The sequence below is a fragment of the Eretmochelys imbricata genome, chromosome 14 (genome assembly GCF_965152235.1).
Source record: "Eretmochelys imbricata isolate rEreImb1 chromosome 14, rEreImb1.hap1, whole genome shotgun sequence".
In the NCBI taxonomy this organism is placed as follows: Eukaryota; Metazoa; Chordata; order Testudines; family Cheloniidae; genus Eretmochelys; species Eretmochelys imbricata.
In genome coordinates, this window is record NC_135585.1 from 36,178,373 (window position 1) to 36,236,075 (window position 57,703).

Genomic DNA, 57,703 nt, shown 5'->3' on the forward strand with positions numbered 1-57,703 from the left:
CTTCTGACAACAAAAATTACTACACGACCCCAGAAGGAGGGATCAAAACCTGAGCTTGTCTGAGCACTGCCACACCAGGTTGGGGCCAAAGCCCGAGCCCCACCGCCCCAGGCGGGAAGGAGGAGGGCAAAGCCAAAGCCCAAAGGTGTCAGCCCCAGCCAGTAACCTGAGCCCCACCACCCAGGGCTGAAACCCTCGGGCTTTGGCTTTGTCCCCAGGTGGTGGGCCTTGGGCTTTGGCCTCAGCCCAGGGCTCCAGCACGTCTAAGTCAGCCCTGGCGACCCCATTAAAATGGGGTTGCGACCCACTTTGGGGTCCCGACCCACAGTTTGAGAACTGCTGCACTAGACTGAAGACACCTTGGGGATCCATTAGTTTCTCTCCATGAAAATACTTATACAGTGTAAGCAAGTCAGCTTTCAGTCTTTCAACATATTTATTTGTTTAAACCACAGCTATATTTAAACTGACCAGATTAAATATTTAAGTCTCTCAGATTTAAGGTGCTGCAATTTATGTACTTTAACTTCACCTCTTTAGTGTCACACCCTATAGACAAGCCCTTAATAAGGGAACAGAATAACAGGAATTGAAGGTAAAAACCCTATGTTAATTCCTTCAATTCACTGGTCTCCAACCTTTTTATGCCCAAGATAACTTTTTGAATCTAAGGGCAACTCAGGATCTACCCCGCCTCTTCCCAGAGGCCCTGACTCTTCCCCAAAGCCCCGCCCCACTCACTCCACCCGCCCGTCGCTCACTCTACTACACCCTCACTCACTTACACTGGACTGGGGCAGGGGTTCAGGAGGGGGTGCAGGCTCTGGGCTGGGGCCAAGGGGTTCGCAGTGTGAGAGGGGGCTCTGGGCTGAGCCTGGGGCAGATGGTTGGGGTGTAGGAGGGGGCTACGGGCTGGGGCAGAGGCAGAGAGTTCGGGTGCAGGAGGGGGTGCAGGGTGTGGGCTCTGGGAGGGAGCAGGACAGGGCTCCAGGCTGGGGCAGAGTGTTGGGGTGCAGGAGTGGGTACAGGATGATGGCTCTGGGAGAGGAGTCAGGGCTGGGGCATGGGGTGCAGGAGGGGGTTCAGGAGCGGTATGGGGTGCTGGCTCCAGAAGGGAGCTCAGGGCTGTATGTTGGGGTGCAGGAGGGGGGTTGGGGTGCTGGCTCTGGGAGGGGGCTCAGGGATGGGGGTTAGGGTGCGGTCTCCCGCTGGGCAGCACTTACCTCCAGTGGCTCCTGGTCGGCAGCAGGTGCAGCAAGGCTAAGGCAGGCTTCCTGCCTACCCCAGCCCTACACCGCTCCCGGAAGGGGCCAACACATCCCAGTGGCCCCTGCGACGCGGGGGGCATGTGGCTCCGTGTGCTGCCCCTCTCTGCAAGCCCCGCCTCCGCACCTCTCCTGGCCAATGGGAGCTGTGGGGGTGGTGCTTGCAGGCGGGAGCAGAGCATGGAGGAAGACCCCTGCTTCCCTGCCCCTGGGGCCACGGGGATGCAGTGGCCACTTCTGGGAGCAGTGTGGGGCCAGAGTAGGCAGGGAGTCTGCCTCAACAGCAGCCACGCTGTGCTGCCACCTGAGATTGCGATTGACTGGGAAATCCTCTAGAATCGACCAGTCGATTGCGATCAACCGGTTGGTGGCCACTGGACTAGATCAAGGTGACTCTGCAAGTCAATAGCAGATCATAGAATATCAGGGTTGGAAGGGACCTCAGGAGGTCATCTAGTCCAACCCCCTGTTCAAGCAGGACCAATCCCCAACTAAATAATCTCAGCCAGGGCTTTGTCAAGCCTGACCTTTAAAACTTCTAAGGAAGGAGATTCCACCACCTCCCTAGGTAACGCATTCCAGTGCTTCACTACCCTCCTAGTGAAAAAGTTTTCCTAATATCCAACCTAAACCTCCCCCACTGCAACTTGAGACCATTACTCCTTGTTCTGTCATCTGCTACCACTGAGAACAGTCTAGATCCATCCTCTCTGGAACCCCCTTTCAGATAGTTGAAAGCAGCTATCAAATCCCCCCTCATTCTTCTCTTCCGTAGACTAAACAATCCAGTTCCCTCAGCCTCTCCTCATAAGTCATGTGTTCCAGTCCCCTAATTGTTTTTGTTGCCTTACGTTGGACTCTCTCCAATTTTTCCACATCCTTCTTGTAGTGTGGGGCCCAAAACTGGACACAGTACTCCAGATGAGGCCTCATCAATGTCGAATAGAGGGGAACAATCATGTCCCTCGATCTGCTGGCAATGCCCCTACTTATACATCCCAAAATGCCATTGGCCTTCTTGGCAACAACGGCACACTGTTGACTCATATCCAGCTTCTCTTCCAGTGTAACCCCTAGGTCCTTTTCTGCAGAACTGTGGCCTAGCCATTTGGTCCCTCGTCTGTAGCAGCGTATGGGATTCTTCTGTCCTAAGTGCAGGACTCTGCACTTATCCTTGTTGAACCTCATCAGATTTCTTTTGGCCCAATCCTCTAATTTGTCTAGGTCCCTCTGTATCCTATCCCTACCCTCCTGTGTATCTACCTCTCCTCCCAGTTTAGTGTCACTTGCAAACCTGCTGAGGGTGCAATCCACGCCATCCTCCAGATCATTAAAGAAGATATTGAACAAAACCGACCCCAGGTCCGACCCTTGGAGCACTCCACTTGATGCTGGCTGCCAACTAGACATGGAGCCATTGATCACTACCCATTGAGCCCGACAATCTAGCCAGCTTTCTATCCACCTTATAGTCCATTCATCCAGCCCATACTTCTTTAACTTGCTGGCAAGAATACTGTGGGAGACCGTGTCAAAAGCTTTGCTAAAGTCAGGGAACAACACCTCCACTGCTTTACCCTCCTCCACAGAGACAGTTATCTCATCATAGAAGGCAATTAGATTAGTCAGGCATGACTTGCCCTTGGTGAATCCATGCTGACTGTTCCTGATCACTTTCCTCTCCTTTAAGTGCTTCAGAATTGATTCCTTGAGGACCTGCTCCATGATTTTTCCAGGGACTGAGGTGAGGCTGACTAGCCTGTAGTTCCCTGGATCCTCCTTCTTCCCTTTTTTAAAGATGGGCACTATATTCTCCTTTTTCCAGTCATCCAGGACCTCCCCTGATCGCCATGAGTTTTCAAAGATAATGGCCAACGGCTCTGCAGTCACATCCGCCAACTCCTTTAGCACTCTCGGATGCAGCACATCCGGCCCCATGGACTTGTGCTCATCCAGCTTTTCAAATTGTCCCGAACCACTTCTTTCTCCACAGAGGGCTGGTCACCTCCTCCTCATGCTGTGCTGCCCAGTCAGTGGTCTGGGAGCTGACCTTGTTTGTGAAGACAGAGGCAAAAAAAGCATTGAGTACATTAGCTTTTTCCACATTCTCTGTCATTAGGTTGCCTCCCTCATTCCGTAAGGGGCCCACACTTTCCTTGACTTTCTTCTTGTTGCTAACATACCTGAAAAAAACCTTCTTGTTACTCTTAACATCTCTTGCTAGCTAGATGTGGAATGGGAATTTCAGGAACATAAGGAGAATAGCACAGACTTCCCTCAATGGCTTAGTATTTCTTTTCAGTGTTACATCAGGACTTCATGTTACATTTCATTCAGTTTAGAAAAAAATAAATCATAGTAAAATCTTTGTGCTATAAAATCACAACAATCAGATAGAGCTCTCTGCTTACTAACATGGTCTATGTCTTTTGTGGAAATGGAGGGTTTTGTTTGTTTGCTTTTAATAAAAACATCAACAACAAATGTGTCTTGTCTAACTTTTTATCCCATTTTACGTCTACATTCCAAATGTGTGTAGCTGTACATATCAATTACAATGAATTTATCTGGGATTGTTGATAATTCATGGAAGTAATTTGCAAGTGAAGTAAATGCAATAAATACATAATGTATATTTCTGAAGCGGTTTCATTTCTTAATACATTTTCAGTATGCTATAAAATGGAACAACATATTTATAAATAATATACTGAAATACATATCATAATTATGCTGACATAAGGACATAACACTGATAGAGAGGTATGCACAGCTGTTTGCTGCCCCCACCCCAGTTTTAATATATACTCGGGGTTAATTAATAAGTAAAAAGTGATTTTATTAAATACAGAAAGTAGGATTTAAGTGGTTCCAAGTAGTAACAGACAGAACAAAGTGAATTACCAAGCAAAATAAAATAAAACACGCAAGTCTAAGTCTAGTACAATAATAAAACTGAATACAGATAAAAACCTCACCAGTTCCAGTAAGCTTCCTTTTACAGACTAGTCTCCTTCTAGTCTGGGTCCAGCAATCACTCACACCCCCTGTACTTACTGTCCTTTGTTCCAGTTTCTTTCAGGTATCCTTGGGGTTGGAGAGGATCTCTCTTTAGCTAGCTGAAGACAAAATGGAGGGGCCTCCCAGGGGTTTAAATAGACTTCACTCTGTGGGTGGAGACCCCCTCCTCTCTCCTATGCAAAGTCCAGCTCCAAGATGGAGTTTTGGAGGCACATGGGCAAGTCACACGTCCATGCATGACTCAGAACTTAGAGGTGGCAGCCATGGTTCACAGGCTTCCTTGAACATCCTCAGGTAGACTTCTTGTATGGGATGGAGCATTCCAAGATTCATTGTCCTTTAAGTGTTTCTTGATTGGGTACCTAATCTGCACATTCCTTTCTCAAGGAACTGACCAAACTTTTTACAAAGGTTACTTAAAAAACAAGCCAGTACAAAGCCAATCTTCATAACTTCAAATACAAAAACGATATATGCATACAAATAGGATTAATAGATTCAGTAGATCATAAACTTTACATAGATATGTTACATGGCACATGTAGCATAAAACATATTCCAGTCATGTCATATATATATATATATATTCATTCATAAGCATACTTCCATAAAGGCTTATGGGGGGCACCGTCACACCAATATTCTGTGCTACTAATTTGGACTCAATCAGGATCGCATCCCATTGTTCATGAATCTGTTGAATGTCATTGATAAGACTTACAATGTTATCCCTCTCAACATCAAGTGTAGCATTGTGTGCTTTAATTACCAGATTAGTTTGATGGATCATTGTAAGTAGCTTTCTCCACAAAGATGACATCTGAATGCATTCAAATTTGGACATGTGCTTCTGAATAAACTGAAGGTCAGTTCAAGCCTGTGCAATGAGATTGAGAGATTCAAGCTCATTTAAAGCCTTTCTCACTGAATTCAAATGCTGCGCAACTGGTTGAATCCTTGCAGACCATCTAGTTTTGGACATCTCATGCAGTGAAACAGGAAGATATTGCTTCAGAATTTCCCACCTTTGGGGACTGCTACTGATGAGATTGTACATTTGCTGAACAGTTCCAAAGTAAATAATTGCCTCCTTGCATGATTCAGCACAGTCAACACCTACAAGGTTTAGTGTGTGGTTTCCACAGCTGGAGAAAATACAGTTTGAAGTATGCTCAAGCAGAACTGCCTGTACACCTTTGTACTTCCCAGCCATATTAGATCCATTGTTATAGGCTTGACCAATGCAGACTTGAAAGTCTAACTTAAAACCTTCTAGAATTGCTCAAGCAGCAATTTCTTTTTCAGTTTTTATCATGAAATTATCAAACAAAATAAACCTTTCTTCAATTGAAAATTTTGAGCTGTCTACAATCTTAACATATTGAATAACCATAGTAGTCTGTTCCTTGTGAGAACAATCTGGAGTTGCATCAACAATGATTGAAAAATACTTGGCATTTTGAATATCATCAAGAATTGTTGTTTGTACGAATGACCCACATAGCTCAATAAACTTGTTTTGTATGTGTGTGGAGAGATAATGGACTTGCATGCGCTTTTGACTCTCTTGCGATTCTTGAACACGTTTAACATGCTCTGATAGAAGTGGGTCATATTTGCTGAGGAGCTCAACTATGCCTAGAAAGTTTCCATTTACACAATCACCAATATGTTGGCTGGAACCAAAGAAACCCAATACCCACTCAGAAAGAAAAAGGATGATAAATTGTCACGGGATAAGAGGGAAGATCCTTTCATGGATTGAGAACTGGTTAAAAGACAGGGAACAAAGAGTAGAAGTAAATGGTAAATTTTCAGAATGGAATGGTGTTCCCCAAGGGTCAGTCCTAGGACCAATCCTATTCAATTTATTCATAAATGATCTGGAGAAAGGGATAAACAGTGAGGTGGTAAAGTTTGCAGATGATACTAAACTGCTCAAGATAGTTAAGACCAAAGCAGACCGTGCAGAACTTCAAAAAGATCTCACCAAACTAAGTGATTGGGCAACAAAATGGGAAATGGAATTTAATGTGGAATTTAATGTGGAATTTAAATGTAAAGTAATGCACATTGGAAAAAATAACCCCAACTATACATACAATACGATGGGGGCTAATTTAGCTACAACTAATTGGGAGAAAGATCTTGGAGTCATCGTGGATGGTTCTTTAAAGACGTCCTCGCAGTGTGCAGTGGCAGTCAAAAAAGCAAACGGGATGTTAGGAATCATTAAAAAAGGGATAGAGAATCAAACGGAGAATATCTTATTGCCCATATATAAATCCATGGTATGCCCACATCCTGAATACTGCGTACAGATGTGGTCTCCTCATCTCAAAAAAGAGATACTGGCATTAGAAAAGGTTCAGAAAAGAGCAACTAGAATGATTAGGAGTTTGGAACAGATCCCATACGAGGAGAGATTAAAGAGGCTAGTACTTTTCAGCTTGGAAAAGAGGAGACTAAGGGGGGATATGATAGAGTTGTACCGTATGACTGGAGAATTACTAACATAGTTCCTATTTTTAAGAAAGGAAAAAAAAAAGTGATCCTGGTAACTACGGGCCTGTTAGTTTTACATCTGTAGTATGCAAGGTCTTGGAAAAAAAATTGAAGGAGAAAGTAGTTAAGGACATTGAGGTCAATGGTAAATGGGAAAAACTACAACATGGTTTTACAAAAGGTAGATCATGTCAAACCAACCTGATCTCCTTTGAGAAAGTAACAGATTTTTTAGACAAAGGAAATGCAGTGGATCTAATTCACCTAGATTTCAGTAAGGCATTTGATAAGGTGCCACTTGGGGAATGATTAGTTAAATTGGAAAAGATGGGGATCAATATGAAAATTGAAAGTGGATAAGGAATTGGTTAAAGGAGAGACTACAGCGGGTCTTACCGAAAGGTGAACTGTCAGGCTGGAGGGAAGTTACCAGTGGAGTTCCTCAGGGATCAGTTTTGGGACCAATCTTATTTAATCTTTTTATTATTGACCTCAGCACAAAAAGTTGGAATGTGCTAATAAAGTCTGAAGATGACACGAAGCTAGGAGGTATTGCCAATACACAGAAGGACTGGGATATCATACAGGGAGACCTGGATGAACTTGTAAACTGGAGTAATAGTAATAGGATGAAATTTAATAGTGAAAAGTGTAAGGTCATGTATTTAGGGATTAAGAACAAGAACTTTTGTTTTAAACTGGGGATGCATCACTTGGAAGTAACAGAGGAGAAGGACCTAGGAGTATTGGTTGACCACAGGATGACTATGAGCCGCCAATGTGATATGGCCGTGAAAAAAGCTAATGCGGTCTTGGGATGCATCAGGAGAGGTATTTCCAGTAGAGATAAGGAGGTGTTAGTACTGTTATACAAGGCACTGCTGAGGCCTCATCTGGAATACTGTGTGCAATTCTGGTCTCCCATGTTTCAGAAGGATGAATTCAAACTGGAACAGGTACAGAGAAGGGCTACTAGGATGATCTGAGGAATGGAAAACCTGTCTTATGAAAGGAGACTCAAGGAGCTTGGCTTGTTTAGCCTAACCAAAAGAAGGCTGAGGGCAGATATGATTGCTCTCTATAAATATATCAGAGGGATAAATACTAGGGAGGGAGAGGAATTATTTAAGCTCAGTACCAATGTGGACACAAGAACAAATGGATATAAACTGGCCATCAGGAAGTTTAGACTTGAAATTAGACAAAAGTTTCCAACCATCAGAGGAGTGAAGTTCTGGAATAGCCTTCCAAGGGAAGCAGTGGGGGCAAAAGACAATTTTTTGGCTTCAAGATTAAACTCGATAAGTTTATGGAGGAGATGGTACGATGGGATAACATGATTTTGGCAATTAATTGATTGATAACTTTTCATGGTAAATAGGCCCAATGGCCTGTGATGGAATGTTAGATGGGGTGGGATCTGAGTTAGTACAGAGAATTCTTTCCTGGGTATCTGGCTGGTGAGTCTTGCCCATATGCTCAGAGTTCAGCTGATCGCCATATTTGAGGTCAGGAAGGAATTTTTGTCCAGGGCAGAATGGAAGAGGCCCTGGGGTTTTTTCGCCTTCCTCTGCAGCATGGAGCATGGGTCACTTGCTGGAGGATTCTCTGCACCTTGAAGTCTTTAAACCATGATTTGAGTACTTGAATAGCTCAGACATAGATGAGAGGTTTATTGCAGGAATGCGTGGGTGAGATTTGGTGGCCTGCATTGTGCAGAAGGTCAGACTAGATGATCATAATGGTCCCTTCTAACCTTAATATCTATGAAGGTATGAAAATCATGAGTGGTGTGGAAAAAGTGAATAAGGAAAAGTTATTTACTTGTTCCCATAATATAAGAACTAGGGGCCACCAAAAGAAATTAATGGGCAGCAGGTTTAAAACAAATAAAAGGAAGTTCTTCTTCACACAGCGCACAGTCAACCTCTGGAACTCCTTGCCTGAGGAGATTGTGAAGGCTAGGACTATAACAGGGTTTAAAAGAGAACTGGATAAATTCATGGAGGTTAAGTCCATTAATGGCTATTAGCCAGGATGGGTAAGGAATGGTGTCCCTAGCCTCTGTTTGTCAGCAGGTGGAGCTGGATGGTAGGAGAGAGATCACTAGATCATTAGCTGTTAGGTTCACTCCCTCTGGGGAACCTGGCATTGGTCACTGTCGGTAGACAGGATACTGGGCTGGATGGACCTTTGGTCTGACCCAGTATGGCTGTTCTTATGTTCAGGATGCACTCAAGAAGTTTTTTCCAGTTACTAGCTTCTGTAGAGAGTTCAGTCAAGAGTAAATTCTCAACTGAACTTTCAGCTGATGCTGCCCTACTGGCTGATTTCCATGCAACATAGCTTTCTTTGTGTGATGCTGAACTCTCATATAATAGTATTCAGCCTTTCAACTTCCTCCAACGTCTGCTGATGCTCCATCCTGATTGATCAGAGAGAACTGATGCATTTGCAGCATTTTTGTTCAAAATAAGCAGGGTGCACAGTCCAGAGATTGTTCTTCCATACTCCAGCATAACCAGTCTGTTGTTGCAGGTCTCACCATTTGGAAGAGTTTTTGAATGTCAGCAGACAAGTAGGGAAACCATGGAATGTTACTTGGAATTTCAAAACAACTACTCTGAAGAAAAGATTGGAATTATTGACAAGAGCAATGCTGCTCATATGTAATGTCAGTCACAGTCAAACCTGTAGTACTCATGAATAGCTCTTGCTGCATAAGATCTACATCTTCCTGTTGCTGTTGATTTTCTTGATCCTACACAGGGTCTTCTGCTGCAGCTGTTACTGTTGGCACATCTCCTTCTTGACTAGTGTCCTCATGTTCAGGTATTGGCATTGAAATATTTCCTGTTGCAGTTGAGGAGTTTTCATTATCTGTAGCATTGTTTGTTGGGTAAGGTGTGTTTTCCAGTGGTTTGAGAAATGAAGTTATTGGCTTTGAGCTCTTAGCTGCTGCTTCACTCAGTTGTTTTCACCATCTCTTGCTTGCACCACTTTCAAATTTCCTCTTCATAGTGATCTATCCAGTTACTATGTAGCCTATCCACACTTAAAATATTCTGCTGTAAATAAGTAGCTTATCTGCACTTGAAATCTTCTATTGTAAACATGTTACACAAATGCTGAAAAGACTTAAAATGAAGGAATACTAATTAAGAACACAAAATGAAGCACTCAGAGAGGTTATTATCCTTATCACTGAATCAAAACTCAAGCATGCAAGGTATAATATAACAGGCTGAGCTGAAGACAAAGGTATGACATATATACAGTAAACACAGACACGGATACAGACAAAGGGATAATGTCCAAAAATTTCAAACGTGTGTCCTCATGAAACTCACTGTACAAGACTGTCCTCACAAATTTTCACCTTGAGTCTGGGCCTATAGACTATGAAAGCCTATGATGATGGCCAAGCTACCAAGCTAAGGCTCAACCAACCAGTCACTTCTTTTAGCTACCATATGAAGATAATAATGAGGAATTCTCACACATAAATAATTCCTTAGGCAACTAGATGTAAAATTCTAAAGATACTAAAATGTAACAATTCTCTACCTTTCAACTTACACTTGATCCAGCACCAGCCACTAGTAGTGGTTTGTTTATATAATCAGCAGATCTGAGAGGACAGGTTCATCACCGTCTAATCTTGTGCCATCAGAACTGGTATATTTTTATTAATATTTATGAACATTTTAACTCTTTAATCTGACAAAATATATATCAGTTAACAAAAAAAAATGTCTTTTACCAAATCACATCTCTTATTTGCTTAAATTTGCTGCTCTAAGCTGATAGTATGTGTCATATTTTAGTCCAATACAGATGAGCATTAAAAAAAGTTGTGAAACTTATCAAAGACCAAAAAAATTTACAAGTGTCTAAATTTGAGGCCCCCTTTGAGCTTGAACCCCAGGCCAAATGGCCCTCCTACCCCTCGATTGGCCCTGGCTGGCAGTGCCTGTATCCTGTTCTTAAGCCTGGTGCCTACCCCCTGCCCTGGTGGGACTGAGCAGCCTCGGTTTGCAGGAGGCTGCTCAGGAGCAGCAAAGCAGCAGATGGTGCCATTGCCCCGGCCCCGGCCCTTCCCCCGGGTCTCTCCCCTCACCTGCAGGCTCCGGCTCAGGGGCCGGTGTCGGCGGAGCCCGGGGCTGCCCAGGGGCTGCTTCCAGCCGCCGGAGAAAGTCCCCCGGCTGGGCCCCGAGGGGCGCTGGGGAAGGGCTCTCCCCGCACACACCCCGCTGGGAGCAGCAGCGGCTCAGCCCGGGCTCCGGCTCACGATGGAGGCGGCGGAGGCGTCTGACCGGGGAAGCTCAGCCCCGGAGCTGCGGAGCAGCAAGAGCCAGAGCAACTTCCCCGCCCTCAGCAGCGAGCCACAGGGTTAACCCCTCCGCTGCCAGAGACCAGCCACAAGCCTCGCCCTGCTCCCCGTCCGGAGCCCAGTGACACCCCCGGCGTGACCGAAGCCGAGACAGTCCCTGAGAAACGGGCCCCTGGCGCTGCTGGGGCGGCTTGCTCCGAGTATAATGTAGGAAACTGGTCCCTGTAGCAATGTGCTCCCTGTCGCAGCAGTTACTGATACGCAATGGATTGTAAGAAACTGCTGCCTGATGTTCCTACAGGGAGCAGGTTCCTGTACTACCCTGGCAACGGGCCGCCCAGCTCTGCAGAGGTCGGGCAAGTGGCTGCTGTTACTCCAGAACCCCCCGTCTCTTTCCCGATGCTCCCCGCACAAGCCGCCCCAGCAGCGCCAGGGGCGCGTTTCTCGGGGACTCTCTCGGCTTCGGTCACGCCGGGGGTGTCACTGGGCTCCGGACGGGGAGCAGGGCGAGGCTTGTGGCTGGTCTCTGGCAGCGGAGGGGTTAACCCTGTGGCTCGCTGCTGAGGGCGGGGAAGTTGCTCTGGCTCTTGCTGCTCCGCAGCTCCGGGGCTGAGCTTCCCGGGTCAGACGCTGCCGCCGCCTCCATCGTGAGCCGGAGCCCGGGCTGAGCCGCTGCTGCTCCCCAGCGGGGTGTGTGCGGGGAGAGCCATTCCCCAGCGCCCCTCGGGGCCCAGCCGGGGGGACTTTCTCCGGGGGCTGGAAGCAGCCCCGGGCTCTGCCGACACCAGCCCCTGAGCCGGAGCCTGCAGGTGAGGGGAGAGACCCGGGGGAAAGGCCGGGGCCGGGGCCGGGGCCGGGGCAATGGCACCATCTGCTGCTTTGCTGCTCCTGAGCAGCCTCCTGCAGACCGAGGCTGCTCATCCCAGCTGCTGGTGCCCCGGCTGAGTTTTCCCCAGGAATTTAAATGTGGGGGGAGGAGTGGGGTGTCAGGGCTGATGAGGGGTGAGACCCTGAGGGTGAAGGTGGCTCTATGGCACCATAGTAAAAACTGAAAAATGTTTCATGACCATTTAATTAGATTTAACTCATGTTTTAAAATCATCACAAAAATTAGAGTGGGCTACTCAAGGCTTCTATGAAGCACTACATACTGGGGGTAACAAGAGATGAATTCCTACTTCTTTCATCCCAGGAAACACAGCGCAAAGACTGGGTCGAGCCACTAGTGATGATAAAAAAGAAGTAGAAGTCAAATCTTCATTCATTCATCGTATGATATTCCACTGTGTGTTCAAATTCTCTATTCTGTCCTGAGCACATGGCAGCCTCATAGCTGGTAGTGCCTCACTCCACTCAGCAGACAGTGTTTTATAGGACAGGGATCTGTAAAAGCTACGTAGAGGTTGAGTAGAATCTAGGAGTCGCTGTTGTAGATTTTTAAGAATCAAGCCTGTACTTTTTCAGTTGTCTTAACAAACACTTCTTGTCCTCTTCACTTAAGGATTCAATATAAATGCTTTCATTACTCAACTTCTGGACTGAAGTCTTTGCTTCTTCCAGTACTTTTTCAATGGATAGCTCTCTGATTGATCTAATTGTAGCTTCTATTGCTGGACAAAGATCTGTTCCTGTTGTAGCAGATGCCTGGATGGTATTATTTAATGACCCAAGTGGTTTCCAACAGTAGACTTAGAAGAGAGAGAATGGCTATAGTCTTCGCTGAATGTAGTAGCAAAAGTAATCCACCAGCTTCACTACTTAGATCCATCCCATCTTGGTAGATACTTTCCAAAGCTGGAGTAATTTTAAGACAACAGCCAAGGATCGTTCATGAGAAAGCCAGAGGGTTTCCGAGGCTGGACTAATTTGAACTTCAGTCTCAGTGTATCTTCTGTATTTTCCAAGATATTCAGTCTTTTTGGACTGTCAGGGTTCCCTCCCCACTCTGAACTCTAGGGTACGGATGTGGGAACCCACATGAAAGACCCCCTAAGCTTATTTAAATCATAGAATATCAGAGTTGGAATGGACCTCAGGAGGTCATCTAGTCCAACCCCCTGCTCAAAGCAGGACCAATCCCCAATTTTTGCCCCAGATCCCTAAATGGCCCCCCTCAAGTATTGAACTCACAAGCCTGGGTTTAGCAGGCCAATGCTCAAAACACTGAGCTATCCCTCCCACCCATTTCTACCAGCTTAGGTTAAAACTTCCCCAAGGCACAAATTCGTTGCCCTTGGATGGTATGCTGCCACCACCAAGTGATTTAACAAAGAATCAGGGAAAGGACCACCTGGAGTTCCTATTCCCCCAAAATATCCTCCCAAGCCCTTACACCCCCTTTCCTGGGGAGGCTTGAGAATACTATCCTAACCAATTGGCTACAAAGTGATCACAGACCCAAACCCCTGGGTCTTAGGACAATAGAGAAATCAGGTTCTTAAAAGAAGGATTTTATTTTAAAAAAAGGTAAAAATCCCCTCTGTAAAATCAGGATGGAAAATAACTTTACAGGGTAACAAAAGATTCAAAAACACAGCACAACTTCCTCTAGGCTTAGTTTCAAAGTTACAAAAAACAGGAATAAACCTCCCTCCAGCAAAGGAAAAATTCACAAGCAGAACAAAAGATAATCTAACACGCATTGCCTGGCTTTACTTACAATTTTTGAAAATGAGAGACTTTTAGGATGGTTTATAGGAGAAGGAGTTTTATGACCGGATGCTTCTCTGCTTCCCAAGAGAACACACACAACAAAGCCTTCCCCCCCACCACAAGATTTAAAAGTATCTTCTTTCCCCATTGGTCCTTTTGGTTGGGTGCCAACCAGATTATTTGAGCTTCTTAACCTCTTCAGGTAAGGAGGAATTCTAGGCTACCCTTAGTTGTATGGTTATGACATGGACTCTTGCTGAAAAAAGAATATAATGAAGACATTATAATTTATAGCTTTTTAAATGTCTTTTGAAGAGTCTTCAGTTCGTACTAGCGCTAGTTGGAGTAGATGGCCTCTGCAGCGTGTATAGGAGAGATTAGGGTTACGCTTTTCTCTGAGCAAATCTTGTACTCCACCATGTCTTCTAGAGAAGTTTGCAGCTCCATCAAATGCACAAGCAGCCATCTTTTTGGGGTCCAATTGACAAGCATTTAACTCTTCTAAGATGTGGGTTGTCACAGATGAAGCCAATCTGTCTTCTATAACTTGAACATCTAGAAATGCATCTCCTGGCCTACCACTGACATCAAGATAACATACACAATGACTTAATACTTGATGCCCATTTGCATCAATGCATTCATCAGCCATGTATGCAAATTTTTTTTGTGGTGAGAGAGTTCTTCACTTTTTCAACTGTTGAATCTTTCACTGTTGCACCACATGCTTCTAGCCAGTCAGTTGAGTTTCTTGCAGAAAGATAGTGAGCATTTGCTGGTCTTGTTCGGAACCAGTGTTCAACTTCAGGATGAACAAATGAAAATGCACTTAACATTGGTCTCCAGTTTGTAGTGTGTGGTATCTCTTGCTTAAATAGAAAGTATGATGCCACAGCCATGTTTGTATGAACTGTGTTGTGTCTCCAGCATTCTTAACAGCCTCATTAACACTCACTGGTGTTGTCCTTGGTAAGTGGAGATTTCCACATGAGTTCACCTCCCAGGTGGAGGGGCAAGAAGGCACCTTGCTCATTTCTCCAGCTGCTCACTGTTTACTCTGGCCACTGTTGTTCGTTTTACCACCGTTCACTCCATCGCTCTATTGCCAATGGCCCTGCGCAGTCACCTTCTGCTGCCACCTGCCACTGTGACCTCTGCGAGTTGGTCTCTTGAGGTTCCACCCAGCTCTCAGTGATTTCAGCTGAGCTCTTAGTGGGGGAACCTCGCTGCTAGTGCAGACTGGGCCATCTCTTCCACAGAAACACTGTCCCACAGCAGGTCTAAGCACTTAGACCTGATTATCAGTGATTTAAGCTGTAGTGGTCACTTAACAAAACAAAAGACTCTCTATGGAGCCTAATCAGCTCTGTCTTTAAACTGTGGAGAGGGGCAGGTCAAATCGTACTTGTGACACAGGCAGACCATCAAGCAAAACACCTGTCCCCACCCTCTCTCTTGATGCCCTCCATCAGCACAGGCTAAGTACAGTTGTACTGCTCTTTACTCATACAGTAAGAATAACAACATTTCATTACCCCCCCTTCCCCACATTCAAGGGATTTATAATCCAAACCCAGCCAAAATCTATCACTTGGGCAACACGGCTCTGTTTGCTGGACACCTAGGTAGATTAGGTGTGAATGTAAATACAGTCTGGTCCTGAAGCCTTTCCCCCCCAGCCCCAGCTCATCACCTGCTGTCAGGAAGAGCTCATTCAGACTTTGCTTGAAATTATTAGGTTGGTCAACATCACCGAAATGAATGCACTGACATTATCATAAAAAACAACAGCTGTATAAGGAAGCTAGTCTATGGGGCTACGCTTACAGATGTAGAGCGCTTTGAGTTAAACCAGCCTTTGGAGACTGCAGTAGGGAAAGCGCTGCAGTCTGTCCACACTGACAGCTTCAAGCGCACTGGCGTGGCCACATTTACGGCACTTGCAGCGGCATTGGGAGCAGTGCATTATGGGCAGCTATCCCAGCATGCAAGTGACTGCAACATGCTTTTCAAATGGAGGTGGTGGTGGAGTGTGACAGGGAGTGTGTTGTGCGTATGTGGGGAGAGAGAGAGTGGGTTTTTGGAGGACTGAGAGCATGTCAGCATGCTGTCTTGTAAGTTCAGACAGCAGCAGACACCCCCCACACCTCCCTCTCTCACACACAGCATTCCACACTAATGGTTGCTTTGTCTCAGAGCAGATAAGCAGCCGGCTATCAGAAATGGAGCTTTCAAAGAGCATATCTGCATTCCTGCAGCGATTCAAAAACAATGACAAGAGTGGCCACTTGACTTAAGGGGATTATGGGACGTTTCTGGATCAGAGCGCAGTAACGCAACACCTCGTCCACACTGACACCCAGGTGTTTCAGCGAAGACGCAGCAATCGTTAATCTTCTCGCTGAGGTGGAGCACCAGGAGCGCTCTAGCCGTGGAGTCAGAGCTCTCTACGTGCCTTGCCAGTGTGGACGGGTAGTGAGCTAGGGTGCCCGGCGCTGCTTTAATGCGCTGTAACTCGCAAGTGTAGCCAAGCCCTATGTTTATAATTTTCAAATCTATTATACTTTTTCAGATACACGTATTTTATCATACACTGTATATGCTTTTAAAGTGTGTATTAACGTTTCAATTTCAATTCAAATTTCCAATCACTAAACAGGCAATACTGCATGTAACTAGTTCACAAAACTGGGCGGGGGGTGGGAGCGTTTGGGGAAATTCAGGGGGGGTGTAGGGAAATCCGTGCCTGGCTCCCACCTGCACAACGCGCTCCTGGGGCTTGAGGGGGCAAATCGGAGGGGCCAAGTCCGTGCAGGGGCCAGACTGACTGGGCGGGGAGTGTCACACAGCTGGAGGCAGGGCCAGGAGAGGGGCCAAGGGGCAACATCAGGGCAGGGGGTAGGCAGCGGGGTTAAGAACAGATACAGGCACTGCCAGCCAGTGGCAGAGGGGAAACTCCGCGATAGGGAGCGGCAGAGGCGATAGAAGTGACCCCAGACGTGGGGGAGCCATCTGCAGTCTTTGCAAAAACAGAATGTTGGGGCACAGGGGCTTTTTTTCCACTTCCAGGATGGGGCAACCCAGTGTCAGCTTCCCAGGGCTGTAATCTGAATGGCACAGTGTCACCCAATGCCTGGACAAGGCACCTTGTCTCTATCTCAAATGATGGATTTTAGGAGACTAGATTCAGTGAATATTTTAAATACAGTCCCTTCCAAACATTATAACTGTCAGGCATATTTTTAGGGTTTACAAGAATCCCTTATCAGTTTCTGTGTCTGCTTAAAACCTCATAGGAGTTCACAAATGTGTCCTAGATGCTGTTCTATTGCCTTAATTCCTCTGTCTTTTTCTTGTAATGTTGTTTCATTCCTTTAAGTCATCCTTTTTAAACTGTTACTTTTATTACTCTGAGCAGTTCATCATATACCTTCATTTACATTGTGCAGAGGACTGTTCTTATGCGTCATTGTGTATATTTTTAATAGCAAGAGATCACTGAAAATATTCTGTTGCTGGTAGTTTCAGCAATTCCGTCTCCCAGTGTTTCTAGTATAGCACTTCCTGTTTGTATGGCAACATTGTTTTTTAATTCTAAATTTTTGTTGTTGTTGTTTTGTTTTCTGTGCAAGTTTATTCTTTCAGACCACATGATATCAAGGCTGACAGATTTCATAGGTTTGTATCAAAACTCCTTCAGTTTCCTTTAATCCTCCAATGGGGATTGCCTTTGTCAACTGTTGTTTTGCCTCTCTATCCTAATGCTCTCTACCCTAGTGCCTTTTCACATGTCACCATGTAGACCTCGGTTCCCAAATATTCGCTACAGACCTAGATGCTTTTGAAAATGCTTTTGTAATAGAAAACTTATTAAAAATCCTTTTTTTCTGTAAGTATTTCCCCATCTTGCAAACTCTGTAATGAACACTTTACTCTTTTGTTAGTTTATTTATTACATCTATAAATGTTGGCTTTTCTACTCATTTGTTTATACTTCTAATTGCATATTTTAATTTCCTAGCTTTGTATGTAAGCTACATCAATTGTTATGATACAATTCAGTGATGTTCTTCATTCTGACTATCTTATTGTTCTGTGCTGCCAAAATTCAGGATTTTTAAATTGAATTATCCTTTTTTTGCATTGGTTGGGTCTGGGGCATAGTGCTGACCGCCCCAGATTTGGCATTCCCCCCATGTTTTTACAGGGGAATAGCTAATGCATGTTAATTAGTCCAAGACTGTGAGACACACATTTTCTTAGCACTGGGGATACAGACTATAATGCTGACTCAGATGCGAAATTAAACATTATTATTATTATCTTGACAACTCTGATACTGAATGTGGGGCCAGTGCTGCTTTTTTGCCATGACAAGTATTTGCGTCTGAATGTCTGCAGCCCTCCATTTGTGTGGATATTATGGAAAAGCAGTTAAAACATTTTAAACTAGACTAATTAACATAGTTTTTTTATCCTCATTTCCCCTTATTCCCTTCCCTTATTAAGGGCTTGTCTACATGGTGTGACGCTAAAGGTGTGAAGTTAAAGCACACAAGTTACAGTACCTTAAATCTGAGAGATTTCAATGTTCAGTCTGTTCAGTTTAAATATAGAAGTGGTTTAAAAAGTAAATATATTGAAAGACTGAAAGCTGACTTGCTTATACTGTATAAGTAAGTTCATAGGGAGGAACTCATGGATCCCCAAGGGCTCTTCATTCTAGTGGATAAAGGCTTAGTGTGAACAAATAACTGGCAGCTGAAGCCAGACAAATTCCGATTAGAGGGTAGGCACAAATATTTGATAGCAAAGATGATTAGCCACTGAAACAAATGACGAAAGGAGGTGGTGGATTATCCATCTCTTAGCCCTGGTCTACACTACGAGTTTCGGTCGAATTTAGCAGTGTTAGATCGATTTAACCCTGCACCCGTCCACACGACCAAGCCTGTTTTGTCGACTTAAAGGGCTCTTAAAGTCTATTTATGTACTCCTCCCTGGCAAGGGGAGTAGAGCTAAAATCGACCTCGCTGGGTCAAATTTGGGGTAGTGTGGACGCAATTCGAAGGTATTGGCCTCCGGGAGCTATCCTAGAGTGCTCCATTGTGACCACTCTGGACAGCACTCTTAACTCAGAAGCACTGGCCAGGTAGACAGGAAAAGCCCCGAGAACTTTTGAATTTCATTTCCTGTTTGGCCAGCGTGGCAAGCTGGTCAGCACAGGTGACCATGCAGAGCTCATCAGCACAGGTGACCATGGAGTCCTAGAATCGCAAAAGAGCTCCAGCATGGACTGAACGGGAGACACTGGATCTGATCACTGTACGGGGAGAAGAATCTGTGTAGGCAGAACTCCGTTCCAAAAGGTGAAATGCCAATATATTTGTCAAAATCTCCAAGGGCATGATGGACAGAGGCTACAACAGGGACACACAGCAGTGCCACTTGAAAGTTAAGGAGCTGAGGCAAGTTTACCAATAAACAAAGGATGCAAATGGTCGCTCTGGGTCAGAGCCCCATACATGCTGCTATGGTGAGCTGCATGCAATTCTAGGGAGTGCCCCTAACACTACCCCACCACTGTCTGTGGACACCTGCAAGGGGGGAGTCTCATGCAACAGGGATGAGGATTTTGTGGGTGAGGAAGATGAGGAGGAGGTTGAAGATAGCGCACACCAGGCAAGCGGAGAATCCCTTCACCATGGCAGCCAGGAACTGTTCATCACCCTGGAGCCAATACCCTCCCAACCCTTCCAGGGCGGGCTCCCAGACCATGAAGCCGGAGAAGGCACCTTTGGTGAGTGTACCTTTGTAAATATAATACTGGGTTTAAAAGCAAGCGTGTTTAATGATTAATTTGCCCTGAAGACTTGGGATGCATTCGCGGCCAGTATAGCTACTGGAAAAGTCTGTTAACGTGTCAGGGGATGGAGCAGAAATCGTCCAGGGACATCTCCATGAAGCTCTACTGGAGGTACTCTAAAAGCCTTTGCAGAAGTTTACTGGGGAGGTCAGCCTTATTCCATCCTCTATGGTAGACACTTTTACCATGCCTAGCCAGTAGTCTGGAATCATTGCAGAACAAAGCATTGCAGTGAATTGGCCCGGGCTTTGGTGGCATTCAAGCAACATCCGTTCTTTATCTCTTTGTGCTCTCCTCAGGAGAGTGATATCATTCATGGTCACCTGGATCAAATACGGGAAATTTGTTTAAGGGGACATTCAGAGGTGCCCGTTCCTGCTGGGCTGTTTGCCTTTGGCTGAAAAGAAATCATCCCCGCTGTTAGCCATGGGGTGGCGGGCGGCCCGTTCATACTAAGCTGTTTGCTTTGGCTGACAGGGATCTTCCCTGATACTAGCCATGCGGTGGGGGGGGGGGAGGGGTGTGCTGAATCGATCATCCCAGAGAATTGGGGTGGGGGTTAGGTTGTGCAGCACATTCACCCTAAAACCGCAGCCCTTCCTTTTAAATGGACAACCCAACGGGCTTTGCTTGGTATGGGAAAGGAGGGCGCTGCTGTTTGAAACCGTTCCCACATGTTATGAAAGTTGAAGAAGCTGAAACCCTTTGCCTTACCATGGCTGCCTGCAAGCTGAATTCTGTTGCTCAGCCGAGCATGTGCGATGTCTCACACCAAACCAGCAGGCACTCAATATAAGAGGCAAAATGCGACCTTGTACCAAAAGCACATGTGCTGTGTAATGTGAATCGCTTGATTCAGAGTGAGAGAGTCTTCCCTGTGTTCTCTAAAATGTATCTTTTTAAATACTACTCTCCCTTTTTTTTCCTCCCACAGCTGAAAATGTTTCTATGCTCCCCCTATCATCTCTGTCCCAGAGGCTAGCGCAATTTGGAAGGCAAAAAAACCACACTTGCGATGAAATGTTCTCAGAGTTCATGCAGTCGTTCCACACTGAAAGATCTCAGCAGAATGCGTGAAGGCAAACAATGGCAGAGACCAGTAAAGCGTTAAATGAATGCGATGAGAGGAGGGAGGAGTGCGATGAAAGGAGGCAGGATGCAATGCTGAGTCTAATGGGGGAGCAAACTGACATGCTCAGGCATCTGGTGGAGCTGCAGGAAAGGCAGCAGGAGTACAAACTGCCGCTGCAGCCCCTGTATAACTGCCTGCCCTCCTCCCCAAGTTTCATATCCTCCTCACCCAGATGCCCAAGAATGCGGGGTAGGGAGGCTATGGGCACCCAGCCACTCCACCCCAGAGGATTGCCCAAGCAACAGAAGGCTGGCATTCAATAAGTTTTGAACTGTAGTGTTGTCCTTCCCTCCTCCCCTCATCCACCACCCCACCCGGTGCTTCCCGCCTCACCCACCCCTCCTGGGCTACCTTGCGAGTTGTCCACCTATTTGTGTGATGAATTAATAAAGAATGCATGATTTTCAAACAATAATGACTTTATTGCCTCTGAAAGCAGTGATCGAAGGGGGGAGGTTGGTTGGCTTACAGGGAAGTAGAGTCAACCAAGGGTGCGGGTTTTTGTCAAGGAGAAACAAACAGAACTGTCATACCGTAGCCTGGCCAGTCATGAAACTGGCTTTCAAAGCTTCTCTGATGCGCAGGGCGCCCTCCTGTGCTCTTCTAACTGCCCTAGTGTCTGGCTGCACGTAATCGACTGCCAGGCGATTTGCCTCAACCTCCCACCCTGCCATAAATGTCTGCCCCTTACTCTCACAGATATTGTGGAGCACACATCAAGCAGCAATAACAATGGGAATATTGGTTTTGCTGAGGTCTAACCTAGTCAGTAAACTGCGCCAGCGCGCTTTTAAATGTCCAAATGCACGTTCTACCACCATTCTGCACTTGCTCAGCCTATAGTTGAACTGCTCCTTACTACTGTACAGGGTGCCTGTGTATGGCTTCCTGAGCCATGGCATTAAGGGGTAGGCTGGATCCCCAAGGATAACTATAGGCATTTCAACATCCCCAAAGGTAATTTTCTAGTCTGGGAAGTAAATTCCTTCCTGCAGCTGTTCAAACAGACCAGAGTTCCTGAAGATGCGAGAGTCCTGCACCTTTCCCGGCCATCCCACATTGATGTCGGTGAAACGTCCCTTGTGATCCATCAGTGCTTGCAGCACCACTGAAAAGTACACCTTGCGGTTTATGTACTGGCTGCCAAGGTGGTCCGGTCCCAAGATAGGGATATGCATTCCATCTGTCGCCCCACCACAGTTAGGGAACCCCACTGCAGCAAAGCCATCCACTATGACCTGCACATTTCCCAGAATCACTACCCTTGATAGCAGCAACTCAGTGATTGTGTTGGCTACTTGGATCACAGCAACCTCCACAGTAGATTTACCCACTCCAAATTGATTCCCAACTGAAGGGTAGCAGTCTGGCATTGCAAGCTTCTAGAGGTCTATTGCCACTTGCTTGTGAACTGTGAGGGCTGCTCTCATCTTGGTATTCTTGCACTTCAAGGCAGGGGAAATCAAGTCACAAAGTTCCTTGAAAGTGCCCTTATGCATGCGAAAGTTTCGCAGCCACTGGGAATCATCCCAGACCTGCAACACTATGTGGTCCCACCAGTCTGTGCTTGTTTCCCCGACCCAGAATTGGTGTTCCACAGCATGAACCTGCCCCATTACCACAATGATGTCCAAATTTCTGGGGCCCGTGCTTTGAGAGAAGTCTGTGTCTATGTCCTCATCACTATCATGATCGTGCAGTCGTCTCCTGCTTTTGCAGGTTCTGCACATACTGCAGGAAAATGTGCTAGGAGTTTGCAATGCTCACAACAGCAGCGGTGAGCTGAGTGGGCTTCATGCTTGCCGTGGTATAGCATCTGCAGGAGAGCAGAGTTGCAGCAGAAGCGGTGGAGGACAACAGTTAGCACTGCGCACGTTTCCCGAGGAAGAACACAAGCACCCGGGAGCCCACAACAGACAACATGGAGAAATTCGCTATTGAGACAAGAGCAGCAGAGCAGAGTTGCAGTGGAAGCGGTGGATGATGACGACGGTTAGCAGTCCTACTGCACCGTCTGCTGACAGCAGTATGGCGTTTGCACAGAAAAAAGGCGCGAAACGATTGTCTGCTGTTGCTTTCACGGAGGGAGGGGCGACTGACGACGTGTACCCAAAACCATCCGCGACAATGTTTTTGCCTCATCAGGCATTGGGAGCTAAACCCAGAATTCCAATGGGCAGCAGAGACTGCGGGAACTGTGGGATAGCTACCCACAGTGCAATGATCCGAAAGTCAACGGTAGCCACGGTACTGTGGACGCACTCCACTGACTTAATGCACTCAGAGTGGACATACGCAATTGACTGTATAAAATTGATTTCTAATTTTGTAGTGTAGACATACCCTTAATGTCTTCAAATCAAGCTGGATGACTTTCTAGAAAATATGCTTTGGGGAAATAAAGGTTTGTGCTGGGGTATTTGGTTTAAGTGTAATGGCTTGTGACACACGGTAGGTCAGACTGCATGATCTAATGATACCTTATGATACTGTGAATCAATGGATCTTAGAATCTGATCCTGCAAACACTCACCACACATGTTTAATTATAAGCCTCTAAGTGGTTCCATTGACTTCACCTAATCTCTGTTATGAAGAGGGTTTAAAAAGTCTCTGTTTCTTTAGTCCTGGTGAGAGGGCCTAGGTCTGTGCTACAAATAGATTGATGAACACTAGGGGCTTTAAATACAGGAGCCTAAATTTAGACACCTAAATCCATATTCAGGCAGCTGAATAAGCAGCTTGTTTATCAAAAACACCGGACACTCAGAACTGAATCCCATTGTTGCAGGCGCAGTCATATGGAAACTCGAGCCATGTATTGAGAAAAATGAATATGGATTTGGGATCTAACGCTTGTGTGTTGTGTATGTAATATCTAGACTCGAGCATTTGCCCAAAACATCGGAGTCTAGAATGTCTGTCAACGGGGAAAGAGTGTGGAGGGAACGGGGGTGTGGAAAGGATTAAAGCCCCTCCTGAAACGTCTCCAATTGCCCTTTTCACCCTGACAGGCTGCAGAACACCCATGTCTTGCTCCAGATCAACTCGTGCTCTCCAGAGACAGGGAAAGGAAATGGCAGCAGCAGAGCCAGTGACCTTCGAGGAGGTGGCTGTGTATTTCTCCGAGGAGGAATGGACTCTGCTGGACCCGGGTCAGAGAGCCCTCTACAGAGATGTGATGCAGGAGAATTATGAGACTGTGACCTCGCTGGGTAAGGATTCCTGTCCCTTCAGCTATCAAAAGCTGTGTGGGCTTTGGAGCAGCTGGGTTGAGTTTGGCTCCGGAGTCTTCATTGGCCCCCAATATGTCAGGGGGAACAGCCCCAATAATCCCTGGCTCCTGCATGAGAGGCTATCCCCTCCATGTCCTGTCCCATGTGACAGCAGATTCAGGGAGATAACAATGGTGCTACTCTTCCCACAACCAAGGTTTCAATGTACTTCACCACCATCTTGTGCATGTTCTGCCTTGGCCAGAGGTGTGAGAGGAAGGGCCCAGTCAGGAAAGGCATGTACCAGAGTTCTGGGGCTGGGACTGGCTGCTGTTCGTGCCTCCAGGCCTACCTTTTGTGTCCATGTGCTGAACCCTAGGAAGGAGCGTGTGGTTTCTGGAGTCCTTTGCTGGCTATGGCTGATCTCTGTGAAATACCTGTTCCTCCCAGTGAGAGGGGCTAGGTTCTGGGGCTGAGTGAGGGCTTATGAAGCAGTTAATGCTCTGTGGGGTGTATCACTGTAGTAGAAAAAAATGAGGAGGGCTCCTTATTCTTCAGGTATTGCCCTGGGACTCGGGAGACCTGGTTTCAATTCCAGGTTCTGTCACAGGCTTCCAGTGCGAGCTCTTGTAAGTTACTGAGGCTGTGGCTTTCAAAGACACCCAAAAGAGTTACACATTCAATCCCATTAACCTGGGGGCCTGGGTGTCTTTAAAAATTCTGGCTATATTCTCTCTGTGGCTCACTTGCCCCTCTGTGAAATGGAGATAATCACTTTGTCTCGTCTTTTTAGATTGAAATATCTGGGTCAGGAACTTTTTCTTCCTATGTGAATGTCTGGCTTGAAACTCGGGAGACCTGCATTCAATTCCCTGCTCTGTCACAGACTTCCTGTGTGAACTTGGGCAGGTCACTTAGACTGTCTGTGCGTCAGGCCCCTGTCTCTGCAGTGGGTCTTATAGTATGTCCCTATTTCACAGGGCTGTGTAAGAATAAATATATTAAAACTGTGAGGTGCTTAGGTACTTTGATCATGGGGGCCCCTGTAAGTACCCTGATAGCGGTGGGGTCCTGATTTACGGTGAGGTCCTGATTTACACTGGAGATTGCAGGTGCTGCTGTAATTAATAATCTTTGCTTCCCGAAATGGTAGCAGTGACGTATGATTTGTTGTTAGTGCCACAGAGTGTTGTTACGACTGCTCTGTGCTGCTGTTTCTGGAGTTCTGATAAAAAGAAAAGGAGTACTTGTGGCATCTTAGAGACTAACAAATTTATTTGAGCATAAGCTTTCATGAGCTACAGCTCACTTCATCGGATGCATTCAGCAGAAAATACAGTGGGGAGATTTATATACATAGAGAACATGAAACAATGGGTGTTACCATACACACTGTAAGGAGAGTGATCACTTAAGGTGAGCTATTACCAGCAGGAGACCGGGGTAGGGGGGGGAGAACCTTTTGTAGTGATAATCAAGGTGGGCCATTTCCAGCAGTTGACAAGAACATCTGAAGAACAGCGGGGAGGAGGAGGGGGGAATAAACATGGGGAAATAGTTTTACTTTGTGTAATGACCCATCCACTCCCAGTCTTTATTCAAGCCTAAGTTAACTGTGTCCAGTTTGCAAATTAATTCCAATTCAGCAGTCTCTCCATGGAGTCTGTTTCTGAAGTTTTTTTGTTGAAGAATTACCACTTTTAGGTCTGTAATCGAGTGACCAAAAAGATTGAAGTGTTCTCTGACTGGTTTTTGAATGTTATAATTCTTGACGTCTGATTTGTGTCCATTTATTCTTTTACTTAGAGACTGTCCAGTTTGCCCAATGTACAAAGAATCATAGAATATCAGGGTTGGAAGGGACCTCAGGAGGTCATCTAGTCCAACCGCCTGCTCAAAAGCAAGACCCATCCCCAATTAAATCATCCCAGCCAGGGCTTTGTCAAACCTGACTTTAAAAACTTCTAAGGAAGGAGATTCCACCACCTCCCTAGGCAACGCATTCCAGTGTTTCACCACCCTCCTAGTGAAAAAGTTTTTCCTAATATCCAACCTAAACCTCCCCCACTGCAACTTGAGACCATTACTCCTTGTCCTGTCCTCTTCCGCCACTGAGAATAGTCTAGAACCATCGTCTCTGGAACCACCTCTCAGGTAGTTGAAAGCAGCTATCAAATCCCCCCTCATTCTTCTCTTCTGCAGACTAAACAATCCCAGTTCCCTCAGCCTCTCCTCATAAGTCATGTGTTCCAGACCCCCTAATCATTTTTCTTGCCCTTCGCTGGACTCTTTCCAATTTATCCACATCCTTCTTGTAGTGTGGGGCTCAAAACTGGACACAGTACTCCAGATGAGGCCTCACCAATGTCGAATAGAGGGGGACGATCACGTCCCTCGATATGCTCGCTATGCCCCTACTTATACATCCCAAAATGCCATTGGCCTTCTTGGCAACAAGGGCACACTGCTGACTCATATCCAGCTTCTCGTCCACTGTCACCCCTAGGTCCTTTTCCGCAGAACTGCTGCCTAGCCATTCGGTCCCTAGTCTGTAGCTGTGCATTGGGTTCTTCCGTCCTAAGTGCAGTACCCTGCACTTATCCTTATTGAACCTCATCAGATTTCTTTTGGCCCAATCCTCCAATTTGTCTAGGTCCCTCTGTATCCTATCCCTCCCCTCCAGCATATCTACCACTCCTCCCAGTTTAGTATCATCCGCAAATTTGCTGAGAGTGCAATCCACACCATCCTCCAGATCATTTATGAAGATATTGAACAAAACCGGCCCCAGGACCGACCCCTGTGGCACACCACTTGACACCGACTGCCAACTAGACATGGAGCCATTGATCACTACCCGTTGAGCCCGACAATCTAGCCAACTTTCTACCCACCTTATAGTGCATTCATCCAGCCCATACTTCTTTAACTTGCTGACAAGAATACTGTGGGAGACAGTGTCAAAAGCTTTGCTAAAGTCAAGATACAATACATCCACTGCTTTCCCCTCATCCACAGAACCAATAATCTCATCATAGAAGGCGATTAGATTAGTCAGGCATGACCTTCCCTTGGTGAATCCATGCTGACTGTTCCTGATCACTTTCCTCTCATGTAAGTGCTTCAGGATTGATTCTTTGAGGACCTGCTCCATGATTTTTCCGGGGACTGAGGTGAGGCTGACTGGCCTGTAGTTCCCAGGATCCTCCTTCTTCCCTTTTTTAAAGATTGGCACTACATTAGCCTTTTTCCAGTCATCCGGGACTTCCCCCGTTCGCCACGAGTTTTGGGAGAGGGGAACTGCTGGCACATGATGGCATATATCACACATTGGTAGATGTGCAGGTGAATGAGCCTCTGACAGTGGCTGATGTGATTAGGCCCTATGATGGTGTCCCCTGAATAGATATGTGGACACAGTTGGCAACGGGCTTTGTTGCAAGGATAGGTTCCTGGGTTAGTGGTTCTGTTGTGTGGTGTGTGGTTACTGGTGAGTATTTGCTTCAGGTTGGGGGGCTGTCTGGAAGCAAGGACTGGTCTGTCTCCCAAGATCTGTGAGAGTGATGGGTCGTCCTTCAGGATAGGTTGTAGATCCTTGATGATGCACTGGAGAGGTTTTAGTTGGGGGCTGAAGGTGATGACTAGTGGCGTTCTGTTATTTTCTTTGTTGGGCCTGTCCTATAGTAGGTAACCTCTGGGTACTCTTCTGGCTCTGTCAATCTGTTTCTTCACTTCAGCAGGTGGGTATTGTAGTTGTAAGAATGCTTGATAGAGATCTTGTAGGTGTTTGTCTCTGTCTGAGGGGTTGGAGCAAATGCGGTTGTATCGTAGAGCTAGGCTGTAGACAATGGATCGTGTGGCGTGGTCTGGATGAAAGCTGGAGGCATGTAGGTAAGCATAGCGGTCAGTAGGTTTCCGGTATAGGGTGGTGTTTATATGACCATTGCTTATTAGCACCGTAGTGTCCAGGAAGAGGATCTCTTGTGTGGATTGGTCCAGGCTGAGGTTGATGGTGGGATGGAAATTGTTGAAATCATGGAGGAATTCCTCAAGGGCTTCTTTTCCATGGGTCCAGATGATGAAGATGTCATCAATGTAGCGCAAGTAGAATAGGGGCATTAGGGGACGAGAGCTGAGGAAACGTTGTTCTAAGTCAGCCATAAAAATGTTGGCATACTGTGGGGCCATGCGGGTACCCATAGCAGTACCGCTGATTTGAAGGTATACATTGTCCCCAAATGTGAAATAGTTATGGGTGAGGACAAAGTCACAAAATTCAGCCACAGGTTTGCTGTGACATTATCGGGGATACTGTTCCTGATGGCTTGCATTCCATCTTTGTGTGGAATGTTCGTGTAGAGGGCTTCTACATTCATAGTGGCTAGGATGGTGTTTTCAGGAAGATCACCGATGGATTGTAGTTTCCTCAGGAAGTCAGTGGTGTCTCGAAGACAGCTGGGAGTGCTGGTAGCGTAGGGCCTGAGGAAGGAGTCTACATAGCCAGACAATCCTGCTGTCAGGGTGCCAATGCCTGAGATGGTGGAGTGCCCAGGATTTGCAGGTTTATGGATCTTGGGTAGCAGATATAAGATCCCTGGTTGGGGTTCCAGGGGCATGTCTGTGCGGATTTGTTCTTGTGCTTTTTCTGGGAGTTTCTTGAGCAAATGCTGTAGTTTCTTTTGGTAACCCTCAGTGGGATCAGAGGGTAGTGGCTTGTAGAAAATTTTGTTGGAGAGCTGCCTATCAGCCTCTTGTTCATATTCCGACCTATTCATGATGACGACAGCACCTCCTTTGTCAGCCTTTTTGATTATGATGTCAGAGTTGTTTCTGAGGCTGTGGATGGCATTGTGTTCTGCACGGTTGAGGTTATGGGGCAAGTGATGCTGCTTTTCCACAATTTCAGCCCGTGCACGTCGGCGGAAGCACTCTATGTAGAAGTCCAGTCTGTTGTTTTGACCTTCAGGAGGAGTTCACCCAGAATCCTTCTTTTTGTAGTTTTGATAGGAAGGTCTCTGTGGGTTAGTATGTTGTTCAGAGGTGTGTTGGAAATATTCCTTGAGTCAGAGGCGTTGAAAATAGGATTCTAGGTCACCACAGAACTGTATCATGTTCAAGGCTGATTCCCCACTCTGGCACTTCGAGTGCAGAAGGTGGGGGCCCACAAGGATTCTAAAAATTAATACTGGCCACTCCAGGCTTGTATTAAACTCCCAAGGTTACAGTTTCCCTCTGAACTTGGATGGGTAGATGCTGCCACCATCCAAATGCAAAACCACTTGGAATCCAGGAAGGCGCACTTGGGAATTCCTTCCTGTGGAGTACACTCAAGCCCTTTCACTCCCTGTCAGGAGAAGAGCTGAAAAAGAAACACAAAGATATCAGCTGTTGCCACCAGCTAACTAAAAAACATGTGCACAAAGCTCTTAAGACACAAAAATTCAAATCCTCTTCTTAAAAAGGTAAATTTTATTAAAAACAAAAAGAAAGAAAATACATCTGAAAAGTCAGGCTATTGTTTGATTTTAAAAAGAGCACTTCCAAAATTTAAGCACCCAAAATAGTTTTCTGGGGGTTCAACTTAAAGGTTACAAGCAACAAAAGCATCTGGGGTTAGCACAGAGGAATCCACAAGCCATAATAAACAAAATAAACCTAATCACAACTTTCTACACATTTTCTGATCTACTTACATATCTGGGTTCCAAATAGGCAATTCTAGGTACGATTCTGATGATTTTCATACCTGGCCTTCAGCTTCTCACAGCATAACTGCTGCCTTATTCCCCTGTTCTCCGGAGAGCCACAACAGACAGACAAAGGGAAGTTTTTTTCCCAATTTTAAAAAGTTCTGTTACTCCCATTGGCTCTTTTGGTTAGGTGCCCACTCACTTCCCTTTACCTATGTATGCAGTCAGATTTTTTAACCCTTTACAGGTAAAGCAAGTAGAGAACAGCTACCAAAAAAAATTCTATAGCTAACTGGCTGGGTGGGTGTCCACAACTTGAGGGGGCCATTTAGGGATCTGGGGCAAAAATTGGGGATTGGTCCTGCTTTGAGCAGGGGGTTGGACTAAGTGACCTCCTGAGGTCCCTTCCAACCCTGATATCCTATGATTCTATGAAAAGGAAGCTACCCCCCACCCCATCTCATTTATCACAGCTGCACTAGGAGAGAGTGCAGCTTGCCCATTCAGCAGACCTCAGTGTCGTTTATAAAGAAAGACCACAGGCTTGGTTCGGTGCAGGTACTAGTGTACGGGCACAGGTACACAAACGCATGTTTTCCCCCCTCCATTCCCCCCGACAATGGTACCGGCCCAATCAGCACATCAGGATGCTATCCCCTGAGCTAGCACAAAGATGCCCCTCTTGTGACTTCTCCTTTTATACATTGACACAAACAACATCATGTCACGCTCCATGTGTTGCTATCACCCTTATCCTTGTACCTGTTAGTTTGAACAAAACATCCTTGTCCATTATCCTGTCATCCACTCCTTACTTGTAGAAGGGCTCAGTGTGTTCCTGTACCCTCTCTTAGGAATGTGTTTATGCAGTTACTTGAGAGATCTGTGTGTTTTTGTACCCTCCTTAATGGTCAGGAATGTACTTCCTTGGTTAGCTGATACCTAGTGTGTTACTGTTCTGCCAAGGCCAGGCCTATTCTGGTTTCCAGCCGTTGGTTCACGCTGTTAGTTATGCCTAGGGCTCCAGCAAGGCCTACATTCCTCTCCTTATTGTCTTTTCCATCATCCCGGAAAAGCATAATGTATGAACTGAAAATACCCAGTGGGCTAAACACTATTTCTTGGCCATTTTGCTTTATCCATCCATGCATTCATGCCCCATGTATCCAGTGGTCTCTATATTGCCTCATACGACCTGTGGACAGTTTTTTCCCCCCTCCAATTGTTTTTAGTTATCAAATACTGCTTTGTCAGGATTCTGTGTTAGTTACCAGACACTGAAAACGATGGGTTTGAATATCATGTGCCTCAGTTAGGATGCTGTGTCACTGACCACACGTCACAAAATACACCCCATCCAGTGTCCTCATCCTGCATTGATATATGGCCCTCTTGACCAGGATGAGAAGGAGACCAACGAGGAGGTCAGTGGGCCGTGACCTGGGCAGTGAGTAAATAAAAATGTGAAGGGAAAAGTGCAGCAAGAATCTCATCAAGGGGTTCTGGAGGAGACAGAAAAGGGGGTGTAATGTGGCACTCTCCAGATACGCATGGGCCAGGCTCTCCCTCTCCCACAGAATGAACAAGTGCCAGGGAAGTCTGAAAACTGTGTCAGGAACATGCCCGTGCTCCATCAAAGAGCCCAACCAACCATTATTCCTGGTGGGCTGTGGAATCAAGGTGGAATACAGGCTGGCCCACCAGGGCTCCTCATCCTCAATAGGTGGCAAAATGTCCAGCCATTTTGTATCTGGGCAGGACACGAATGCAAGGAAATGAGTAGGGTGAGTGTCTGTAGTTTCTCTTGTGATGTGGCTGAGAGGCTCACTGACTAGGTCAATATGAGTCAGCTGAAATGGGAGATTCGAAATGACGGGTGGGAGCTGATGCGGCAGAGGCCTGACGTCCATGCTCCAGAGAGCCAGGGGATACAGGCAGGTGGGGAACTCCTTGCTCGAGAAGAGCCATAGAGGCAGGGGACAGGGCAGCTTTTTCCTCCTGGAAAACACAGTGGGGGACATGTGGGGTGGGCGGTGCTATATACTGGGCAAGCATACTGGGGACCACTCAATTCTGCAAAGCATAGTCGAGAAGGTCACTGACTTGGGTGACACCAGCGAAGACCAGCCTCTTGTGCACCAAGGGAGCTTCCCACCCCCCCAACCCCCATGCCAAAAGATGTAGACTGTGCAACAGGAATTCAGGAAGGAGGTCTCCACCCTTGGCAGATGTGACAGGTCTGATTGCAGAGACCAACTTGCAAGGCCTGAGGAGATCTCTGTCAATTCACAGAAATTTTGGAGGAGACATCTCAGATGGAGGAAAGCAGGCTGCTGGTCATATCAGAAGACTCTGAGTCAGCGGAGGAAACCATAAGACCACAAGACTATAAAAGTGGCCCTGGGGGTCACCACTATTTGCCTCTCTCCATTCTGAAACTGACCATTTATTCCTACCATTTATTTCCCTTCTTTTAATTAGTTACTGATCCAGGAGAGGACCTTCCCTCTTATCCCATGACTGCTTACTTTGCGTCAGAGCCTTTGGTGAGAGACCTCGTCAAACACTTTCTGAAAGTCCAAGTACACTATATCCACGGATCACTCTTGTTCACTTGCTTGTTGACCCCCTCAAAGAATTCTAATAGATTGATGAGGCATGATTTCTTTTTACAAAAACATGTTAGTCGCTCCCAGCTATGTCCATGTGTGCTGCAGTCAGCCACACCTTGGCTCTTACCAGCCTTAAAGATTACCACAGGGTGACTCCAACACACTCCTCTCTTAACAAACTGTGTTATATTCAAGCAAATTGTATCATCACATGCTTTCAGCAGTCTTACTGACCAAACCCTTTAGGTCAGAACTTCTCCCTCAGAGTCCAAAGGCTGATTTGTCGTCTTAGGTGCGATGTTAGAGACAGACAGGGAAAAGGATGAGGTGTCTTGGGGTGTTTGCCCCTTTTTATAGTCCTATCCCCCCTTTTGAGACTCATTTCCAGATGGGAGCAAACTGACAGACAGTCAGTGTGGATGGAAACTCCATGCTTTTTCTTTGCTAGAATGTAAATCCCCCCCGTTTTTTGCAAAAGAACGGCCACTTAGCAGGTAATGGTCCATCAGCCTTGTTTTCACCTGACTGAGACATCAGCTTGCTCTTTGTCTCTGAGGAACCAGTTTGGCACTTCCCAGACTTAGGACATGTCTACACTTGCAGAGTTTTTGCGTTGTAAGTTTCACCAGTGATAGGGGACCGGTGAAAGTAAAGCGCTGGTTTGTGTACTCACCCAGTTCCTCAGGCGTCAGAGTGTTTACACTACCAGCACTTCCATCGCTGATGAGAGCAGCGCTGTAGGGCAGCTATCCCACAGTGCAGCTCTCTCAATAGGTCTTGTGGGAAGTGAGGGAGTGAACAGAAGGCATTCTGGGTCCCTGCTTAGTGCCCTGTGCTGCCCTGCTTCATGTTCCAGCAGCCCCATGACTTCCTTGTTTCTTTCGCAGCACTTTTTAAAACCCCTTCTGTCTGGCTGCTTTCCCTGCCACATCTACAAACAGGAATGGATCCTGCACTGCTGTCCACTACTCTGATAGCTGTCACTTGCACATCGCGCTTGGCAGTGCAGCTGTTCTGAAACTTGCAAAGAGAGCTGCAGTCAGAGATGCCTGATGAGCTGCCTGAAATGGAAATAAGTAACGTTCAATTGCTTTTGGCATTAACTGAGGAGCTGTGCACTGTGGAACGGTGTTTTTGTGCTAGGGAAACTAGCTCAGAGTGGTGGGATCGTATCATTATGCATGTCTAGGATGACAACCAGTGGCTTCAAAACTTTTGGATGCGGAGAGCCACCTTCATGGAAGTGTGTGCTGAGCTTTCCCCAGACTCGTGTCGCAAGGACATCAGACTGAGAGCTGCAATCACTATAGAGCAGTGGTTCCCAAACTGGGGTTTGTGAACCCCTGGGGGTCCGCAAAATGTTATAGGGGGTTCTCAGGAAAAAAATTCCCTAATGGCGGCCAGAGCTCTCCCTGGGGACCCCGTGCAGCACGGGGCCAGCAGCCCGGAGCCTGTGGATTTCCAAGGGCTAAGCAGATCAAAGCAAGCATATCTATCACAATGAGGAGATTGAAATGTCAAGATTCCTTATAAGAAATGGAAAGGGAAAAAAGGGAGATTAAAATTGAAAAAGACACATTGGCCATTTAAAAGGAGGGGCTGATGTTTTCAGGTTAACGTGCAGCACAAACCCAGCTAAACCCTCCCCACACCCAAATCTCTGGGATGATCGCTTCACCTGTCCGCGTGGCGAACAGTGGGGATGATTTCTTTGCAGCCACAGGCGAACAGCCCAGCAGGAACAGCTACCTCTGAATGTCCCCTTAATAAAATTCCCCTATTTCAACCAGGTGACCATGAATGATATCACTCTCCTGAGGATAACAGAGAGAGATAAAGAACGGATATTGCTTGAATGCCAGCAAACACCAGGACCACACACTGCCGTGTTTTCTTATGCAATGATTCCAGACTACATGCTACTGGCCTGGCGTGGTAAAGTGTCCTACCATGGAGGACGCAATAAGGCTGCCCTCCCCAGAAACCCTTTGCAAAGGCTTTGGGAGTACCTCCAGGACAGCTTCATTGAGGTGTCCCTGGAGGATTTCCGCTCCATCCCCAGACACATTAATAGACTTTTCCAGTAGCTGTACTGGCCACAAATGCATCGCAAGTCTTCAGGGCAAATTAATCATTAAACATGCTTGTTTTAAACGGTGTATTATATTTACAAAGGTACACTCATCAGAGGTGCCTTCTCTACCTTCAAGGTCTGGGAGCCCGGGTTGGAAGGGTATTGGCTCCAGGGTGATAAACAGTTCCTGGCTGTCGGGGAGAATAGTTTCTCCGCTTGCCTGGTGTGCGCTATCTTCAACCTTCCACTCCTCATCATCTTCCTCGTCCCCAAAATCTTTATCTCTGTTGCGTGAGTCTCCCTTGCAGGAGTCCACGTACAGGTGTGGGGTAGTTGTAGGGGCACCCCCTAGAATTGCATGCAGCTCATCATAGAAGCGGCATGTCTGGGGCTCTGACCCTGAGCGGGCGTTTGCCTCTTGGGTTTTTTGGTAGGCTTGCCTGAGCTTCTTAAGTTCCACATGGCACTGCTGTGGGTCCCTGTGATAGGCTCTCTCCTTCATGTCCTTGGAGATTTTTTCAAATATTTTGGCATTTCGTCTTTTGGAATGGAGTTCTGATAGCACGGATTCATCTCCCCATACAGCGATCAGATCCAGTACCTCCCGTTCGGGCCATGCTGGAGCTCTTTTACGATTCTGGGACTCCATGGTCATCTCTGCTGATGAGTTCTGCATGGTCATGCCACGGTGGTCAAACAGGAAATGAAATTCAAAAGTTTGTGGGGCTTTTCCTGTGTACCTGGCCAGTACATCTGAGTTGAGAGTGCTGTCCAGAGCGGTCACAGTGTAGCACTGTGGGATTGCTTCTGGAGGCCAATACCATCGAATGGCAACCACACTAACCCAAATTCTATTTTAGCGCTAATCCCCTCGTCGGGGAGGAGTACAGAAATCGATTTTAAGAGCCCATTAACTCGACAAAAGTGGCTTCGTTGTTTGGACGGGTGCAGGATTAAATCAATAGAACACTGCTAAATTCGACCTAAACTCGTAGTGTAGACCAGGGCTGGGAGTGTGTTTACACAATAACCTTGTAGCGGGGTGTTCTTATACTACCCTTCTGGAATATGTTTACGTGAATATTTTGAATTGTAGAATTGAAGGATGGGACCTTGAGAGGTCATCTAGTCCAATCCCCTGCACTCATGACAGGACTAAGTATTATCCAGACCATTAGGTGTCTGTCTAACCTGTGCTTAAAAATCTCCAACTCCTTAATGCCTAGGAGTGTGTGTATTTTTTTTTTTTTTTTAACACAAGCCATGTTCTTGCCAAGTTCATGTATTGGACGGTGAACCTGCAAATAGGCATGTTTTGCACAGGGTCTGATTTTTGCTCACAGCTTAGACTCTTCCTAACTTTCCTTTTACAGCAGCAGGGCCTGACTTTACTTCAGGCCTTATGCCTCATACCAGACTCTTTATACTAGGCCTCATGTCTCAGGCTCTCTTTCTACTACACCTTGTACAAAAATTATTACTTTAGTCTGTAGACTGTGAACACAGCTTCTGTGACAGAATACACACCTATGGACACCTTCAGAGACCCAGTGCTTCCCAGGGCAAAAAACTCCCAAGACCTTCCTGTGGAGGTTGGTTAGAGTCCCCAGTGGCAGGCTGAGGGTGTTGAACTGGTATTAGAGTATGGAGAAGACCAACTGGTTGATGACCAGTACCCTCCACTGAAGGGAAAGGCACCAGAGAAGCCCTATTATTGCCTGCAACCAGTCCAGGGCCGTCCCTAGGGTATGACAAATCGAGGCGGCCGCCCTGGGCCCTACGCTTTGGGGTGACCCCTCAGCGGCCGTCTCAATTCGGTGTACGCACTGGTGAGAAATGGAAGCAGCAGCCCCACTCTGCCCCACCCTGCTCTGCCGGCTCTCAGCGTCACTCGGGGGAGGGGGCGAAAGCCGGAAAGGGGCAGGGCTTGGGGAAGGGGTAGAATGAGAGTGGGGCAGGGGAGGAGCAGGGGTGGGAAGAGATGGGGTTTGGGGGAAGGGCATGGGGCAGAGGAGGGGAGTTGTCCCGGGCCCTGCACCACCCTAGGGATGGCCCTGAACCAGTCAGAAACTTTGGTTCCGAAATCCATCCAGTTTTTCAGGGGAAAAAGATCAGTGGCAGAAAGCTGATAGAGCAGACCTGTAACTCATTGGCTGGTACAGAGCATGGGGAAGAGGGAGCCAAACTACCACCCATCCCTGACCAACAGACCAGAACTCCTGACCTAGTTGAGCTCTGGCTCAGAGGAGTCCACTGAGTAATTGGTTTGGCAATCCTCCACCTGCACCAGGGCTTCCTGATGAGAGCCTCATCATCATACACTGACAGCACCATGGCAGAGTCATTCAGCACAGCCATGTCAATCACTTGTACAAAAGACAAAGGAAACGCTTGACAATGACAGCATACAAGTTGCCAGACAAAGGGCAGCCCTGATGCTCTCCCTGACTGAGAGTAACAGATTCAGTCAAGGCCAGCTGAGCTTCACTGTAAACTCTACAGAACCATACTGCACCTGCAGGAAGCCTAAAACACAGGGACTGAAGCCAAATTCCTGCAAGGCTCCCCTGAGATACCCGTGATCCACTCTTTCAAATGGCTTTACCTAGTCAAGGGAGAGGAAGGCAAGAGAGCGATCATGTCTACAAGCTAGATGGAGAAATTCCTGTGCCTGAGAGAAGTAATCAAGAATAGTCCTGCTTGGGATAGTGGAGGTGTGGTCAGGCTGGATCACATCTGCCAGAAAAGACTTCAGTCACAGTGAGTTGTCTTTTGCTATGACTTTATAGTCCATGCCAAGTAGTGATACTGAGCACCAATTCCTCAGGGCGTGAAGCTTCCTTTTCTCCACTAGCAGGGTGTGCACAGCCCTCCTGCATGACAGGAAGAGCACCATGCTGCCCAGGAGCTCTGCCCAGATGATGGCAAGGTCCCAGCCAAGGCCATCCAAGAATGTGTGGTAGAACTGCATGGTCAACCATCGATGCCTGCAGATTTTGTTAATGGGCATTGTGGCAAATTGCCACTATGATTATGATGGGTCCCGCACTTCGTCTTCTTGGGAGGGGGGCGGGGTTCAGGGTGCAGTTTCCTGCCCCTGAACTAGGGTATTTACTGTCCCACTAGTAACCAGAGAAGGGTAGTGGAGAGGGAGGGACCTGGGCCCGCCCTCTACTCTGGGTCCCAGCCCAGGGGCCCTAGGGATAGTGGTAAACCACTTGAACTAGTGCTTCCTTCCCCTGGGCTACTTCCCTCTCTTGCTCTTCAGCTTGTGGGTTCCTGCCCTCACTCTCTGCACAAGCCGGGTGTCTCTTTACCTAGAATCTTGGTCTTCTAACCAGCCACGGCACTTCTCCAAACTGCTCTCTGCTCCAACTCCAAACCACTCTGCTCCAACTCCTTCCCCTGGCTGATTGAAGCAGGGGGTTTTTATCAGGTGACTAGCTTCAGGTGCTGTAATTGGCTTCAGGTGCTTTTAATTAATCTATAAAAACCTTTATTCCCTCTACAGGGAATAAGGCTTCTCCTCATCCTGGGACTTGCATATCTCTCCTATATCACTCTCCTGCTGCCTTCTGGTCATGCTGTATCACATATCCTCCCCGCCCCCACTCAACACCAGGGGGTTGCGCTACCTGGGACGAGAGGCAATGCTTTCGTGACAAGCCATCTGCTTTGCTGTGTTGGCTTCCGGCCCTATGCTGTACTCGGAAATGAAAGGGTTGCAGAGATAGGAACCATCTAGTCACTCTTGCATTCTTCTCCTTGTTTCTGTGCATGCACTGGAGCGGAGCGTGGTCTGTCACCAGGGTAAATCGCTGCCCCAGTAGGTAGTAGCGGAGAGTTTCCATGGCCCATTTTATCGCCCGACATTCCTTTTCAACAACGGTGTACTTTTGTTCCCTGGGGAGGAGCTTCCGGCTGAGGTACAGGATCGGGTGTTCCTCCTCCCATACGATCTGCGAAAGGACGGCTCCTAGCCCTACTTCCGACGCATCTGTTTGTAGGACAAATTCTTTCTTGAAGTCTGGGGCTATGAGTACTGGATGGCAGCAAAGGGCTGTCCTTAAATCTGTGAATGCTCCTTCTGCTGCATCAGACCATTTTACTATCTCAGGGCCCCGAGCCTTTATCAGGTCCATCAATGGCCCTGCTCTTGTGGCGAAATGAGGGATGAATCTCCGATAGTACCCTACTAACCCAAGAAATGCTCTGACCTGCTTTTTATGGACTGGCCGAGGTCAATCTTGTATTGCCTCTACTTTGTTCCATTGGGGTTTTACCAAGCCTCTCCCTACTACATACCCGAGGTATCTCGCCTCAGCTAGTCCTATCACGCACTTGAGAGGGTTTTCAGTGAGGCCGGCCTTCCACAGGGCGTCTAGTACTGCTTCTACTTTCCCTAGGTGCGTTTCCCAGTGAGGGCTATGGATGACTATATCATCTAAATAGGCGGCGGCATACCTGGCATGGGGTCGTAGCTATTTATCCATAAGTCGTTGGAATGTTGCAGGGGCCCCATGGAGTCCAAAAGGGAGGACAGTGTATTGGAACAGGCCATCAGGTGTAGAGAAAGCAGTCTTCTCCTTGGCGTTCTTGGCCAGGGGAATTTGCCAATATCCTTTGGTCAGGTCCAGAGTGGTTAGGTATCGGGCCTTGCCTAACTAGCTCTTCGACACGTGGTATTGGATAGGCATCGAATTGGGATACTTCATTCAACTTCCAGAAGTCATTGCAAAATCTCAGGGTGCCGTCAGGCTTGGGTACTAGGACGATAGAGCTGGACCACTGGCTGTGGGATTCTTCAATAACCCCAAGTTCCAACATCTTCTTTACTTCTGTCCTAATTTCCTCTCTTTTAGCTTCCAGTATCCAGTACGGTCTTATCATCATCCTTATTCCGGGCCTGGTGATGATTTGATGTTGGATCAGTGTCGTACAGCCCGGCTGTGTACAGAACACATCTTGGGTCCGTTGGATCATATCAATGACCTCTGTTCGTTGTTCTGGGGCTAACCCGGGGGATATCCTCACCTGCTCCTGTGGGTTGACCATCTGAGGTGGAGCTCTCCGATGACCAGGCATGTCTCTTGGTCACGCCCTGGCTTCAGTAAGTTTACATGGTAGATCTGCTCTGGTCTTCAGCGGTCTGGTTGTCTGACCTTATAGTCCACTTCCCCAGTGGCTTCCACTATCTCATATGGCCCATGCCAGCTGGCCAGGAGTTTGCTTTCCGCTGCCGGCACTAGTACCATCACCTGTTCTGACTGAAATTTCCATACTTTCGCCTGGTGGTTATAATATGTCCGCTGAGTCTCTTGTGCTTTTTCCAAATGTTCTCGTACTATAGGGGTTACTCGAGCTATTCGCTCTCTCATCTGTGTCACGTGCTCAGTGACATTCTTTCCTGGGTTGGGTTGTTCTTCCCAGTCTTCCTTGGCAATATCTAGTATTCTGCGTCTGTGGCGTCCGTATACTAGCTCAAAGGGAGAGAAACCAGTGGATGCCTGGGGGACTTCCCGTATTGCAAATATTAGGTATGGTAGAAGGATATCCCAGTCTTTTCCGTCCTGTGCTACCACCTTCCGAATCATACCTTTAAGGGTGTGGTTAAACCGCTCTACCAGCCCATCTGTTTGTGGATGGTAGACTGAGATCCATATGGCATGGATGCAGAGCAGGGTACATAAGTCCTTCATTAATTTCGACATGAAAGGGGTACCTTGGTCAGTCAGGATCTTCTTAGGGATGCCCACTCTGGCAAAAACCTGAAGTAGTTCTTTTGCTATTGCCTTGGATGTGGGGTTTCTTAAAGGAATGGCTTCTGGATACCGTGTGGCGTAGTCAAGGATGACTAATACGTTTCGGAGGCCCCGTGCTGATCTTTCCAGCGGCCTCACTAGGTCCATGGCTATCCTTTCGAAAGGGACTTCAATAATGGGCAAAGGTACTAATGGGGCCCGCAAGTGAGGTCGGGGGCTATGCAACTGGCATTCCAGGCAGGAGGTACAATAGCGTTGGACCTCCGCGCATATTCCTGGCCAATAAAATCTTCTTAGGACTCTATCAAGTGTCTTGTCTACTCCTAGACGTCCCCCCATATAAATGACTGTGAGCTAACTCTAGTACTACCCGTGTGTGTTTCCGTGGGACTAAGAGCTGCTCTACTTCTTCCCCTTGAATTTGCACTATTCGGTACAACAGATCATGTTTGATCACATAATACGGCCTTGGGCCTTTGGTCTTTCCTTCCACGGGTACGCCATTTACTTCCACGACTTCCTCCCTCATATTTGCTTGGTCCTGCCCAAAATTCTCACGTGCAGTACCGATTTAACCTAACTCCATGGGACCTATTTCTTCTCCGCTCCTTGGCTGGTCCTGCTTGGGCTAGGAACCGCCTCTGAGTCCTCACTGGCCTGAATTGTCTCCTGGCCTCCTGAATGGGTTTGCTTACTAACAAGGGAGGCTTTCTGGTTCTCTGCTAGAATCCTGGCCGCTAGCCTTTTATCTGCCGTCTTTTCCCACCTAGACTTTCGGGGTTTCCCGGGGGATGAAAATAGCTCTGGGGTAAATTCGGCAAAAATTGGGGTGAGGCTATCAGGTGCCTCCGTCTCAGCCTGGGGGTTGCTACTCTCCCCTGGATCTACTGGGGGGAGTAAGTTCTCAAACCCAGGGAAGTCCCTACCAATTAAGACTGGGTAGGGGACCCTAGGGACCACTCCTGCAGTTACCCTGGTAGTGTTTCCCTGGATCTCAATCTGTACGGGAATTGTGGAGTGTTAGGGGGCTTATTCCTTCACCCACTTATTTCCCTGGTCCTTCTCGCATGAACAGAGAGCAACAATACCCGAAGTCCAAAGGTGCAAACAATTTGATGTTTATTGGGGTGAACTTCCAGCAAGCATGATTCCAGTTTCCTTCCTTAGTGTCCCCCTTCCCAGCTCTGACACCATAGAGTCTTACATCTGTGTCCCTGTTCCCATTCCTGCCCTTAGCCAAACATGATTCCAATTTCCCCACCCCCATTCCCATTTCCCCCACCCACACACACACCCACTTCCTGATTGACTGCAGACTATATAGTAAAACTTGAATTCTGCTTAGCTATTCCTTAACCAATCATTTTCCTGAAATTTAACTAACCAATCCTAACATATTGTAACATGATTATATAACCAATTATATCCCACCACCTTAATTAGTTTACACCCAGCAAAATTAATTATACAGCAGGCAGAAACAATCGTAGAATCACAGAACCAGACAGAGACCATGCAAATAAACAATAGCAAAGTGGGAACTATAATGACAAAACAATACAGAAGTGAGGATTTCACATCCCAGCTATTGATAAGTGAGTTCTTGCCAGACAGGATGCTATCAAACTAAGTTTCCTTTTACATCTTCTCGGCACTTCCCTTTCTCTGGAGGCGATAGGCATTATCAGGACAGGATTGTATTCCTAACAGCGCAATAGCACCTTATTTCAATGTGACTAGGTTGGAATGTGAGGATGTGACCAGTCGCTTCCCAGCTTATGGCTGCCTCTGTTGCTTAGCCAAAGGCCTTAGTCTAAAAACAGGGCCTCAGACTATCATAAGAGAAGGCCCTTACACCGGCAGACAGTGATTTTGATTCTTTCTTTATACCTCTATAACTAGCCAAGGATAAGAATACACCTAAATTCTTAAAGTACAGGCCTTTACAGACAGGTCTGAATATCTATATCCTAACATGGGGTAGAAATTTACGGTGCCATGAACGCACGTTACTCCTGTGGTTTTGGCCCTGGTTAGTTGGTCTTGCCCCACCAACTTCCCCGAGACCAGTGTGACAGCACTCCCAGAATCTACTAATGCTATGGTCGCAATACCCTTCATCTTTACTGACCTTGTATACCCATGTGAGGTCTTTGCGACCCCTACCAGGTCAATTAGGCCACATTGTTCCCCAGGATCCCCCAGATTGTACTGCATAGGCTCTTCCCTGTTGGGGCATTGGAATGCTATATGCCCCAATTCCCCACACTCATAACACCGACCCCTTATCCCGGTTGCTTCCCTCTGCCTGGGGCTATTTGGTCGGCCCCCCCAGCCCTCTGTTCCCAAACCTCCAGGTCCCTTCTTGGCCTCGGGCCATTCCTCAGTGTCTTTCCTCCCAGTTATGGTTCTTCTGTAGTTCTTGACAGTCCGGGGCCTTGGGTTTGGGGCTGTCTTCCTGGTTTGCTGTGTCTCACCCCCTGGGGTCTGGAACGGTTCACTGGCTGCCAGCTGTCTTCCCACAAGTGAGACCAACTCATCGTAGGTAGAGGGGTCATTCTGGCCAACCCAAGCCCGAAGGCCTGGTGGTAGCACCTCATATACTGGTCCAGTACCAGGAGCTCCCTCATTTTTTCAGAGCTGAGGCAGTGGCTGGCCTGTATAGTCCGGGTTCCGTCGCAATTGTGGTTCTGCTCCATAAGGGCCTTCGTCTGGTTTGCCAGCTCCTGTAGCAGAGCTTGGTCCTGGGCAGTCTGATTCATCAACAGACGATTAGTCTCCTGCTGCACCCGAGTCGCCTCCTATTGGGCGGTTGCTTGGATTCGGGTAGCCTCCTGCTGGGCTGCAGTGACTTGTGTTAGAGCCTTGACTACGTCATCCATCTTGGGGATGGGATGGTTTTGGTTAACCCTGGTTTAAGTCCCCAGCACGAAGATCCCACTGCTGACACCACGAGTGGCAAATTGCTAGTACGATTATGATGGGTCCCGCGCTTCCTCTTCTTGGGGTGGGGGGGTTCAGGGCGCAGTTTCCTGTCCCTGAACTAGGGTATTTACTGTCCCACTAGTAACCCAGAAAAGGGTAGTGGAGACGGAGGGACCTGGGCCCGCCCTCTACTCCGGGTCCCAGCCCAGGGGCCCTAGGGATAGTGGTAAACCACTTGAACTAGTGCTTCCTTCCCCTGGCTATTTCCCTCTCCTGCTCTTCAGCTTGTTGGGCTTTCTGCCCTCTCTCTCTGCAAAAGCCGGGTGTCTCTTTACCTGGGGGTCTTGGTCTTCTAGCCAGCCACGGCACTTCTCCAAACTCTCCTCTGCTCCAACTCCAAACCACTCTGCTTCAACTCCTTCCCCTGGCTGATTGAAGCAGGGGTTTTTTATCAGGTAACTAGCTTCAGGTGCTGTAATTGGCTTCAGGTGCTTTTAATTGATCTATAGAAACCTTTATTCCCTCTACAGGGAATAAGGCTTCTCCTCATCCTGGGACTTACATATCTCTCCTATATCACTCTTCTGCTGCCTTCTGGTCGTGCTGTATCACTACATGAAAGAGAGGCCTTCTGAGAGCTTGGCTAGAGTGAGAGGAAACTAGCCCGTCTTGGTCACCCATGCTGACCTTCAGGAGTTCATTCCACAGGGCCGCTCAAATGTCAGCATTGATCGATCCGGGCAAAAAAGGTTCATGTAGAAAGCTCCAGCCGTTTATCACATCTGCTTCAGATTCACAGGAGGGGTGCCATCCTCTGCTAGGAGACAGGTGATGTGGTTTTTTACCTCATCTCTTCTTCTCTAGAGCACAGAAAAAGCAGGAGCCAAAGTACATCTCCTAAAGGGGTCAGATACAGGAAAAGACAAAAGCAAGTTGAGCCCAGTGTTCATCAAGGACCCAAAGCTCATCCCATTTTTCTCAACACTCTCTGCGGAGGGACAGATTCTCAGGGTTGGTAGCCATGCATCTCTCCACCTCCATGACTTTCTGTTCGAACTACTCCATCCCTGCTTCCATCACTGCTCCATCCCTCCTCCGGCTGCTTGGCAGTGAACCAGGACCATAGGCAGTCAGTCCTTGTGGTCAGAGTGAGAGTCAGGCCTAGTGGTTGGAGTTTGAATGCCAGAGCAAAAAGGTCAAGACGGTCGGAGTGAGGAAACAGAGCCGAGGGTTGGAATTGGATTACCAGGAGTCAGGGAAGGCAGGACCAGGGCTGGTTCTGGACAGGAGAGGAACAAGACTGGGTCCAGGATCTGGACTGGAGCTGTGGAAGAGCCAAGCAGGTGCAGTGCTTGGAGAGATGAGCACAATGAGGCAGACAGTCCATGGCCATGTGAGTTGAACAGATAGTGAGCTACTGCTGCTGCTGGGCTTAGGAATGAACCATCCAGGGATAACTAGTGGTCAGACCTATTGAGGGGACCATTCAGAGGCGGGACAAGAATGGTGGCCAGGACACTCTCCGTCCCTTCTCTTACCCCCCAATCTCCCTCCACCAGTTGCAGCCTCTGGGAGAGAAGCCTCGCCAAGCAGGGACTGGGCACCTGCATTTGTGGTGACTGAAAAGGAGGTGGTAGGGCTACATGGTTGTCCCTTTCCCTTCTGGGAGAGAAAATCAAGCCCAACTGGAGAAAAACAAACAGAAGAACAAGAGAGTTCATCAGGAGTCTTCCTGTCCTGGGGGCTCTTAAGGGAAAGGCAGGGACTAAGTAAACAAAAACCAAGCAAAGGGGACAGGAAGGAAAGGTCAGGGGGATACAATAATGGGAGGGGGACAGAAGAAGGGAACCAAAAATAGTGATGGAAGGTAGAAAGGGGGAGCAGTTGCCCCTAAAGGGAAGACAAGGGATTGGTAAGGCTGAATGGATGGGGAGACAGGGAACCAAGGGAGCCTGTCTGCCCAAGTGAATGTGAAAGTGAGGGCAGGAGCAAAAATGGGAATGAGGCAGGGGACCAAGAAACAAACAGACCAACCCAACCCAAGAATGCAAGGGACAAACATCAAACAAAGCAAACAAACAAGGGAAAAGAGCAGCAAAGTGGAAGGCAGGACTTACCACAAGAGGAAGTTTGGGAAACAAGACAAAGAAGCTTCTGTTGCTGGCAGAATAGAACCAAGGCAGCAGAGAGGGACCTCAGCTGCAGCCACAGCCACACACCCTCAGAGGAGCAGCAGAGCTAAATGCCACCATCGCCAGCCACAGGAGCAGCAGCTATTGTGGGCAGCTGGAAGGCCCACCCAGGCACAGGCAGTAAGAGGTCATGGTCAGAAGCATAGGCAGGCTCTGAAGCAGCCAACCAAGGATTCACCTAGTTGCTCAGACAACTTCCTCTGCCTCCTTCTGGATTCAGTAGTGCATCCAAGCCAAAGAATTGGGCTAGCCGTGCCCCCCAATCAGGCGCCTTTTGGACACAGCCATTGGGGAGCTAGCGCTCTGCTAAGTCCTTTCCCTGAAAGCCCTAAGTGATCTGCCATGTGGCAGGTGCAGTCTCAGTACTACCTATGGGCCTCTGTTTCAGACCCCCAAGCCCTCACAAGAGCTCATATTTTAAGTATTGTGTTTCTGATGTGGTCTGGGATGGGGAAATGTAACGGGCCGTCATGGAGACTTAGTGTAGCAAAGAGCTCAGCTACCCCGGGGAATAAGCTGGGCCATTCTCAAGGCAGAGGTGATGCACCTTTACTCCAGATGAGTGTGTCATGGGATCTTGTATGATCTATAGTCCAGTCTCTGTAAGATGGGAGAGGAGCCTCTCTGTGTGGGTGACTGAGATCCTGGGTCTGGAAGTAGTGAGAGCACTGACTTTAGTGAACAAGATCAACACTTGATTAATTGCTCCCCAAGCAGGATTTTCAATTTCCAAACCTAATGTTATCTCCTGGGTGGAGCAAAAGGAGGAGCTGCGGGTCCCGGATCTCCAGGGTTCTGAGGAAGGGGAGATCATCAGCGACACCCACACAGGTGAGGAATTAGTTCAGTTGACTCAGAAACCAATTACTGTATCCTCATAGCAGATGTCACTTCTGCATTTTCATCAAGTCTAACTGTCCCTGTAGCCCATCTTCAACTCCAGCCAGAGGATGTGGAAGGAGGATGGTTTCTTTCCTCTGGGGAAGGGTTTTGAGGAAGGATGAACTCAGCTCATGTTATTTCAACTGCCCCAGCAGTTATTTGGATGTGTTTCCCCCCTTTTCCTGTTCCCCTTTCAGAGTTTTCCTTTCAACTGACCACAGAGAATGACTCCTGTCTGGATTATCTCTCTATCCCACAGGGGAGGTGACGGTGAGTGAGAATATCAAGGAAAGTCTTCAGCAGGAAGGTCCTGAGCAAGTGGAACCACATGGGATGTTATTGGGAAGATCTGAAGGGCGTGTTTCCCAGAGTCCTGGGCAGGGAGAAACCTGTGAGAGTCAGCACAGGCCAGAAAGGCAGGAGGGAAACCATTCAGGTGAGGGACGGGGTAAATCCACTCACAGGAGTAGAGTGGTGAAAAGAAACAAAGAAACCGATCAACAGAAAATCCCAGATCAAGAGGGACTCTACATTTGCAGTGACTGTGGGAAAAGCTTCCAGTGGAGACAGGTCCTTTGTTTACACCAGAGAATGCACCCAGGCGAGAAACCCTTTAAGTGCTCTGACTGCGGGAAAATCTTCCGTTGGCACTCAAGTCTTATTGAACATCAGAGAACCCACACAGGAGAGAAGCCCTTCAACTGCTCTTACTGCGGGAGAAGCTTTAGTCGGTGCTCATACCTCATTAAACATCAGATACTACATACAAGAGAGACACCATATAACTGCCCTGACTGTGGGACAAGCTTCAGTCAGAACTCAGACCTTGTTAGACACAGAAGAACCCACACAGGCGAGAAGCCCTTTAACTGCTCTGTCTGTGGGAAAAGCTTCAGTCGGAGCGCAAGCCTTACTGAACACCAGAGAATTCACACAGGACAGAAACGCTTCAACTGCTCTGTCTGTGGGAAAAGCTTCAGTCGGAGCTCAAACCTTACTGAACATCAGAGAACCCACACAGGAGAGAAGCCCTTTAACTGTCTTGACTGTGGGAAAAGCTTCAGTCAGCGCTCAAATCTTGAGAGGCATCATACAATCCACACAGGAGAGAAACTCTTTAACTGCTCTGTCTGCAGGAAAAGCTTCAGGGAACGCTCATACCTTATTGCACATCAGAGTATTCACACAGGACAGAAACCCTATAACTGCTCTGACTGCGGGAAAAACTTCAATCGGAACTCATACCTTATTAAACATCAGAGATTACATACAAGACAGACACCCTATAACTGCCCTGACTGCAGGAAAAGCTTCAGTCAGAGCTCAGACCTTGTTAGACATAGGAGAATCCACACAGGAGAGAAACCCTATAACTGCCCTGACTGTGGGAAAAGCTTCCATCGGAATTCAAACCTTATTGAACACCAGAGAATCCACACAGGCAAGAACCCCTATGACTGCCAGGGCTCTGGGAAAAGGTTCAGTCGGAGCTCAAGCCTCCTGGAACATCAGAGAACCCCCACAGGAGAGAAGCCCTTCAACTGCTCTGACTGTGGGAAAAGCTTCAGTCGGCGCTCAAATCTTAACAGGCATTTTATAATCCACTCAGGGGAGAAACTCTTCAACTGCTCTGAATGAGGGAAAAACTTCAGTGCATGCTCACACCTTATTGCGCTTTAGAGAATTCATGCAGCACAGAAACCCTATAACTGCTCTGACTGTGGGAAAAGCTTCATTCAGAGCTCAAGCCTTACTGAACAGCTGAGAACCCACAGAGGAGAGAAACCCTACAGACGCGGTGTGAGAAAAAAAGCTTCAGTCAGTGCTCACTCGTTCTATCACATCAGAGAACCCAAAGGTGAGAAAGACCCTGTGAATTCCCAAGTGCAGGAAAAGCCTCAGCTGGAAGTCAATCTTTGGTGCCCACCAGAGAATCCACACAGGGAAGAACTCTTTAAATGCCCTAATTTGGGAAATATTCAGTGAGAACTCAGCCCTTAATAAACCTCAAAGAAGCTACAGCGAAGAGTGCCCCGACTCTGGGAAAGCGTTCTAGCACAACTCATCACTTGGTGGATGTAAGGGAATCCACCCAGGACATAAACCTTAAAAGTGTGCTGGCTAGGGATGGGCCAACTGAATAACATCTTTGTTTATTCCCACAAGTCTCAGAGGGTCTGGCATGGCTGCAGTGCCATGTAGTGAGGACATGGAACATTATCAAAGCAGAGAATGAAATGTCCTTCCTAGAACAGAGCCATGCAGAGCAAGAGGCTGAGATAAGATTCCCACATTATGATGGGACTTGATTATGACTAGTTGGGAAATCTGAATGTTTTGTGTTCAGCCACTTCATTTAAGTTTGATGTTATACACCTAACCCCCCCTTTTTCTTGTCTGCTGTGACTTCTCATTCATCCCTGATAGTGTTTTTAGGCTGGAATCCACCAAAGGACTTAAGCCGTGTGACACTGAGTGTTGCAAATATTTAACTTTTGTGTGGCTAGAATATCAGAGAAACAGCTGAGTTATGTGACCAAGCCCCTTATAAAAGGAATGAGATCCCCAAATCCCTGCAGATTACGTGGGGAGCCATGTAAACTAGCTAGTGTGGCATGCTGATGAATGGTATGTCCTAAGTCCCGCCCCTTTTATGGAAATAGATACATATCTCTACTTCCAATTCTTGAGCCGTGGAAGCAATCCTCTGATAATAGGGCCCAGTCCAGTAGATGTTTTCAGAGGCTGCCTAACTCCACACAAAATAGTTGCAGGGGCAAATCTCCCTCAGAACCTTTTGGCCAGTGGTTAGGGTATTCAGTCAGGATGTGGGAGACCAGGTCAAGTCCCCTCTCCACCTAATAAAGCCAAAATTTTAGAACATGGATCTGCCACCTCTCAGGGGAGTGCCCTAGCCTAGCCTAGATATTCTGATGTGGGTTTCTCAATCTGTCCTAGTGAAGTAGTTCCACTGTGTATAAATACCAAGAGTCGTTAAGCCAGACAGTGAGTGAAAATGACCCTATAGTCCTGTGCTTAGAGCACCCCCCACCCCTTGCTCCAATGATTCTAAGTTCTCCTCAAGATAAAATCCTAAATCCTGCCATGAAGAAGAAGATTACAGAAATTCCAGCTACTAAAAAGTTCACAAAAGTTTAGGAAATCAATTGTTCTTGCTAAAATTCCACAGGGAATTTCTGTGCTTCATGGAAGTTGGAAGTTGGCCTTGGCAAACGTAATTATTGCTTTCCTAGAACACTAACCCATTGGAGTTCAGTTCTGTTCCCTAAAACCAGACACTTGGGGGCTGGTAGGTGTTGTTAACTGAAAAGTACCCAAGTCATATAAAACCAAAACTTCCATCCAACTATGAAAAAGATCCTAATTTCAAATGGTACAAAGGAAAAGAATAGAAATAGTAAAAGTAGTACAGCCTTAAAACTGCTTCAGATTGGGGGAAATTCTTCTAAAAACAAAACTGGAACGGGTTAGAGGATTTGAATGTAACACCATTGTAACAAAACTCTTTTGGTGCTGATTTAAACTGCATGCTTTCACATGTAACTACCAGAGGTATTGTTCACATGGTACATGGGTAGTGCTGATCTCACTTTACTTGGCTTACTAAATTACCTGGCTTATTGCTTAGAAGAGCTTCCTAGCTTTAAATTACTGGTCTGATGAGAACTTAACTAAGTCTCAACTGTACTTATGGTATGATCATATCTTTGTGGAAATTCATTGTTTAGTGGTTAATTTTCTTGTCTTGTCTTGCTCCAACTCTACTCCTTATGTTAAGTACTACTCAGAACTACCAACTTTGTAAATCACTATTCTATTCTGCCCTGTGCCTTCGACTGTGTCTACACTGCTCACCTTGCAATGGCGCTGCCGCAGCCACGCCATTGTAAGGTGCAAACTAAAATCACCTGCAAGGACAGGCGGTAAGGTCATCACCAGAAGTGTGGCTCCCACCAACGCAGCACTGTCCACACCAGTGCTTTTCATCATTAAGACTTTTCTCATTCAGGGGGGTGTTTTTTTACAGCTCTGAGCAACAAAAGTTTTAATGACAAAAGTGCCAGTGTAGACAAAGCCTTACACGTATCTCCTGCAGTTCTCCTGTCTTTGTATGTGTGAGTGAGAATTAGCTGCCAGCAAGAGGCTCATTCTTAGATCTCTCTCCCTTGTGACATGACACTGTGCGTGTGTGAATGAGAAGAGCTCCTGTCTAACTTCAAAATCTCACTTCAATCTTTATCGTGTGTGTTCTAAATTTTAAAGCTCACTTTAATTGCATGGTGTGTTTTTAACTACATTGTTATTTCATGTACTAAAGATTTACACTCCACACTAGCTTCATTCCAGTCTTGGTTTAGGAACTTCACTAGTTACTATTTTACCTTTGTTTATTTTAAATACAAAAGCAGGGTTATTTCTCTTTCAATAGTTGAATGTTACACTGTTTACCCATTGATGTATGGAATTATTTTTAATAATCTCTCTCTTTCTTCTGCCATTTAACTCAAACACCAAGATCTTCCAACAGTACACAGCCTTCCTATCAACTCTCTAAGAAAACTCCCTCAACCTGCTTCATTACATTTAATTTGAGTACCTTGGTTAATCAAACTGATTTCTGAACTTTCACAGTTGTGAAATTGACTATTAACTCTACCATATCAGAGTTAATTCTCTTGCTCTGCACTGTTGTATAAAAATCACACTGGGTGATTCTTTTACCCCAGCTTTTGTACATGGTATTGTAACCATTTCCAGTTCAACACGTGTGTCTAAATACTGCCTAATTTTGAGCTGGCATCATTGTATGACTGTCAATTTACTTTAAGGATCATGGTTAGGCTCAGAATACGAAAACATAAGTATAATTAATATTATGGCTATTGCAAGTTTTGGTTAAGATGGCCCTGCTTTCACTTCTATTGTCCTCTTCAACCTCTTTCATTTAATCCAAATTCATTTTTAGTTTGAAATTGTAATATCAAGTTGAATTATAGTTGCTGTGATCTATTTACTTCATTGAGCTTATTTATCTGATACTATTTCTTTAAGTTTAGGTGTTGAATTCTGTCAATAATGCTTAGTTACTCATTAATTTTAATTAGGGGAAACAACTTGTGGATGTTATTAGTATCCTAAGTAGTTTAAGTGAATAACGTTATGATTAACGCTCATAGGTTTTTTAATTGTATACTCAGTTTTATAATACTTATCCATATGATATAGTTAAACAACCTTGGGGGTTTTTTCACTTTCTCTTTTAGAATTTTTTTTAGTTAAGAGATTTTTTTTAAAGCATTGGTCTGTTGTCTCACTTATTTTATTTGCCTTTTTTACCTGGTATATCTTATTTGCATAATCTTTGTTGATTTAATTGTTTATCAATTTCTTCTTCATTTTTGGCTTACTTAGATAAATGTTTCTTTATTTCAAAGTCAACTTCAATGTTCCTCAATCTATAGGAGAAAGAATCCATGGTAAATTTGTGTGTGTTTACCCCGATGCAATCACATTGTTGACCAAATTAAACTACAAATCCATAACACTTCATTTGATGTGGCCTAACTAAATCAAAATATCCATGATGTTTAATGGCCAGACAAAAGGAAAAGTGGAAAAATACAGCTTGTGAAACCATAGCGCCTGTTTTGCAATGACGCCTACAATATAAGAAATGGAATTTTAGTAGGACTGTCGATCGCAGTTAATGCCTATGATTAACTGAAAAGAAAATTAAAGTGTTATTTTTTTAACATGTTAATCACATACCTCTGGGTGGGGAGGGAGGCACAGGTGGGGGGCCTGAAGTCCCAGCCTGCAGCTCCAGAGCTGGCTGGGAGGGCGGGCTGAAGCCCCAGCCTGGAGCCCTATGCTCCAAGCAGGTCTGGAGACACTTGCCTCAAGAGGGGCTGAAGCCCCAGAGCATCTGAAGCCCGACACTCCAAGGGGGGCTGAAGCCTGGAGCCCTGAGCCCAGAGCAGGATTGGAGCCCCACAGCACCTGAAGTCTGGCACCCCAAGGGGGGGCTGAAGCATGGCACCCCAAGCAGGGCTGAAGCCCTGAGCCCTGTGTCCCGAGAGGGGGGACTAGGGGCTGGAGTCCCGAGCCCCAAGCAGGGCTGAAACCCAGAGCCCCCAAGCCTATATTTGAAAATATAAAAAAACCTCAAAAATATTTAAATAAATGGTATTCTATTATTATTTAACAGTGCAATTAAAACTGTGATTAATCACAATTATTTTTTTAATCGCTTGACAGCCCTAAATTTTAGTAACATCTGTGCTCTCACAAACAGAACTGTAAGCCAGGAGTGTAAATCGCTTTTTTTATTAACTATCAGTTTGTGTGAATAGAATGTATTGGGGTATCATTTCTTATAAGTAAAATGCTAAAAGGTATTAATTAAAGTATGGGAACAGATTATTGTAGCAACTATAAATATATATGGGAAAGGAGTGTTATGTATCCAAAATAAGTAAGCACTCAATTGTGAATAGATAAAGTATATTATATTTGCAGTCCCTTATATTTTGTGTTAAATTCTCTCAACTGTATGATAGGTAAGTGTTGTTGGCTTTGTATGAACTTCTGCTTTGTTTCTGTGCTGAAGAATGAAAACTTAGCAAAAGGTAAAATACAGGAACCTTGTGAAACACAACAACCTCTAGATATTGTACTGCACCTAGCTGCTGCAATATATGTGGAGCTAGATGTGAAAAAGTCTGTAAGGTCTATATTGTTAACCAATATTAATAATATTTACAAAATATTAACATTATATCTAATATCGCACGTATTCCTTAAATTGTTTTCATGTGAAGATCTTCCCAAAATGTTTTCACTTATGTTAATCAGAGAGAAAGCTGGAGTGTTTTAATTCCAGAACTAAACACAAATATACCAGGAAAAGGGATTCCTTTAAACTTTTCTGATTTCTGAAATGCTACGACTGGAATGTTCAAAACAATTTTTTGGTCTTTTGTACATGCATCTCTGTGTTTCTGTGTTGTGCATGGTCTGTATAACTGTCCAAATGTAAAAAGCATGCCATGCTGAAACTTACAACTTATCTCCCACATACCAGGTATAGCAATTATTGATGTCTTACTGTCAGTGAGAAACATGTAAATGAAAATTCATATAAAAGATGTATTAGGTAAAGTGTTATAAAGAAAATTATGAAACTTCTCCCAGTTAGATATAAATACAGGAGGGGACAGCACAGAGTCTTTGAGATGGTTTGACAGTTACAACTGTTCTCTTTTCGAGGGTCAATAATGTAGGTACTCTTCTTTTCTGTATTGTGCTGTATTAATCTTTGACTAATAATTTTTGAACAAGCCTACCCGTTTGACATATCCCACCTGCAAGAGCATTAATAACCATAATCAATCATTCTCTTTTTTCATCTGGTTTTCCTGAACTAGTGATATAAGAACCAATTTATAAATAAGTCCATATAATTAATTGTTGTTTCATCCAATTATCACCTTTGATCATTGTTTGGTACTTTTGATAATTTTACTTTGAAACTTACCTGCCATCCACCCCCTTTCTACCCCACACTCCTGTCATTCTGGGAGACAGCTTCACCTCTGTATCCTGAGCTTGTGAACCATTTTGCTGGACACTTGCTGTTTAACTATCGCCTGAGTAGCTGAAGAATGACAGTGGAGTGAGTGTTAGGAAGACTGAAGGGAAGGAAGATGAACCGTCTGACAAGGCTGGAGGCTGCTGAACAACATCTGCCTTGTGTCATAGGTGTTTGCTACATTTTGCACAGCATCTGTCAGAGCAAAGGGGAGATGCTCAGTGATGACTGGGAGATGGAGAGACTTTGTGTATATTATGAACAGTCAAAGAAGGGGCCTCTACGAGGTGCTCCAGTTGATCAGGATATAGGGTCAGGGATGTGAAGTGCTCCAAAGTTGATGCCTGAGTGTAGTGGTAGAATATGAATGTCCTGTAACAAAGGGAAAGAATGCAGTGTGTTTGGGTAATGATTTTATTAAGAATTGATATTATTAGAGAAAAACTGTACCTCAGTGAAATTTTTCAGCTGAGTCATGCATGATCAAACTTTTGATTTAACATGATACAGTGCAAACCTGAAGTCAATGGACATGTGACAGAACATGCCCAAAGTGATGAATGTGCACATGGCAGTGCTGATGGTCTCACAAAAATGTGTAGATGGCAACTGTTCTCTCTGTCTGGGTGGGTGAAATGGTGCGGGCATGGCTTGCCATTTGGGGGAGTGAAAGGTGGCTCCCACTATCCTGTGTTTTCCACAGGCTGCAGGACATGGCTAGGTTGGGGTGCTGGCCATGAAGATAGCACCACAATGTTGTTCAGCACAGCTATTTGCCCCTTCACCACATCCAGCATCCTTTCCTGCATGTCCTGTCCTTTGTCCACAAGCTCCCTTGAGAGGAGGGGCCAGGAGAGTAATTGAAAGTACACCTCTTCAGGCTGTCTTTCTATAGAAGGATGTATTCCTGAAGCTAATTCCCAAGAGGGAGAAGTATCTCATTCGAAAAGTCAGTTGACACAATGGGAAGATATGCAGCATTGCTCTTCAGCAGGATGGTGATCTTCCCCCTTCCCCAGCTACTGTAGTAGTGAAAAGGAAACCACCTGTATATCAGCCCTGGGAAGGCTGCATTGCCTTACAAGGTGCATGCCAAAATACAGCAGTCCCTCTGCCTTAAATTCTCTTTCACAACATCTCTTATTACACCTACAGAATAAATCAAAATAAATAGAATTTTGCAGTTGTTGGTCTGAACCCAAGATCTTTACACTATTGCCACAAATGTCTTATTTTGTATGTCTTATGAAATAGCTATGTAACCTCGTTTGTGCCATTTATCCTCATAATATGTTGCCCTGGAATTAAGGGGAATGTTACCCTGGAATTTGATCAAGCTAATTGCAACCTTTGATATAGAAGCATATTATGATTAAGATTGTTAGGAATGTTTTGTTGATAAATATTTTGTTGAAGTTAGGTGAGATGATGACCCAAGTAGGGGTCACAATAAGTGTGTGTTTTGTAAAAGTCAGTTAAAAAAAGACGAGATAATAGAGTGTACTTTGGTACAGTTCTTTGAAGCTATCCTGAGAGACATTTTCCTGACACCATACTCCCAGAGAGAAGTGACCGGCCATCAGTGACCTGCTGCTAACTACTAAATACCATCTCAGATTCTAGGTAATTATTTGGGATGTTCTAAACCTATTGCTTATGTCTCTGTGTGCTTAAATCTAATAAACAGTAGTTTTAGATAAGAACACGCTTACTTGCATTAATCTCTCATCAACAGGAAGTGCTGTATTCCCACTGATTTATTCCTGACATCACCTGTAGTGAAACAGTTAAGTTACCACTGCTTTGGGTTCTGAAAACCTGCGTAACAGATTTGGTGAGCCAGCCAGGAGTGATGGAGAGAAGGGGATGATTAATACAAGTCATTTGTTTGTAACAGGGGAGGGGGGCAGTGGAACAGGGTTGTAACCTGTAATTTTCCATGTTATAGCCCATGAGTTGATCTATGGTCACATTACATTACTGACTCATGGCTCAAGCTCACAGCTTGGTTAACTAAAGGAACCTCTGGAAAGAAAGCAAAGCTGGAAATGGTTCTGGGTAACAGCTTGGCAGATTTTATACAGGAACATGGGAATGACCCTTGGATGGCTGGAGCCTTTATCGGCCTTGGAGCGCTCTTGCAGATCTGTAAACAATGGGAAGCCTGTGTTGGTACAGGAAAATGGAGGGATCCTAAAGTTAAGGCAAAGAAAAAAGCTGTGTTACAGGGGGTGTGGATGGTGGCAACAATATTGGACCAGGAGATAGAACACTTAAAAGTTAAGGTGGAAGATTTAGAAAAGGACAAGGTTAAGAAACAAAAGGAAATAGTTAATTTGAAGGTAGAATCTGACACCCTCCAAGACACAACCTTCACTCAAGCAGTGTGGCTGATAGCCATGCAGAATGGCTACCCAGGTGGTGTCAGAGAGAAGGCTTTGGATTCTTTGATCATGGGATGGTGTTCCAAGAAGAAGGATGGCTAGGCATAGATGAGCTTCACCTAACAAAGAGAGGGAAGAGCATCTCCGCAAGCAGGCTGGCTAACCTAGTGAGGAGGGCTTTAAACTGGCCACCAGGAAGTTTAGACTTGAAATTAGACGAAGGTTTCAAACCATCAGAGGAGTGAAGTTCTGGAACAGCCTTCCAAAGGGAGCAAAAGACATATCTGGCTTCAAGACTAAGCTCGATAAGTTTATGGAGGAGATGGTATGATGGGATACCCTAATTTTGGCAATTAATTGATCTTTGACTATTAGCGGTAAATATGCCCAATGGCCTGTGATGGGATGTTAGATGGGGTGGGATCTGAATTATGACAGAGAATTCTTTCCTGGGTGTCTGGCTGGTGAGTCTTGCCCACATGCTCAGGGTTTAGCTGATTGCCATATTTGGGGTCGGGAAGAAATATTCTTCTAGGACAGATTGGCAGAGGCCCTGGGTTTTTTTTTTTTTTTTTTGCCTTCCTCTGCAGAATGGGGCACAGGTCACTTGCTGGAGGATTTTCTGCATCTTTAAGTCTTTAAACCATGATCTGAGGACTTCAATAGCTCAGACATAGGTTAGGTGTTTGTTTCAGGATGGGTGGGTGAGATTCTGTGGCCTGCATTGTAAAGGATGTCAGACTAGACTATCATAATAGTCCCTTCTGACCTTAAAGTCTATGATTCTATGAACTAGGTTCACCGGGGGAAGGAGACCAAAGCCCTGAGGTAAGTGGGGAAATGGTATACCAGGAGGAAGCACGAGCAGGAGAGTGCAAGAGGGTAGAACTCCTGCCTTATACTGAGAAAGCAGGATGATCAGCGAGTTATCTTAAGTGCCTATACACAAATGCAAGAAGCCTGGGAAACAAGCAGGAAGACCTGGAAGTCCTGGCACAGTCAAGGAATTATGATGTGATTGGAATAACAGAGACTTGGTGGGATAACTCACATGACTGGAGTAGTGTCATGGATGGATATAAACTGTTCAGGAAGGACAGGCAGGGCAGAAAAGGTGGGGGAGTTGCATTGTATGTAAGAGGGCAGTATGACTGCTCAGAGCTCCAGAATGAAACTGCAGAAAAACCTGAGCGTCTCTGGATTAAGTTTAGAAGCGTGAGCAACAAGGATGATGTCGTGGTCGGAGTCTGCTGTAGACCACCACACCAGGGGGTTGAGGTGGATGAGGCTTTCTTCTGACAACTAACAGAAGGTACTAGATCACAGGCCCTGGTTCTCATGGCAGACTTCAATCACCCCGATATCTTCTGGGAGAGCAATACAGCAGTGCTCAGACAATCCAGAAAGTTTTTGGAAAGTGTAGGGGACAATTTCCTGGTGCAAGTACTGGAGGAACCAACTAGGGGCAGAGGTCTTCTTGACCTGCTGCTCACAAACCGGGAAGAATTAGTAGGGGAAGCTAAAGTGGATGGGAACCTGGGAGGCAGTGACCATGAGATGGTCAAGTTCAGGATCCTGATA

General features: G+C 46.2%; 1 protein-coding gene across 1 annotated transcript; it reads left to right on the plus strand.

Moving 5' to 3' along the window:
- The first annotated feature begins 23,802 nt into the window (after positions 1-23,802).
- LOC144275308 (uncharacterized) lies at positions 23,803-47,764 on the plus strand. Its single transcript, XM_077834525.1, has 3 exons — positions 23,803-23,989; positions 45,959-46,075; positions 46,386-47,764. Exons 1-3 carry the CDS (start codon positions 23,803-23,805, stop codon positions 47,762-47,764), a joined length of 1,683 nt encoding a protein of 560 aa, XP_077690651.1.
- The last annotated feature ends 9,939 nt before the right edge of the window (positions 47,765-57,703 follow it).

What these genes read in the sequence shown, in the direction of transcription:
- LOC144275308 (XM_077834525.1), top strand. Translation starts at nt 23,803, where the DNA reads ATGTCTTGCTCCAGATCAACTCGTGCTCTCCAGAGACAGGGAAAGGAA. An exon ending in TGAGACTGTGACCTCGCTGG is followed by an intron (nt 23,990 to 45,958) that starts GTAAGGATTCCT and finishes TTGCTCCCCAAG; the next exon opens with CAGGATTTTCAATTTCCAAA. An exon ending in CATCAGCGACACCCACACAG is followed by an intron (nt 46,076 to 46,385) that starts GTGAGGAATTAG and finishes TCTATCCCACAG; the next exon opens with GGGAGGTGACGGTGAGTGAG.